Below are 62,521 nucleotides of genomic sequence, written 5' to 3'. Positions count from 1 at the left end.
GGCACGGCACACTGGTTACCCTGCATTGAAAGGGGGCACACTGGTCTCTCTGCATTGAAAGAGGGCACGGCACACTGGTTACTCTGCATTGAAGGGGACACGCTGGTCTTTTTGCATTGAAAGAGGGCACGGCACACTGGTTACTCTGCATTGAAGGGGACACGCTGGTCTTTTTGCATTGAAAGAGGGCACGGCACACTGGTTACTCCGCAGTGAAAGGGTGCTTGCTGGTCTCTCTGCATTGAAAGAGGGCATGGCACACTGGTTACTCTGCATTGAAAGGGGGCACGCTGGTCTCTCTGCATTGAAAGGGGGCACGGCACACTGGTTACTCTGCATTGAAAGGGGTCACGCTGGTAACACATTACCCAGTCCAGACCAGTATAGATCCTAACACATTACCCAGTCCATACCAGTATAGATCCTAACACATTACCCAGTCCATATCAGTATAGATATCCAGCATGATATTTTTTAGATCTGTTGTGTTTTCAGTGTTCCTTTAATTATTTTGAGCAGTGTATAAGGAATAGTACTCATTGTAGTACATATATCAGTGTTATAGGTACTAGCACTCAGTTTACAGAAATCAGTGCTATATATAGGGAATAGCACTTAGTGAGTTCTATTCCCTATATATAACACTTATATCTGTACACTGAGTGCTTTTCCCATAATACTGACATCTGTACACTTTGGCGGGAAGAATACTCCTTACATTAGTGGTCAGTGGGAAGCATGCCCCTTACATTGGTGGTCAGTGGGAAGAATGCCCCTTACATTGGTGGTCAATGGGAAGAATGCCCCTTACATTGGTGGTCAAAGGAAGAATGCCCCTTACATTGGTGGTCAGTGGGAAGAATGCCCCTTACATTGGTGGTCAGTGGGAAGAATGCCCCTTACATTGGTGGTCAATGGGAAGAATGCCCCTTACATTGGTGGTCAGTGGGGAGAATGTTCCTTACATTGGTGGTCAGTGGGAAGAATGCTCCTTACATTGGTGGTCAGTGGGAAGAATGCTCCTTACATTGGTGGTCAGTGGGAAGAATGCTCCTTACATTGGTGGTCAGTGGGAAGAATGCTCCTTACATTGGTGGTCAGTGGGAAGAATGCTCCTTACATTGGTGGTCAGTGGGAAGAATGCTCCTTACATTGGTGGTCAGTGGGAAGAATGCTCCTTACATTGGTGGTCAGTGGGAAGAATGCTCCTTACATTGGTGGTCAGTGGGAAGAATGCTCCTTACATTGGTGGTCAGTGGGAAGAATGTGTCCTTACATTGGTGGTCAGTGGGAAGAATGTTCCTTACATTGGTGGTCAGTGGGAAGAATGTCCCTTACATTGGTGGTCAGTGGGAAGAATGCCTCTTACATTGGTGGTCAGTGGGAAGAATGCCTCTTACATTGGTGGTCAGTGGGAAGAATGCCCCTTACATTGGGGGTCAGTGGGAAGAATGCCCCTTACATTGGTGGTCAGTGGGAAGATTGTCCCTTGCATTGGTGGTCAGTGGGAATAATGACTCTGACTCTTACATTGGCGGTCAATGAAAGTAATGTTCCTTTGTGTGGGTGTGGCTAGCTTGTGGGCGGGGACACAGGGGGCCCATGATCTCTTATTGCCCGGGGGCCCCATGAGTTGTCAGTCCGCCCCTGACTGAGTGTGTCACAATTTACCAGAAGAGGAAAGCTTGCACAGGTAATTACTCATTTGCTCAGATTTCAGAAGCTAATCACGTGTCTTCTGCTTAACTCAATTCAAGAATTTAACTTGGAGAGTAGGTAGTGAATCTACAATGCTACTATACCCCATACTTTTGAAATGTAGTAGGTAGAGTTGAGCGGACACCTGGATGTCCGTGTTCGGCGGGTTCGGCCGAACTTGAAAAAAAAGTCCGGGTCCGTGTCCCGGACTTTTTTCGAACTTTACCCAGACACCGAACCCCATTGAAGTCAATGGGGACCCGAACTTTCAGGCACTAAAATGGCTCTAAAAAACCAATGGAAAGGGCTAGACTGCTGCAAATGGCAGCAAAATGTAGTTAAGAGCATGGCAAGTGCTCTTAAAAAAATTCTACTTTAAATTTGTAATTTTTAAATAGCAGATTAGAACAGCAATATGTAGTAAAATATAGCTGAACGCTGCACACAACAGACTGATAAAAATATATTTGTTTCTCCCTCCTCCTCCTCCTCCTCCTCCTCCTCAGTGGGCTCAAGTGAGGGCAAAAAGATCGTTCACTGCACCACCCCCCACACAGCAAAATCGATGTAGAATGCTAACGGACGATTGTTCTGTCCTGTGTCTCCTAATCTCTCCCTGCCTAATCTCTCCAGCCTGTCCCTAAAATGCTTAAATATCTTTCCCTGCCTACACTCCGACCTGTCCCTGCATTCTTTTCAGCACAATGTTGTTTTTCCCTGTCTGTCCCTAATCAGCAGCAGCCAGCACCGTTATGATGTGTGCTCTCTCCCTACACTACAGCAGACTGACGCACCGTGCTGTGTCTCTCGAGCTTATAAAGACCTGGGTCACATGCTTCAGCTGGCCAATCACAGCTCCTAATACATTAGTAGGCATGGCTGTGATGGCGCACACCAGTTAAACGCTTGTTGATTGGCTGTTGAAAGCTCGCCATTAAAAGCGCGCCATTACATACAAAACAGGAAATAAAATTACTGAACACGGATTTTAAACCCGAACATACAGTAAAGTTTTTGGGTCCGTGTCCAGGTAACAAAAATCCAATTATCCGGTACGGACCCGAATAATACAGTCCGTGTTCGCTCAACACTAGTAGTAGGCTCAGTTGATGGCACAGGACAGTATGAATGGATTCTGGTAATGCTACTTAATTTGTGATAAAGTGATTACAAATGCAAAGGCTTACAGGTTACAGAACAATTCACATTGAACAATAAACAGTGGTTATTAAACTCAATCTGTAATGCTGAAGAGGCTTTCCACTCATTCAGGTGCCTTTATCAGCTCTAATGAATGTCAGGAACATACCTCAACATTTATAGCCACATGGGAAATTCAGTCACCTTAATAGAGTCACCACAGAATGAGTGAAGGCCAAGGTCATGATAATTGTTGGGAACATGTTAAGAGGGTGAAGGTTTGTGGAATCACATTGAAACAGTCAAATTAGAACGCACGTGGTGGGCTTGAGGCGCCTTTCAGACGGGTGCTCCAATTAGGTCTGCCTGTAAGTGTTTTAGGTCGACCTGATCGAAAGGTCCATTCATCCCCATGGACAGGTGGGCTTAAACAGACTTGTGCCCATTTATACCTGCCTACCCCCAGGTCTGATCAGGCCTGCTAAAAAAAAAAACAACGGGAGAGGACCCCTGTTTAGGCAGAGCATATCGGAGTTAGCTGGGTGTACACGAACATGGGAGTCAGCTTAATCCCAGCTGTCCATAGTACACAGTGGGGTCTCTTCATGTCGGCTCTGCAGATACTGATTAGACACAGATATGTCATCCACCTACTCTGCTCTGATCAGCAGAGGATCAGCTCACAGATCTGCTGATCACAATAGAATCCACTCTATGTGCAAGGGGACATAAGAGTCTCATGCAGTTCCACTGTGATCAGCAGAGACATTATGGAAGACTTGTACTCTTTTATTTTGTTAAATTTCTGCTTATCTCGTTGTAGGAAATAAAACATCAAACTATGAAAAGGCACAAAGTTTCTCTGATCAAGAAAGATGAGAAAAGGGGAAAGGCTATAATAACTCCAATAGAACAGGAATTAAATAACATGAGATATATCATTTGAATTTGGGGTTGGGACAAGGGGAGGGTTGGAGTGACAGTTGCCTTGGGCACAAGGGTTTACTGTAGGGATGGGGGCACCTTCCTTCTGTTCCAAGGCTGACAAGTGTAGTGACAGTGATGGCGATTTTAACAAGTGAGTGAATGATGGTTGTAGGATCCCCTAAGCTTGCACATCATGAATGGGGGAGTGGGGCGCAGTTTGGCATCTTTGTGCTGGATGACCTTGGTGGTAAAGCATTCCGAAACTCACTCAAAGATTTTAAATCTTTGAAATATAACAGCTCTGTTGAGAAAGTTTCTGATGTCACACTGTCAGGGTAACAGGTATGCAGTTGTAAGCAAAGAGATGTTTGCTAAATAAATGCCTGAGTCTTCCTAAGCCAGCCATTGGCTACCCCTTGCTATGATAACATTAGATATGTGAAACAATAGAAGAGAGCTGTCAATTCTCACTGTTCCTAGAAGCTGATAAGATATTTTGTTGAAGGCACTTGCTGCCCTTCAGCAATGCAGAGCAAATCCTCATGTTCTTATGGCTAGACAGAGCCAACATTTCAATTGCAAAATAGAGTTTTTTCATGAGCTTGCATTATGTTTTACTTAGGCCTTAATTATTTTAGGTCTTGAAAGGGAATGTGTAATGGCTTTATACATAATTTCTTTATCTTGGCTAGGATTAAAAAATATAAATTAAAGCAGCTCAGGCCAAAAATAACAAGACAAAATGAATAACCTATTAAAAGATAAAATAAGAAAACCAAAGTTTGCTGTAATATTCACCTTCAGTCCAGAGATGTCCCCCTCAGTGCCTATTTATGCCACAATATTTCCTCAGTCTGTCAGGGCCTGGACTTGAACCTGGGACCTCTGCTGTGTCTGGCAATTACTCTTCTCACTGAGCTACCTGACAGAACTCTGTCTGATCCATTGGACAACTCTGTCTTGTGCCTAGACTTCTGCTGAACCTTGAACTCTTTGCTCCTCCCATGAACTTCCTGATTTAAGCCATGTCTCTGCACTTCCTGTTTGCCAGATTATTGTGCTCTCTCCAGCCAATATCTAGCTCTGTCCTCTCTGTTGCTGTTCCTATCTTTGCTACCACTCATTACCGACCCTTGGCTTGTTCCTCAATTATGCTTCTGTTTGATCCTTACCTGCTATATCTGCTTCTGGACCCCGGCTTGCTCACCTCCTGGTGGGGTGATTCTGAGGACCTCGACCTGGTACTAAAATGTAGCTAAATCAATCTCCACCATTAGGAGCTCTGGTTAGTACTTAGACCCCTCACCTCCCCCCACACTATTACATTCAAGCAAGCTACTTCACAGAGACAGATTGGTCCATAGTGAGTTCAGGGGGGAGGATAGGGGTGATCCTTGTTGAAATTTGGAGACCTACCCTTTACGAGATTAGGAGGAGGACCACCACACAGGCCAAGAGTGAAAATTTAAATTAAAACATTTTGCTAACTGCCAGACCCGGAGAGTAGTCTATTTATTGTGTTGTGATTGTGGCAAACTTTATGTGGGAAAAACCAAACAGAAGTTCTGGCGTCATATTTATACACATTCATAGTATAAAGGTGGGGTAATTTGTACCTCCCCATTGGGAGACATGTGGATAGGGCCCACAACTACACCACAGTAACCAAAGTAAAATGAATTGCCCTTGATTCGGTACATACTGTATACTACCAAGAGGGGGTGATTAGTATAAGGACCTTCTTCAGCTAGAACAGAAGTGGATATATAGATTTAATGCCACCTCTCCTCCTGGTCTCAATGAGACTATTACCTACAGACCAATTCTGAAAAGTTTTTCAATCTGGAAAAACTGATTATAGGTATTCTTTCCCTGTTGGTGCACTATTGCATTCCTCTTCTTTTTCCACACAAACCCTGCATGTTATACAAATGTGTTTCCTGGCTGATTCAGCCGATCAAGGGTTAAAGAATTTCCTTGAGATCAGTATATGATATTTCATCATGATAAGGTTTAAAATTTTAAGGTTAAATTGTTACATAAACATTTGGATATTGACGTAAAAACATGTTTGTTTTTATTTCAGTTCGCTCTTTTAAAGATATGTGTGCTGATTCTGTTCATACGTGCCCACCATTGGACTACCTGCCATAGGAAGTGGGAATTTGGAACCTATTGATCTCCCCCTCTCCCCCCCCCCTTTTATGGTTCCACTGTCCCCTGTGGGTGAAGTCGTTTGTCAAGAGGTACTTCGACATTTTTTGAAAGACTGGGGGGAAGTACTGCTGCGTTGGCAGCATCCTCAGATTGTATACCAGACACGAGTGTCCTCTGAGCATGTGCATGATGTCAATGCGTTACGCCCTGGCGCCATGTGCGCAAAGTCTCTGTATCATTGGTTAATTAATATTTATTGACCAATTACTTTGGATTTATTTATCCTGAGTCTTCACGCTCTGTATCTATCTATCTATCTATCTATCTATCTATCTATCTATCTATCTATCTATCTATCTATCTATCTATCTATCTATCTATCTATCTATCTATCTATCTATCTGTCTATCTGTCTATCTGTCTATCTGTCTATCTGTCTATCTGTCTATCTGTCTATCTGTCTGTCTGTCTGTCTGTCTGTCTGTCTGTCTGTCTGTCTGTCTGTCTGTCTGTCTTATCTATCTATTAGTGTCATACTTACAGGTATCTCACACATATCTGTAAGTATGACACTGCATTTTATGTTACAACATTATAGAGAAATTAGCCCCATCCTTTGCATTGTAAAGACTATATGTCTCTTACTTTGTTCTATTGTAGGCCCTGGGATGAGTTTTTGGCTGTTCCTGCATGTATGTACAATTTGTTCTATCAAGCATGACTCAACAATTATGGTTAGAATTATTAATTTGCTATTTTTTTCTTTCCGAACTGTACATGGTCAAACATGATGGGCTTTAATGTAATTATTATTTTTTTTTTTTTTTATGTATATGTTTCTGTTGTGAATGATTGCAACTTTTGGCCAGGTACGGACAATCCCTGCAGTCCCTTGTGTGTTTGATGGGTAGACGTTGTGGACATCTCTCAGCAATTATGGGTCTGTGATAACAGTATTCATTTTAATATTGCTGTAGTTTTTTTGTTAGTAATTTATGATTCTTACACATAAACGCTTAAGTAGATGTCATACAGTTCAGTTTTCCTCTTGTTATGATTTACAATTATGTGTATTTTTCTCAAATTTAGATAAGTTTTTTTGCCTGAAGAAGATTGTATAAACCAATTGAAATGCGCTGGGGCCTCCCCGGAAGGGCAAATTGTTTTAAGCATTCATAAACATCATGTACCTATGTATTACACTGCCAGAGAGTATAACGCTATTATGGAGCTTTGCATACATCATCGTATAGATTTACCAGAGCGTTTGTTGATTTTAGATAAGATTTTTTTAAAAAAACGTTTGTACGAATACAATTTTTAAAAACCTTAAAATGATAGTATTGATTTTAGTTTAATTTATTCGTCGACATAGGTGTGATAATACAATAACCCCTGAAGAAGCCAAAATGGTCGGCGAAACATGGACCATGTCCACCATTTTCAAAAATACCATGATGGAGTGATTTTATATTTATGTTTATCTATGTTGTGTCTTGAGATATATTCTTAATGAATTGAATAATTGGGATTGGAGGACCTTAATAATGAAAAGCGTCTGCAATTGCTTGATTTATTCTCCCTGGAGAAGAGATGCCTGAGAGGGGACATGATAGCAATTTATAAATATCTCAATGGTGATCTCAGCATAGAAAAAAAGCTATTCAGTCGAAAGGATTTCATGAGGACTCAGGGGCATACAATGCGATTGGAAGAGAAGCGTTTTAACCTCAGGGAACGCTGGGGGTTTTTTACTGTTAGGGCTACAAGATTGTGGAATTCTCTACCACAAGAGGTAGTTTCTGCGGGTAGTATGGTGGCTTTCAAAAGACTCTTAGACGTACATCTCATGGAGAAAAACATTCAGGGGTATTAGAAATGATTACGGCCACACACACCTACACAGGTTGAACTGGATGGACTATTGTCTTTATTCAACCTTACCTACTATGTAACTATGAATAAAACATGTTTACATATAAAAAAAAAGTGCCTTTTTTCGGTGACCTGTATCTTTGCTAAGGGATGCGGTGCCAGTGAGTTTACCTCTGAAAACACTTTCTTGTTTAAGTTAACTGAACTTTCTACTCCTTTAGTAAATCAACTCCAGTGACTGCACAGTTCTGTCATTTCCTTGATTTACAGTGTGCAGCTGGCACAATTTTACTGATAAATGAAGATAAAGTTGCACCTTTAAACTCTTCCCTTGCTACTAAATGAGCAGATGTTCAATCATTTACCAAAAGCTCTCATATAAAGGAATAAGATTGTTTTAGAATATCTAAAATGTATTGAAAAGGAAGAACAATATTATTTTGCTGCTTTACAATTTGAATGCATGCATGACAGTGTTGTGAAGTGTTGTATGTTAATACAGTGATTCAGGCTGTGATTTTTACACAGACTACACTGCTGCTAACATCTATTATTATTACTATTATTCAATAATCCCAGAAATCCATTTAGAATGGCTGTGCAGACATTATAGCTGATGCCTTTTTAATCTAAACCTAACCCAAATCTAAAGCTTGGCATAGACATATTTTGGAAAGGTCCCACCTCCCATCCCCTAAGGCCGTGCTCCTTTTGTACATGACCACTGTATCGAATTGGGCAATGGAAGTGTCACATTTAGATCTATTTTTGTTAGAAGCAGTGTATATTTTTTATTGCACACATGTTAAAGGAACAAGTAGTGATGAATATAATCGTATTCATTATTTTAATGACCTTGTTTCTATACACTGTATAGTATGTAAATATATACAGTATGTATATGTGGACAGCCATATTTGCTCATTTTTGTGTTCAGACCTGTTTTGTTTTTAGTAGTGGGGCACAATGGTTATCCACACTATTACTCAATGAAAGTCTATATGCTGGATGACTAATCAAAATCAATGCACTCCTTTCTAGGCTTATCTCAATGATTTAAAGAGAGACAAATAAATTACTCCAAACTAGTGATCGACCGATATCGAATTTTCGTTGCCGATACCGATACTTATATTTTGGCCATTGAATATCAATATTGTACATTTAAAAAAAAGTTTATTTTTTATTTTTACACTTGACAGGTACTGTTGTGGAGGGATCTGGGGGTCTAAAAGACCCCAAAACCCCTCCTCTGCACTTAAAAGCATTCAGAACAGCCAAGTTTGGCTGTTTTGAATGCTGTCGTTTTCTTTAATCTATCACCAAATACCCGGAAGTGATGTCATGATATCACTTCTAGGTTTTTACATGGAGACCCAATCAGAGCCGAATGCGGCTTTGATCGGGTCTTCTCTTCGGTGGCCGTGTAGGTAGGATGCCGGGTTTCCCAGTGGGATGGGAGACCCGGGCGAGCCACGGAAAACCAGGTGAACAAAAAAGACTTTGGACTCCGAAGGATTTTTAATTTGGTGCTCTTCTTCTCCTATTACACATTGATATCATAACTCTTCTCCTGGGGGATCTCCGTCCTTGTGGTGATAACCTGTGAAAATCAATGTTTAGCGCTCCTCTGCCACTACCTCAAAGACTGGTTCATGTCCGAGGAAACTGTGACCTGGTCTTGCATGCCCTTGTTCAAAAAGCTCAGCTGAGTGCTTCAGAAGGATGTTGGGCAACTGGCTAATCATCCACCCTGAAGTTACCAGTGTTGTCTCCTGAGTTGTGGTAGAGTAAAAATTTCAAACACTGTCACAAGTATTTACCTTTTGGTTCCAACAATGGGTGCATGTAGTAAGAAATGTCTCTAAAGTGCTCCAAAAATCCCATTTTAAAAAAGGCAACTGTAGCTCTCCTATACTACGTGTCAGAGAAATGGCCGTAGGAGAACTGGCAACATTTCCAGTAATAGCAATGGACGCTCCTGGCTCAATCGACACAGCCCTCTGCTGGCCCGTCAGGGAAATGGCTGTAGGAGAACTGGCAATATTGCCAGTAATAGCAATGGTCATTCCTGCCTCAATTGCCCTCTGCTGGCCTATAAAAGGTGGCCATAGGGTCAGACTCATTGCTGGATTATCTCTCAGCTTCCTGTGTTCCTGTGCTTCCTGTTTCCTGTTTCCTGTTTGGACTTCCTGTTGTGACCTCAGCTTGTTCCTGATTCCGTTTGATCTCCTGCTCCTTGTTTGACCCTTGGCTTCTTCCTCTGACCGTGCTTCTGTTACCTACCGTGTATGACCCCGGCTTGCTTCAAGACCTTGGCTATTCTGGTTGTCTCCTGTGCATGACCTCGGCTTGTACCACGGTTCCCGCTACCAGAGACTATTCCTTGGCACAAAGTAACCCGTGCCACTTGGGGCGCTTCACCCCCTGTACCAACTCCAGGGGTGTGCCACACTGAGCCACAAGGGGAGTCCTCTCAGCACCTCGGCCTCGGATCAGGTAATCCTGACACTACGCTTCTTTTCAGTTACATGCCACAGCCCTTATTATATGTCATTCACATTTTATTAGCACTTAAGTAGTGTGAAGTATGTCAAGAAGATAAGATGTGACTATTGATTTCTCTCACATCAACCTTCTGGACATGACATGGTAGAGGGTCTCCACTGTAAAAAACTATATTTTAGGAATTTATCTTCGAAAACAACATTCCTCCTGAGAGGGTGTTTTAATGGAAACTAAAGTTCCATATTTAGCTTGCAGACATTAGTGTGGGACAAACTCCCAGAACCAATTAGAACAATATATAAACTGGGAATGCTTGTGGCTGTTTACATTTTGTGTTAACATTCCAAATCTGAGCTAATTATGTAATTATTTCCATCCTCCCAGAACCATGGGAACTGTCTCTGTGGGATTGAGGCTGCCATAGTTTTAATCTTAATGTTCCCAATCTTTCTTGAAAGTCAGCTGATAATATAGCTTTGTAGATTACTTTACGCAAAGATACTGTATTGGATATATGGCTCATATCAGGCTCATATCACAATGTAAAGAGGAAGTTTGTGATAAGTCCTTCTTGTTCAGTCTAGTAAACCTTTCCCTGATTTAGATACCATGTATTCATTATGCAAGACCTTTATATATGCCTGAACACTTCTTGCAGTACCTGAAATATGAAAATGCCAGAGGTTTTGTATTTGTTTACTTCTGATAAAAATGTGTGTTGTCCAGCATACCTATTGGCACATGTCTAAATTCTGTGCATTGACTAGACACCTCCTACAGCCTAGACAGTAGACACCTTTTATGGCCAGACTGTCGGAATTGCAGCATATGAAATATCCACAGGAACAGCATCACGTGCAGGCACTCCCATAATAAGCCTTGCTTGAAGTATCATGTCTGTGTGCAGAGGATGAATTACATTTTATTTTTATATATTAGAATTTATTATCAATTACATTTTATTAATCTAATAAAGAAATCAATTTTAACAGGTTCACAGTAATCTCAACTGTCACAGGCTCAGCAGTAGATAAGTAGTATCAAATGTAAGAAATGTAGTTTCTGTTGATCTATCTAACTCCTGCCTGAATGAGCTTAAATAGGAGAGGCCAGGCTGCGTGACCACACCCGCAGAAGAAGACGTAATGACGAAACGCGTCCGCGGCGTTACCACGTGACCTCTGTAGCAAGTGACAGTGGACTCGGAGTTGCCCGGGAATCACCCGGCATGCAGTACCATGAGCAAGTAGCGGTGAGAGACTCTGACTACGCTGTTCACATACATCATTGATCTAAAGACTAGTGTTATTTTTTCACTGTGTGAATGCAATTTTGATGGGGATTGGGGTAATACAGTTTTAAACAATACTATGCTATGTACCTCATTCCTTTATTGCATGAGCATCTTTATATGGATGGATTGATTGGTGAATTGCCTAGACCGATGCAAGGCTGTTCTCCTATGGTTTGCTCTACGGATGGTATTCAAAGTGCCAGAACAGAATCAAGGTGTTTAGATTGCAGTGATCTGGTGAGTTCTCTATCTAAAGGGGAGAGGAATACACGAGGTGTGCTGAAGGCACTGACTTGATCATCTGTCTTTCTAGCAAGGGATTGATTTCACCATCTTTCTGTTTATCACCTATCGCGTTGTGACTTTACATCCACACCTATGGACTGTTATTCATGGATTTTTTTCTATAAGTTTATTAAGTGTGTATTAGCGCCACCATTGTTGGGGTGTTTTTTAATTTTCAGCTTTTTCTTAGGTCTCACAGAACTACGTAAGTCTCACTTTCTCACGGTAATCTCAACTGCCACAGGCTCAGCAGTAGATAAGTAGTATCAAATGTAAGAAATTTTGTTTCTGTTGATCTATTTAATGGCAAACAGTTTTCACTTTGATAGTACAATTTATAATAGTTGGGCTTAAGGTTAGGTAGGCAGGCTGTATGTTGGGGCGGGGCCTAATGCGCCTGTGCACGTGGGGTACTTTTTGCACAGAGCACTCTCATCAATGCCCGGGACCAGGCAGAGACTGCGGACATGTGAAAAATCTAACATTAAGGCAGTTTTCCAACTTAGATATGAGCTTTACTCTGTGCAGCAATAAAGTAAATAGTTCCCTTGAAAAGTGACTTGTTCCATGTCACTACATGCTGTAACTTATATATGTTGCATTAGGAAGGGCGTGCTGAGTCTGAGTCCACTCCACCAGTCCAGCTTACCTCTTTTACCTCACTCCCAGTAACAGAATGGGGTCCCACCAGCACCTGGCATGAACCTCAGGCGTGCTCTCACTTAACTCTTTCCTTCCCGTACCTCATGACCAGGCCATAGATCTCCATATTGCAAGTGCCACTGGATACCGGCCGCTAGGGAAGGGAGCCAGGACCTTGGCCCCTTTGCTACTGGAGGACCTGTTACCTTACCAGGTACCACACTTAACGACTGGTTGTTTGTAGCTTGTTCCTTCATTTGGTAACTCATAGCTACACTCCTCTTCTTGTAATGCAGAATTAACCCTTTTGTAGAAGTGTTACTTCATACCCCATAGTGCCATAGTACCAAGCCTGGGCCAGCTGCTGAATAGCTAACTATGTATTTTCCCAACCTGCCTACATGTGTTTGGGGGTGGAGTTAAGAGTTAAGAAGAGAAAACACATTAGGGGCTGTGCTGATGAGATTTTGCTCATTTCAGAGCTGCCTTTCCCCATACAAGTCTACAGAAACAAACTCAGAAGCTGTGGAAGCTGGCAAAATACAAGTCAATTGCATCTGCAATTAACTCAAAATAGTCTTAGAAAATGACTTAAAGGTGAAACCTGGAAATGTGAAAAAAGCCCATGTAATCCAATCATCTTTATCCAATCAGACAGGCCCTTGCGCTACATAGTTGTTTAGTTATAGATTGTAACCTATGTGGTGAGCTGTAAGGTTTATTTGTAAAATACATTTTAGATATATTATATACATTTTAGATATATTAACAGCTACTGTATGTAGAGTAAAGGCCCACTTGGTATGATATAATTTGAATGAATTGTTTACATAGGCCCACAAATAAGTGAATGGTAAATCTAAAGGACGTTGAAGAGAGATTTGTTTAAGCAATGGTTACATTACAAATTAGGATTAAGGTGATGTTCAAGTTAAGAGTTATGTACAGTGGTCAAACGTCATGCTAGAGGTTAGGCTGATTTTAAGGATTTTGTTTACCTTGTAAATTGTGGTGTAGAGTATCAGAGTGAAGCAAACTTATTATTTACATAAACTTTCAGGAGTTAAAACTTTTTTTTTTTTGTCTATAACTTTTTGCCAGTAGGTTCAGGAGATTCTCAGAGACTAGAGATTATCCTCCAGTTCAGCTAAAAGAAGCCTTGGATATCTCACACAAACTATGCTTTATGCTAAGCAATGCTGTCCTAGCTCCCAACTGTCCTTTATTTGGAGGGATTTCCCCTTTTTGGAAATCAAGTTCCCTCTGTCTTCAGTTTTACTTTGTGTAAGTCTGATGTATCAAACTCATTAAAAATAACTATTAACCACTTCCTGCAAACCAACGTACATGTACGCCGTCTTGAAGAAGTGGTTGTACGGGGATGTTGCCTGCAGCTGCAGGCATCAACCTGGTACCGTCTTTTAGAGCTGGCAGTTGGCTTTCAGGAGATAACAGCCCTTATCACAGCGAGTGGGAGGGGACATCGCCCCCCTCCTGCTGCCTTCCCTGGCTCTGCCTAGGTCTCCCGTCCCACTAGGAGGCCCGAGCAACCAACCGGCGCGTCCGTCGGCTGGTTGGAGTCCCAAACAAAGCCGGATTCAGCTTAGATCGGGTCTCAGATCATGTAACTGTCAGTATTCAAAAATGCAGATTTCGGTGTTTTGAATACTTTGAAGTGCAGTGGAGGGGTCTATACAGTATTGTATTTGTAAAAAAGGCAATAGTCTCAATCTCACATATTTAAAAAAGCAAAAAACACTTGTTTAAAATATCATATGAAAATATTAATCAAAACTGCATGAAAGTGCAAACTATTTTTAATATGAATATGAAACATTATACATACCGTAGGTTATAATAAAAGAGCATTTCAATAGATACTGTACAAATGCTCACATAATTCTATATATCCTTTCTGTGACAAGTATGTTACCCTAAAAAGAGCTTTCCTGTTTAAGGTACAACTACACTTTTGGTAGAAAATCCATTTACCTCCATAAACGTATCTAACTTAGAACCCCGTCCTGGTGCATATTTACCTTTCTTTGCATTCTCATCCATGGTGTTTATATGGTTAGTGCATAAACTTTTTCCCCATGAATATACATTAAAATCTAAACCTACAGTAGCGACACTACAAGCACAGCACCAGTAAAGTTGAAGTTACTTCACAGGCCAAATGTGTAGCTGAACCTTAAAAGGAAACCTCTGTGGACCAAGATGGATGGATGTAAAATTCCCATAGTCTCCTAATGAACAGTAGTCCTTCTTCGCTTGACTGTGCAATTACAACGGTGGTTGTAGACCAGAGACATGTTTTGTTTTATAATACGTTAATACTTACGTATAGTATGATGATTCAAAAATACCCGATCTTGCTAGGAGCTTCTGGAAAGTGGACCTGCTCCTTATCACAACCCATAGTTTTCAAAAGCTGATGGGCAATTACCAGTAGAAATATTATGAGCAAACTGAAAATGCAGGGGAATCTGTGAATTGAGTTTAAATCTCATGAATATATGCATATGTAAGGGATGTCAGGTACCCCATAAAAAAACACATTTCCATTTTATGGCATTTCTATTAAACCACCAGTAGATGGCAGCACAAAGCACAAAGTTCAACTGCAAGCAAGGCATGGGAGGAGCTAAAAGTTAGACCTTTTGTTCCTGGGGGAACAGAATAGCAGTTGCTGTCCACCAGAATAAAAGGTCATCATACCTCACTCATGTCCTTGTAATTGCAGGTAAGAAGGAGTATATTTAGGGCTTAAACAGGGCAAAATTGATTTAATTTACATCCCTGTGATCATTTGTCTGGTCCTTGGCAAATTCTACAGTTCATAAATCATGACTGTCTGGATTTGGGAACTGGGCGAATCTCTGTAGATCTGCAGGGAAATACTCAGGAAAATCAAAAGTAGTCAGTTTATTGATTTTCCTGATTCATTAACTATTAATCATTAGGTACTTCCATCAGTCTTGGTGCTCTAAAAATCCAATAAGTTCAGTGTGCTCCCTATATGGGGTGCCGGTGGGTTGGTGATGCCAATTACTACTCTCTCGTGACCACCCATTTTACCACCCCTTGTCTACTAACCCTCACGATTTGCTGTAGTTACAGTTATTGGTCATGCTCTGTTACCAAGCTTTGTTTACATTACCTTGCATTATTCTGTATGTCAAACGTTGTTACTCACTTGCATTATTCAATAAAATACTTGAAACAGAAAAATCCAATAAGTTGGTCATCCCATTGAATTCTGCTTTATGTTCAACCTGCTCCCTCATTCTGGCTGACTATAGCCCATGTTTCTCCGGTTTGGTTGGATACCCGTGAGGTTCCTCTCACCCCCCTGCCCCTTCCCACACGGTACAGTAAACTTGGGTACTGTTCCCTTTTAGTATAACAGTTGATTGGTCGCGCCTCCCCGCCTAGGCACAGTGTGCTCCCTTTATGGGGTGCCTGTGGGTTGGCAGCGCCAATCACCACTCTCTCGTGACCACCCATCTTACCGCCCCTTGTCTACCAACCCTCACGATTTACTGTAGTTAGAGTTGTTGGTTATGCTATGTTGCCAATCTTTATTTACACTTCTTCTTATTATTCCGTATGTTAAACGCTGTTACTCACTTGCTTATTCAATAAAAATACTTGAAACAAGAATTCTGCTTTATGTTTTTCTAAAGATTCCCAGGATTTATGTATGTAAACAAGCCATTGATATTAAAAGTCACAACATGCCTTTGATATTATCATACATGTGAGCAAATAGCTTTTCAATTGTTACAAGTCCTCCAAGTTCATATCTAATGTAAAGGTACATGTATATCTCTGATGTTATGTGCTTTTTGCATCTGTGTACTTTTCTTGCAGTGAATTTAACTGTTCACATGCTGTCTCTCAACACGTATCTTGTCCATGATTTGAACTTGGTGAACCAGGCAAAGCTGAACCAGACTTGATGGCAAGAGGATGCTTTTCTGGTTCTTCCTGGTTTTTAGGTCTCCTCTGCGTCCGTCCTGCACACCTTTCAACCAATACCTTTAGTTCTTGCTTCACATTGCTATTAAGGAGGCCATAGATGACAGGGTTGATGCAAGTTGAAATCATGGCTAACAAATGGCACAAGGAGAAAATAAGATTGTGATAGCACACGGAAATCAGTTGGTGGTCCCATTCCACAATAATGTTAAAAATTTGAAGTGGCAAATAGCAAATGGCAAATGCTCCAAGCATGGAGCCTAACATAATGTTGATTCTTCTCATGTGGCTATAGCTCCTTCCTAACAGACCTTCCCTATGGCGCAAATACACAGATATCCGGAAGTAGCAACATAGTATAAAGCAAAGTGGCACAACATATTGCAAGAGCAAAATTGTCACAGTGTATCCTCTCCTCTCCTGAACAGAGGTCCATTTCTCCAAGCAAAGAGACTTGTCTGCAAGTGAGTCGAAAATATTTGAAATATTTTTGTGAATGCCATCTGTCAAATCTACAGCATTGATCAATGGCACAGCCAGAAGAGAAGCCATAACCCAAACAAGTAATATAGCTATGTAAGCTTGGAGGACACTGGGTTTCCACCCAGTTGGGTGAAGGATAAGTTGATGTCTTTCCAGAGCAATGAGGGCTAGGATCATGACCGATACGGTAACAGATGCACACATGACAAAATTGGTGATCTTGCATAAGCACCGACCAAACATCCAGTAATCCATGATGGTGTAGACAACTGTGAAGGGTAAGCAGAAGATTCCCACTAGGATGTCAGAGAAGGCTAGATTGGCAATAAGAATGTTAGTCACATTGCCCTTTTCTTTTCTTCGAAAGAGTACATAAATCAAGGAGCTATTACCCAGCAAGCCCAGGACTATCACCAAGCTGTAAGATGTTCCCAGAAAGGGTGTAATGTCTGGTACATGTCGACATTTATTCATTATTAGTTTCTGGAAATGGAGGGCTGAGGAGAACTTGTCAGTGAGGAGTGTCTGGTTCATCCTGTTTAAAAAAAAGAGAAAACATACATTATATTAAAATCTGTGGTGAATATTCTCTCTGATTAGCACCCAATTCTGCCTAATAGTTCTGTTTTAGGTTTTAACCACTTAAGCCCCGGAAGATTTTACCCCCTTCCTGACCAGGGCCTATTTTGCGATTCGGCACTGCATGACTTTAACAGACAATTGCGCGGTCGTGCGGCGCTGTACCCAAACAAATTTGATGTCCTTTTTTTCCCACAAACAGAGCTTTTTTTTGGTGGTATTTGATCACCTGTGTGATTTTTACTTTTTGCGCTATAAACAAAAAAAGAGCATAAATTTTGCAAAAATAACAATATTTTTCACATTTTTTTATATGAAATTCCCCCCCAAAAAAATGTAAAAATCAAAATTTTTTAACATTTTAGGCCAATTTGTTTTCTGCTACATATGTTTGGTAAAAAAAATCGCAAAAAGCGCATTTTGTTTGGTTTGCGCAAAAGTTATTGCGTTTATTAAGAATTCTTTAAGTATATAAACAGTAAGAAAGCGAGGCCAGAACACATTGGCCCCATAAAAGATGATAAAGGAAAAATGGCCACTGAGGACAGAGAAAAGGCGGAAGTGTTAAATAATTTCTTTTCTTCAGTCTTCACAAAGGAATCGGGGGGCTACACGAACCCCGCTTGTAAGGCCGAACTAGATAATACACCTCAGGAAGTGCCGCCATGGCTAACAGAGGATAGACTTAGAGCTAAACTAGAGAAACTTAACATAAATAAATCCCCGGGACCGGATGGCTTGCACCCAAGGGTTCTAAATGAGCTCAGTCAGGTGATTGCCAGACCATTATTCTTGATCTTTAAGGATAGTTTACAGACAGGTATGGTGCCAGCTGATTGGAAAAAAGCCAACGTGGTACCAATATTTAAAAAGGGGCCGAGATATATCCCGGGTAACTATAGGCCGGTCAGCCTAACATCAGTAGTCTGCAAAATTTTGGAGGGGATGATAAGGGACCACATACAAGACTTTAGTAATGAAAACGGTATTATAAGTAGTAATCAGCATGGATTCATGAAAAATCGTTCATGCCAAACCAATCTATTAACCTTCTACGATGAAGTGAGCTGCCACTTAGATAAAGGTAAGCCTGTGGATGTGGTGTATCTGGACTTCGCAAAGGCCTTTGACACCGTTCCCCACAAACGCTTACTGTACAAACTAAGGAAGGTAGGTATGGACCATAAGGTGAGTACCTGGATAGAGAACTGGCTCCAGGGGAGAGTACAGAGGGTGGTGATTAATGGGGAGTACTCGGATTGGGCGGTTGTGGAAAGTGGGGTCCCCCAGGGTTCTGTCCTGGGACCAATCCTGTTTAATTTATTCATAAATGATCTAGAGGAGGGGATATCTAGTACAATCTCAGTATTTGCGGATGATACTAAATTAGGCATGCCAATATCTTCTATGCAGGATGTGGAAATCTTGCAAGCAGACCTGAACAAAATAACGGGGTGGGCAACTACATGGCAGATGAGATTTAATGTAGAAAAATGTAAAGTAATGCACTTGGGGGCCAGAAACCAGAAAGCAAGCTACTCACTAGGGGGGGAACCTCTGGGTGAGTCTAGGATGGAAAGGGACCTGGGGGTACTGGTAGACAACAGGCTTGGAAGTGGCATGCAATGCCAAGCCGCTGCAAGCAAAGCCAACAGAATACTGGGTTGTATAAAAAAGGGGATTCACTCCAGAAATAAAGAGATTATTCTTCCACTCTACAAGACTCTGGTCCGGCCACATCTGGAGTATGCTGTCCAGTTCTGGGCACCGGTCCTCAGGAAGGATGTGCTGGAACTGGAGAAAGTCCAGAGAAGGGCAACAAAAATAATTAGAGGAATGGAGGACATCGGCTATGAGGAAAGACTACAAGCACTGAACCTATTCTCTCTGGAGAAGAGACGCTTGAGGGGGGATATGATATCAATGTACAAATACTGTACTGGCGACCCTAGCATAAGGAACAAACTATTTAGAGTAAGGGAATACAATAAGACACGTGGCCACTCACTAAAACTAGAGGAAAGGCGGTTTAACCTTAAAGTGCGTAAGGGGTTCTTCACTGTAAGAGCGGTAAGGATGTGGAATTCTCTTCCGCAAGCAGTCGTATCAGCGGGGAGCATTGATAGTTTCAAAAAACTATTGGATGGACACCTTAAAGACCACAACATACAGGGGTATACAATGTACGGTTAAAAGCAAACACACACACATCATAGGTTGAACTGGATGGACTTGTGTCTTTTTTCAGCCTCACTAACTATGTAACTATATTAACTAAGGGAAAGATTTTTGTCATTTTTGTTGTTTTTTTTAAACGTGTAATGGCGGCGATCTGTGATTTTTTTGCGGTACTGCGACATTGCGGCGGACAGATCGGACCCTTGACTGACATTTTTAACACTTTTGGGGTTACTAGTGACATTACTACAGTAATCAGTGCTATACATATGCACTGTTACTGTAAAATGACACTGGCAGTGAAGGGGTTAACTTTTTTTGAGAGGGAGGGGTTATGTGTGTCCCTAGGGGCGTGATTCTAACTGTGATTGGCTGTGGCTTGAGGTGTATGAACAGTGATCAACGGTCCTACATAGTAGAACCGTATGATCTCCATTCTTACACAGGGGAGAATGACAGGCGGCTTGTTTACATTAGCCGCCTGCCTTTCTCCCGCTCTAACGGACGATCGTGAGTGACCGGCGGACATCGGGTCCGCCGGTCACACGCGCGGGGGGGTCCGTGACCACGTGGGAGCGCGCCTCCGGCGGTGCGCACTCGCTCCCTAGACCCTCACAGGATAGCGACGTAGACCTACGTCGCTCTGCCTGTGAGGGGCTGACTGCCGACGTAAATAGTCGTGCGGCAGTCGGCAAGTGGTTAAAATGGTATGATGAATCATATGCTGGTTTTTTCTATCTCTGAAAGACACTAAAGCTGGTCATAAATGTTCTATTTTTTCAAAAAAGCTAGTCATAAATTGATTGTTTTTTTTTTTTTTTTGATCAGCCAACCAAAATATTCCATTCACACAAGCAGGGTAAATGTAGGAATCCTCCCTGCTGTGCCATTTTATTCTGATACTGGGGACTACTCTGTTGTCAAAATATACTGATCATCACTGCAGCAAAACAAATTAGTGTTAAAAATAAAAAATAAAATAAATAGGAACAAAAAAAAAATCTGTTTTAAAAAAAATAGATAAATCTGATTGCTGTCACAAGGAATGCAAACAACCCTTGTGACAGTAATTGGCAGTGGCAGGTACTCTTAATGGAGGGATCTGGGGTCTAACAGACCCCAAACTCCTCCACTGCACTTCAAAGTATTCAAAACGCCGAAATCTGCATTTTTGAATACTGATAGTTGGCAGCCGAGTAAACCGGAAGTGACGGAGACCCGATTGAAGCAGAAACCGACGTGCCAACTCTCCAGTTCCAGCACATCCTTCCTGAGGACCGGTGCCCAGAACTGGACAGCATACTCCAGATGTGGCCGGACCAGAGTCTTGTAGAGAGGGAGAATAATCTCTTTATTTCTGGAGTGAATCCCCTTTTTTATGCATCCCAGTATTCTGTTGGCTTTACTTGCAGCAGCTTAGCATTGCATGCCACTGCCAAGCCTGTTGACTGTCTACCAGTACCCCCAGGTCCTTTTCCATACTAGACTCACCCAGAGGTTCCCCCCCTAGTGAGTAGCTTGCTTTCTGGTTTCTGGCACCCAAGTGCATTACTTTACATTTTTCAACATTAAACCTCATCTGCCATGTAGTTGCCCACCCCATTATTTTGTTCAGGTCCGCTTGTAAGGTTTCCACATCCTGCATAGAAGATATTGGCATGCTTAGTTTAGTATCATCCGCAAATACTGAGATTGTACTAGATATCCCCTCCTCTGGATCATTTATGAATAAATTAAACAGGATTGGTCCCAGGACAGAACCCTGGGGGACCCCACTTTCCACACCCGCCCAATCCGAGTACTCCCAATTAATCACCACCCTCTGTACTCTCCCCTGGAGCCAGTTCTCTATCCAGGTACTCACCTTATGGTCCATACCTACCTTCCTTAGTTTGAACAGTAAGCGTTTGTGGGGAACGGTGTCAAAGGCCTTTGCAAAGTCCAGATACACCACATCCACAGGCTTACCTTTATCTAGGTGGCAGCTCACTTCATCATAGAAGGTTAATAGATTGGTTTGGCAAGAACGAATTTTCATGAATCCATGCTGATTACTACTAATAATACCATTTTCATTACTAAAGTCTTGTATGTGGTCCCTTAACATCCCCTCCAAAATCTTGCAGACTGCTGATGTTAGGCTGACCGGCCTATAGTTACCCGGGATATATCTCTGCCCTTTTTTAAATATTGGTACCACGTTGGCTTTTTTCCAATCAGCTGGCCACCATACCCGTATGTTAAGTTTCTCTAGTTTAGTTCTAAGTCTATCTTCTGTTAGCCATGGCGGTACTTCCTCAGGGGGTATTATTTAGTTTGGCCATACAAGCTGGGTTAGTGTAGCCCCCCAATTCTTTTGTGAAGACTGAAGAGAAGAATTTATTTAACACTACTGCCTTTTGTCCTCTGTGGCCAAATCTCCTTTGTCGTCTTTTATGGGGCCAATGTGTTCTGGCCTCGCTTTCTTACTGTTTATATACTTAAAGAATTTTTTTGGGGTTCTTTTACTCTCTTCCGCTATATGTGTCTCGTGTTCTATTTTAGTCGCCTTGATTTCGTCTTTACATTTTTTATTAGACTCTTTGTAATGCTTGAATGCGGCCAATGACCCCTCAGCCTTGTATTTTTTGAAGGCCTTTTCTTTAGCATTAATATGCATTTTTATGTTGGAGTTTAGCCACCCAGGGTTTAGTTTTGCTCTTTTAAATTTATTTCCCTTTGGAATGCACTGGCCAATCCCTTTGTTAAGTATGCTCTTGAAGCACTCTCATTTTTCCTTCGTGTTCTTTGTTCCCAGGGTTCTATCCCATTCAAACCTCATCATCATGGGCAAGACCACAGAGCTGTCAAAAACATCAGGGACAAGATTGTAGACCTGCACAATGCTGGAATGGGATACAAGACCATCAGCAAGAAGCTTGGTGAGAAGAAGACAACTGTTGGAATGATTATTCGCAAATGGAAGAAATACAAAATAACTATCAATTGCCCTTGGTCTGGAGCTGCATGCAAGATTTCCCCTCATGGGGTAAGGATGACCATGAGAAAAGTGAGGGTTTGGCTCAGAACTACACAGGAGGAGCATGTGAATGATCTCAAGGCAGATGGGACAACAGTCAAAAAACAAATCATTGATACACAAAACTGTTAGGGCTACAAGATTGTGGAATTCTCTACCACAAGAGGTGGTTTCTGCGAGTAGTATGGTGGCTTTCAAAAGACTCTTAGACGTACATCTCAAGGATCAAAACATTCAGGGCTATGTGAGATGATTACAGCCACACACACCTACACAGGTTGAACTGGATGGACTATTGTCTTTATTCAACCTCACCTACTATGTACTGTAACTATGTAACTATGTATTATGGTTGCTGGTAAGCCACAAAAGGCACTTATCACTTATGAGTGACAATATATACATAAGTCCACCTTCCTGCCCACCTTCATTGCTCAGACTAAGATAACAGTAGTTATCAGCAAGATTCAGCAACCTGACTAGCTTTTTTTCTTAGTCGTGTTGCATTATTATAATGCATAACCATGTACCTTATAAACAAGTCAACAATAGTTCCTATTTTTCCTACCCTCACAAATTTATTTTACAAGACTGACTGTGCCTGAGTTACAAAGTGAAATGCCTGTGATATCGGCCGTAAATATTCCAGAACCATATAAAGGGTTGCTAAGTGTAATATTTTCTATATATCAATTGACGTAATTATAAAAAGAAGCAATGGGATTTTTATGTATTTACTCATTGTGACAGACCCAACCAGGACAGGGGCTTTCTTGAGGGGACTAGGGGCTAGGCTTCTACCCATTGATTATGGCCCGTGGAGGAGACTGGTAATTTTGTCTGCTTTTCTCAGTCAGAGCATAGGAAAGAAATCAGTTTAGCCTATGATCCCATGGAGAAAGCAGATTATTCTCTAATGATGGAAAACATTGTATTGAATGCTGAGAGCGAGGCTTGGATTAATTCACACTCAGGCTGTCATTCATTAAAACAATGAACTACCATTGGGGTATTTCATTTCTGAATGGTGGTCATAAAGTGAAGGCAGGGATTTTGGAAGGTACAAACTAGTGATCGACCGATATCATTTTTTTAAAGCTGATACCAATATTTTGGTCATCGGATATCGATATCGGCCGATATTTTCGGACATGTAAAAACATTTTTTTTTTTTTTTTTTTACAAAGGTACTCCTTGTGGAGGAATCTGGGGAACCCAAACCCCTCCTCGGCACTGAAAAGCATTCAAAACACCAAGTTTGGCTGTTTTGAATGCTGTCAGTTTTTTTAATTCGCTGCCGAGTACCCGGAAGTGATGTCATGACATGATTTTTTACATGGAGACCCGATCATAGCCGAATGCAGCTTTGATCGGGTCTTCTCTTCTGATTGCGGTGGAGGTAGGATGCTCGGGTCTCCCGGTGGGACGGGAGACCCGGGCGGAAGGTGGTGCGAGGGGGGGACCTCCCCTCCCACTCCTTGTAATGACAGCCGAGTGGCTTCTCAGCCGCATCGGTTGTCATTACAAGTCAGCCAACCGTTGGCTATGGACACTGGGGTGATGCGTCTAGCTGCAGGCATCACTCCGGTACATGCGCTTTCCCTAAATATCGGCAATATCGGTAACCTCAGGGGCCGATTCTGATGTATTAGGGAAAGTGCATATCGGCCCCCGATATATCGGTGTTGCTGATAATTGGTCGATCCCTAGTACAAACTATATTCTATGAAGAAGTGTGCTGAGAAACAGTCCAAATTACCAACCTGGGAAAGTAGATTGGGTATATTGCCAGTGGGTTTATTGATAAAGAAAACACTCATCTTTAATCACATGCGCTCGTGTATGAGCAGCTTTAGAAAAATAACATTTGGCATTTGTTTGACTCAGTGTCTAATATACTGCACATTCGCCTGTACAATAAAAGACTTTCTCCAATAAGGCCACATTATCTCTACTATCAGCATGCCAGCGATAGCCCTAATTGATTGTTGACATTGTAATCTGTTCACTCTAATTACATTATTCCTTATCGTCATCCCAAACATGTTCCCAAGCGTAGATGATGTCCAGTACACGCTAATAGATTAAAATTGCGGCAGTACCTATGAAAACACAATGCTGACTCACTCCATAATCTGCCTTTCTCCACAAGTGGTTGGTTTTCTAATATTATAGCAGCCAGGAATTGCTGGCAAGAGCATAATAAATGTGGGTAAATATTCCAAAGAATTTACATACAGTATAGTTACATAGTTGGAAAAGGTTGAATGAAGACACCGGTCCATCCAGTTCAACCTGAATGTACGTGTTTATGTCACTACCATTTTCTATATCCTTTGCAGATTGTGTTTGCTAGGAAACACATATTTATTATGATCATATTTGCTCTCAAGCACCTCTTCTTCAGGGAGAAAACATTTTTGTAGTTGTTCCTCATAACTGATGTAGAACCCTCCAAGATAGGTGCTAGGTAGGGAGTATAGTTTGCTCTGCCTGCTTATCAAGAGAGCAGTAGTGATGTCGCGAACCTAAAATTCGCCGTTCGCGAACGGCGAACGCGAACATCGGCAAATGTTCGCGAACCGGCGAACCGGGCGAACCGCCATAGACTTCAATAGGCAGGCGAATTTTAAAACACACAGGGACTCTTTCTGGCCACAATAGTGATGGAAAAGTTGTTTCAAGGGGACTAACACCTGGACTGTGGCATGCCGGAGAGGGATCACGCAAAAAAAAGTTCTTAAAAATTATAATTTTTTGATAGAGAGCCAATTATTGGAAAAATTAAAAAAAAATAAAAATAAAAAATTTCTTTGGATTTAGCATCTGGGGGGTCTAAAAAGTGTACCTGTGAATTTTCAGCTCTGTAGCATGTCCAGAACCCCTAAAAAACAGCATTTGTCTTATATTTTCAGGAATATGGCTTCTCTGCGGCTGGCTTTTTCTCTTGCAGGCATTTATCGGGCATTTTTTTAGGCAGGCATGTCATTTTTTGTATTTAGTGTCTGGGGGGTCTAAAAAGTGTACCTGTCAATTTTCAGCTCTGTAGCATGTCCAGAACCCCTAAAAAACAGCATTTTTCTTATATTTTCAGGAATATGGCTTCTCTGCGGCTGGCTTTTGCTCTTGCAGGCATTTAGCGGGCATTTTTTTAGGCAGGCATGTCATTTTTTGTATTTAGTGTCTGGGGGGTCTAAAAAGTGTACCTTTCAAGTTTCAGCTCTGTAGCATGTCCAGAACCCCTAAAAAAACAGCATTTTTCTTATATTTTCAGGAATATGGCTTCTCTGCGGCTGGCTTTTTCTCTTGCAGGCATTTAGCGGGCATTTTTTTAGGCAGGCATGTCATTTTTTGTATTTAGTGTCTGGGGGGTCTAAAAAGTGTACCTGTCAAGTTTCAGCTCTGTAGCATGTCCAGAACCCCTAAAAAACAGCATTTTTATTATATTTTCAGGAATACGGCTTCTCTGCGGCTGGCTTTTTCTCTTGCAGGCATTTATCGGGCATTTTTTTAGGCAGGCATGTCATTTTTTGTATTTAGTGTCTGGGGGGTCTAAAAAGTGTACCTGTCAAGTTTCAGCTCTGTAGCATGTCCAGAACCCCTAAAAAACAGCATTTTTCTTATATTTTCAGGAATACGGCTTCTCTGCGGCTGGCTTTTTCTCTTGCAGGCATTTAGCGGGCATTTTTTTAGGCAGGCATGTCATTTTTTGTATTTAGTGTCTGGGGGGTCTAAAAAGTGTACCTGTCAAGTTTCAGCTCTGTAGCATGTCCAGAACCCCTAAAAAACAGCATTTTTATTATATTTTCAGGAATACGGCTTCTCTGCGGCTGGCTTTTTCTCTTGCAGGCATTTATCGGGCATTTTTTTAGGCAGGCATGTCATTTTTTGTATTTAGTGTCTGGGGGGTCTAAAAAGTGTACCTGTCAAGTTTCAGCTCTGTAGCATGTCCAGAACCCCTAAAAAACAGCATTTTTATTATATTTTCAGGAATACGGCTTCTCTGCGGCTGGCTTTTTCTCTTGCAGGCATTTATCGGGCATTTTTTTAGGCAGGCATGTCATTTTTTGTATTTAGTGTCTGGGGGGTCTAAAAAGTGTACCTGTCAAGTTTCAGCTCTGTAGCATGTCCAGAACCCCTAAAAAACAGCATTTTTCTTATATTTTCAGGAATACGGCTTCTCTGCGGCTGGCTTTTTCTCTTGCAGGCATTTATCGGGCATTTTTTCAGGCAGGCATGTCATTTTTTGTATTTAGTGTCTGGGGGGTCTAAAAAGTGTACCTGTCAAGTTTCAGCTCTGTAGCATGTCCAGAACCCCTAAAAAACAGCATTTTTCTTATATTTTCAGGAATACGGCTTCTCTGCGGCTGGCTTTTTCTCTTGCAGGCATATATATCAGTGGTGGGTGGGCAGTGGCACAGTACACTCTCTGTGGACCTGACAGCAGTCACTGGCACCCAGGCAACTGCAATTTAAAAAATATATATATATTTTTTTACTTTGCAAGCTGCTGTGCCACTTTATATATCAGTGGTGGGTGGGCAGTGGCACAGTACACTCTCTGTGGACCTGACAGCAGTCACTGGCACCCAGGCAACTGCAATTTAAAAAAATATATATTTTTTTTTACTTTGCAAGCTGCTGTGCCACCTTATATATCAGTGGTGGGTGGGCAGTGGCACAGTACACTCTCTGTGGACCTGACAGCAGTCACTGGCACCCAGGCAACTGCAATTTTAAAAAATATATATTTTATTTTACTTTGCAAGCTGCTGTGCCACCTTATATATCAGTGGTGGGTGGGCAGTGGCACAGTACACTCTCTGTGGACCTGACAGCAGTCACTGGCACCCAGGCAACTGCAATTAAAAAATATATATATTTTTTTTTACTTTGCAAGCTGCTGTGCCACCTTATATATCAGTGGTGGGTGGGCACACAGTGGCACTGCAGTGGGCACAGTACACTCTGTGGACCTGACAGTAACTGGCAGCCCAGGCAACTGCAATAATAAAAAATATTTTTTTTTTTCAATTTATTGCAACAAGATGCTGTGCCACCGTATATATATCAGTGGTGGGCAGTGCACTGCAGTGGGTACAGTGCACTCTGTGGACCTGACACAGCACTCACTGCAATTATGACAGAGGAAAAAAAATATATTTTTTAAAATGCCAGGTACTGTGCCTGTGCCACCCAAAATGAGTGTGGTGTGCACACAGTACAGTCTGTGGTAGGTCTGTGGCCTCTCACACACAGCGGGCAGGCAACTGCAGTGTACAATAGATATATATAGATATATATATAAAGAAAAAACTCTATTACCTTACCAGCCCTTAAAAGGGCTTTTGGGGACACTATATATATATATATATGTATATATATAAATAAAAAAAATTCTCAATTACCAGCCCTTAAAAGGGCTTTTGGGGACACTAGATAGATATAGATATATATATATATATATATAAGAAGAAACAACTCAATTACCAGCCCTTAAAAGGGCTTTTGGGGACGCTAGGTATATATATATATATATATAAAAAAAAAAAAAAAACACAAATACCAGCCCTTAGAAGGGCTTTTTGGGGTGCTGATATTACAGCAGTAGTGGAACAAGAACACTGCAAGACCAGGAACACTGACTAACTGTCCCTAGCTTAACAGCAGCAGCAGCAGCAGCAGCAGCAGCAGCAGCTCTCTCCCTACTCTCACTACACACACTGCTTCAGAATGATCTAAGATGGATGCTGCCCTTGCTTATTTATAGGAGGTGGGAGGGTGTGGGAGGGAGGTATGCTGATTGGCTGGAAATGTGTCTGCTGACTGTAAAGTTCAGGGTCAAAGTTTGCCTCAATGATGTCTTATGGGGGGCGGACCGAACATCGCATATGTTCGCCGGCAGCGGCGAACGCGAACATGCTAAGTTCGCCGGGAACTGTTCGCCGGCGAACAGTTCTATACATCTCTAGAGAGCAGTAGGTAAAACCTAGTTGATCTATCTGCTTAACAGGGGAGCAGGATTTCTAGTCAGGCCTGTTGCATGTGTCTATGTGCGATTCATCTGGTCTGCGGGAGTGTCCCCACTGTGTCCAATAGGGGGGCATGTTGGACAGTGGAAGAAACCCAGCCAGGGATGCACAGGCTTTGTAACTGTCCCAGTGGGTTAGCACTGACAGTGGTGCATCCTGGGATAGGCTATAAAAGCCAAGGGCACATGTGACAGGGTGTTTTAGGGCGGAAAGCCAGGTCCCGGGAGGAGGGTGATGGCTGTCTCTCCTCCTGTTTGCTGATGAAGGTGGTCACAGGCAGCCACCCTAGTGACAACAAAAAAGAAAAAAAGGGCGCACCGACCTAGTGCATTACCACTAAAAATGTATTAAAAGTATTAAAAAGTATATATTATACTCACAAAGCAGGTGTGTATAACCACACATCAACATAACACACATATAGTCTCCAAGGTAGCCAAGGAACCGCACTGTGCTGAATGGTATACAGTGTGCCACATAGGGCTGCTGTGTCTAGGCTGACGCGTTTCAGGGGCGAACCCCCTTCCTCAGAGCCAAAAATAACTGCTGATGTAGCAATTCTTTTTGGCTCTGAGGAAGGGGGTTCGCCCCTGAAACGCGTTAGCCTAGACACAGCAGCCCTATGTGGCACACTGTATACCATTCAGCACAGTGCGGTTCCTTGGCTACCTTGGAGACTATATGTGTGTTATGTTGATGTGTGGTTATACACACCTGCTTTGTGAGTATAATATATGCTTTTTAATACTTTTAATACATTTTTAGTGGTAATGCACTAGGTCGGTGCGCCCTTTTTTCATTTTTGTTGTCTCTAGTTGGTTTCGGATACCCTTGATCCTGAAGGGGCAGCAAGACCACAAGCTATTCCAATCAAGTTTGAAGTATCTCTCTTCCCTCCGGCCTATGTTATACTCGAGCGCAGGAGAATTATTCTACTAGTCGCCCTAGTGAACCAGTGGTGTGGCTGAACCCAGAGGTCGAGTGAAACTGACTGTGGAGGTGAAGGCAAAGCAACTCTGGAAAAACAGTGTCGGTGAGCACAGGGGAGCTTGCCAAAGGGTCTGCCCAGGAAGGGGACCACTCCAGTGGCTAGAGTCAGCGGACAGGTGTCAGCACACAGGCAGTGATAGTAAAGAGGGTGTCAAGTTGTTAACCCTGAAGAGAATATTCAAACAGGAACATTCTATTTATCTTCACTTCTGTGGCAAGGTGAAGCAGCAGCCTTGCTGCACACTACAGATCGTTGTCCTCAAGTTTGTGCATAGTTCATAGTTGGAGTATCCCACTCATCCCTTCTCCCATCCCAGTTCTAAATAAAACACAAAAACCAAATCCCCTGGACTGTTCATTGTCTGAGCCAAGAACTGTTACTGCTGTTTATCTACTGTCAGTTGCTAATGGTAACCCAGGGGACCCAAGAAAGTGTAATTCTCAGCAGCTCTCTAGGGGGCAGGGCTATACTAAGGTCATCCAGTCCCCTTATTAGCTTTGTTACATTTCTCTGAACTTTCTCAAGTTCAAGTCGAAACCAACAACATCAAAAAAAGAATCAACAAAAAAAAAAGAATCAAAAAAAAAAAAAAAAAGAACAATTTTCCTACTTTTACACAACGGCATGGTCTACCTAAGACAAAAAATATATTTAAATGGCAATTAACAAACTTTCTCCTTATGTGACACTGCATCATTGTGCTTAAGCCACAGCAGGAAAACGGGAAGGATGGGTTCTTTTGTAAAAAACCACCCCACCCATTGACACTGATTTTTGCCATGCTCCCTTACTGTTTGGTTGCTTTGTGGGAATCCTCAGTAAATACCCTGTGCTTATGGGTATGAGGGAGCATATGACTTCCAATATACAGTGCTCAGACACTTGGACAGTGGACAGTTGGTAAAGGGGTCCTGAAAAGTATCTGTCTGGAGTAAGGAAAATCCTGCACCTAATTAAATTTCACTCAACATTTCATGAGTGCCTTGGAGTCTACTGTTAGCTGAGATGGGTGAAGTGTTATTAGACATGGCTACAGCAGGCAATATATGAATGTCAGGAATGCAAAACTTAGAACATTCATACATGAGCCTGTAAAGCCTATGTCCCTATGGATTACTGTGCAGTAGAGATGTCCCGAACTATTCGCCGGCGAACATATGCGATGTTCGGTCCGCCCCCTATACATCATCATTGATCAAACTTTGACCCTGTACCTCACAGTCAGCAGACACATTCCAGCCAATCAGCATACCATCCCTCCCAGACCCTCCCACCTCCTATAAAAAAGCAAGGACAGCATCCATCTTAGACTCATTCTGAAGCTGCAGTGTTAAATAGAGCAGGGAGAGTGCTGCTGCTGCTGAATTAATAGGGAAATCATTAGCTAGGCCAGTGTTCTGTGTCCATTCCTGCTGTAAGGACAGCGTCCTGGCAGCACCCCAAAAAGCTCTTTTTAGGGCTGGTACATCAGTCTATATTTATTTTATTTTTTCTATATTTATACAGACTGTACTGTGTGCACACCACTCATATCGGGTGGCACAGTACCTTGCAGATAAAAAAGTCATTTCATTTTTACCCTTTAATATAATTGCAGTTGCCTGCCAGTGTGTGTCAGGCCCACTGACTGAACTGTGCCCACTGCCAGTGCCCACCACTCATATAGGGTGGCACAGCACCTTGCAGATAAAAAATTCATTTCATTTTTCCTTTGTAATATAATTGCAGTTGCCTGCCAGTGAGTGTCAGGCCCACAGACCGTTCTGTGCCCACTGCAAATGGAGTTTGGTCTGCCAGAGTTTGGTCTGTCAATGTGAAGCGGGCGTAACCCTTACACTACCTGATCAATACAACATCATACCTGATCGTATTCACACACTGGATGTTTTAAAGCACGTTATTCCAAACAATTTAGGAATGTTAGGTGATTTATGCCCTTTATGGATTAAAACCCGACTCTGCGTCAACTACGTAATTTTCCATGGGAGTTTTGCCATGGATCCCCCTCCGGCATGCCACAGTCCAGGTGTTAGTCCCCTTGAAACAACTTTTCCATCACTATTGTGGCCAGAAAGAGTCCCTGTGGGTTTTAAAATTCGCCTGCCTATTGTAGTCTATGGCGGTTCGCCCGGTTTGCCCGTTCGTGAACATTTGCGGAAGTTCGCGTTCGCCGTTCACGAACGGAAAATGTTATGTTCGTGACATCTCTACTGTGCAGGTAATACAGTACAGTAGGTGCAAAGTAATAACAGAGAGGCATATGGTGGCAAGAAGTTTCTTCTTATGTACAGTCCGATAGAAGCCAATAGGGTAAAGTTTGCTCAAAATGGCAAATAAATCCCCTGGCATTCCTTTATTGGTTTTACAGACAATATTCACTGCAAAATGAGCCGCAGGCAGCTCATGTCTTCTACTTGGAGCCAGTACCACCAGCACATTTACCAATTGCCTGTGTCAACAAGAGTAGACATGTAATTTGCCCTTTGCAGCAAAGACTCTCCAAGGAGCTACTGGATGCTCAGGCTCTCCTGCTGCTTATCAAATACTAAATAGACAAAGATCAGCTGCGCTAGTTATAATTTCTAATACTATATACAATAACTGCAAGTTAGCTGCTAACACAATATTGCTGGACAACAACAAAGATATATAAAGGTAATCAAGGTGCAGCGCTAAACAATGATAAATGCTCACATCTAAAGGTTAAAACCTTCATTGGGTTAAGTGTCCATTTTAACAGGAGTCCACATCGGGAGAGGTAATAATACTGTAGTGCGGCTAAGTACTCCAAAAGATGAAGGGATCACCACCAACACCCGATCACACTGCCTCTTACCATCCACCATAGACCCTCATAAGTCATAAAAAGGTCAAATGTGTAGTAGAAAACCATCTTGAAGAGATCTCCTTTGTAAATAATCCACCTATAGGACTCCCAGATGAAACGCCTTCACCGAGGCCTCAACAATACCATAGCGAGACAAAAGAAACACTCCTCATAGTGCGGAAATCCCAATCCAATTTAATAGTTTGAGAAGAATAACACTCACATATAACATTCATAAAAACCGCATGTCTGTAGAACACCTCCGGCATTCCTAACCAGCAAGATGGCCACAGCGTCCTGGTACGCAATGACTTCACACCTCTCCAACTCCTCCCTACATGTTTCGTCAGCAAATGACTTTGTCAGGGGCATGTCTCGATGGACGACATAACGCTATATATACGGGACGACTTGTATAAATAAATTGTATTTAATTGCGTTTCTTGGGCCGGAAGTAAAACTGGAAACCAGCCCTCATGACAGGTTTGAATCTCGGCCGGTTAATGCTAAACCAGCCTAGATTTTAACTGTCTATGACTGACCTAACAGTTGGGCCTATCTACTATTTTTAGCAATTTGTCCACTGATGGCAACTTCTGTAGGCTAGATGAGCGTGGATAGAAGTAGGCCACAATGCCTCTGGTTATTTTCTTCCTCAAATACTGATGGGGGGGCTCTATGTTCTGTGCCTTTTCTTTGTCTCCCTGGACTTCTTGTTCACATCTTGCTGAGATCTTGTGGAGATCACATGTTTTTTTTTTTTTTATTGCGGCAAACTGACTGGGGCGGGCCACTCTGCTCTCTGCATGACCTGTGTTTATATTGGGTTCTCCCCACACTCTGATTCCTGGCAGACTTGCTGCCTCCTAAATGATGTCCAGGGGAAGTCTCTCTCCTCCACACAGCCACACAGCTCACTAGATTGCTTTAAAAAGGCCTGGATTCTTTCCTAGGTTTACATGATATAAATGGGTACTAACATTTTTTTTAGGTAAAGTTGATCCAAGGAATATCTGATTGCCTTTCGGGGGATCAGGAAGGAATTTTTTTCCCCTGCTGTAGCAAATTGAATCATGCTTTGCTGGGGTTTATTTTCGCCTTCCTCCGGATCAACATCGGGTATAGGATAGTGTGTATGGGATTGTATGGTTGGGTTTTCAATACTGTTTTTATTTTTTTGGTTGAACCGGATGGACTTGTGTCTTATTTCAACCTGACTAACTATGTAATGACTATGTAATGACACAGACTGTGACAACAATGAGGTCCGATAAACCCCACAAAGTAAAAAGTAGAGTATTGCATCTCCTAAGTGATATGTACTCCGATGAAACCAAAGATCAGGAAATGTTGATTACTTTTTATCCCAGGTATTTTACTGTTGCTATTGTCTTTTTATGTTATATCTTTTCTGTATATATGTTTTTTGCACCATTTTGCATTGCCTTTTATTAGAACAATATTTTAAAAAAGATAAGCAGATTCTCTAATTGCTCTAATCATAAACTAAATAATTCTTGCCTCTTGAAGAACCGTCTATATTTTAAACTCTGTTTCACCCCTGCCTGACCTGTCAGTGTGTAGATGTCTACAAGGGTTACCATGTCTTTCTGTGTAAGCACTTGTTTTCTTGGCTGTGCTCGTTTCTTTATGTTAGTTAAGCCAGTCAGATGCCAACTGTTAAAGTGTCTGAGGTTTTCCTGTGTCCCCAAAGGGACCTGAGAGCTGGAGGTAACCAGGCTGTATGGGTTACAATTTAAGCAAGGTTACCCACCTCAAAGCTGTACAAAGAGCAAATGACTCCTGCGCTTAAGGGGTGGCCTTGCCGGAAAATGCGATTCAGGTCAAATTGTAGTAAATTCAGGCTGTGCTGCCACTCTCAACGGGTCGTGGTAACCCAAAGAAGATACTGGAAAAGAGAAATGGACAGAGGGCGCACCAGCCTAGCGCATTATCTTTAAAACAATTTATTGTAATAGACATGTATACACAGGTCTAGGTCTGATGAAGGGGGAACACCCCGAAACGCGTAAGCAGTTTTTTGGAGGTCTACATCCTTCCACGGCCTGCGGCAGCTGAGGATGCCCAGTGGAGACCCCTGGTAGTCCCTCATTGCTTATTGCCCGTGTTTCATAATCGTTTTGTGAGTATAATGTGTATACATGTCTATTACAATAAATTGTTTTAAAGATAATGCGCTAGGCTGGTGCGCCCTCTGTCCATTTCTCTTTTCCAGTACCCACCTCAAAGCCCCTGGGCCAAGCCCTAGGAAACCAAACTGCCAAAATGTAGCTGCTGGAGTGATCACCCCCTTGGTGTAGGGGGGTGCTGGGAGCCTGATCAGGGTTCCTTGGGGGAGGGGGGGCTCAAGCCTGGGGACCCTACAGATTTGTAGCTGCTAATCACGGACTCACTGCCTTAATGGATTACTGCCAATCATGCAGTCTAAGGGAATTGTATTGCCTTTTGTGGGTTATTGTCTGAATGGATTGCTTCATGGACCTGCCTTCAGCATAAGGTATTTTTTTGGGATATTAGAAGAGTTCTGTATCAGAACTGTGTTTAAGTTGTCTTTTGAGAACTGGACTATTATCAGCAACCACCTCAGTAAAGGATATTGTTTGTTTAGTTGCTTTGCCTGGTCTGAAGGGAATGCATGCACAGTGTAGGAAAAGAATATGACTTGCAACACAACAAAGCAACTGAGTTAGAGGAGGATGCAATACATGGGTCTAACACACAAAGTGCTGCCCAGAGGAAGCTAATGTGTTGTTGCTAAGGACCACCATGTTTGTGTCACTGCAAAGCAGCCAATCAGCCAGGAAAAGGGTGACATGGCAAAGAGAACAGTCCTCCTTGCTCTCTAACACAGTGCCCTATCACAGTAGGAAGCAATCACAGGTTTCTGTGCAATACCTGGGCTTTGTGGCTCCTGTGGCTTAGGAGTTTGCCAGCCATGGCTACACCGGCACCGAATGAGACTTGCAAAGCCAGATGCTATAACCCTCACATGCATAATGCAGCAGCCAACGAGGGGGGTCAGTTTTACCAATTTTAAAGGATAGAATGTTCTTTCCTCTCCCTGTTGCACTGTGGTCATCATATAAAGGGGCCGGTTGTCCAGAAATCAGGAACTTCCCCTGCCTTACATCAAGCAGATGAAGAGGGGACTACAGTGATCAGAATTGAAGCATAGTTATAGCGAGTATTCTCCATATGCATTCAGAACCCATTGCTTTTGTTCAGGGAAACAGGCCAAAACTATAGTAATTTACTTTAGCTTTCCTTCTAGCTAATATGAAAGTACAAATATCCTCACAAATACTACTACTTCATGTTGACTACATGAAGTAGCAAGAGCAACAAGCAAGATAGGAAAGGCTTGCATGGAATCATTGGAGCATAGCTTTTTACCTGGTTTAGACCTACTGATATTAAATATAATGAAGAACTCTAAATGGATAAAGAAGAGCTCTGGTTTAAGGGCTCATCCACATACGATTCATATCTATACATCTTGTTTAACCACTTTAAGACCAGAAGGATTTGCCCCCTTAATGACCAGGCCCCTTTTTTGGCACTGCGTTATTTTAACGGACAATTGCGTGGTCGTGCGACGCTGTACCCAAAAAAATGTACATCCTTTTTTTTCCATCTTTTGGTGGTATTTGATCACCTGTGCGATTTTTATTTTTTGCGCTATAAACAAAAAAAGAGCGACAATTTTGAAATAAAAACAATATTTTTCACATTCTGCTATATGACATTCTCAAAAAAAAAAATTAAAAATCGAAATTTTTTAACATTTTAGGCCAATTTGTTTTCTGCTACATATTTTTTGGTGAAAAAAAATCGCAATAAGCATATTTTGCGCGAAAGATTTATGTAATTTGTATTATTTTTTTTTCTACTTGTAATGGCGGTAATCTGCGATTTTTTGAGGGACTGTGACATTGCGGCGGACAGATCGGACCCCTGACTGACATTTTTGACACTTTTGGGGGGACCAGTGACATTACTACAGTAATCAGTGCTAAAAATATGCACTGTTACTGTAATAATGACACTGGCAGGGAAGTGGTTAACATTATGGGTGATCAAGGGGTTAAATGTGAGCGTAGGGGAGCAATTCTATCTGTGGGGGGCTTCTGAAATGACCATAGAGACGTGTGACCCTATATAGAAGGATCACATGATCTCTATGATCATTTCAGGGAGAAGGACGGTCGGCTGTGTTTACAACAGCCGACCGATCTTCTCTCTCAGCAGGGAGCGATCGTGGGTGTCAGGCGGCAATCTGAGCCACCTGAAACACCCATCGGCTTTCCCGCTGATGAGCAGAGACAGGAGCGCGCCGCCGGTGGCTCGCTCACCCCCTAGCCTCCTGAGAGCCAGCCACGTAGACCTAAGTCGCTTTGCCCAGGAGCAGCTGCCTGCCGCAATCTGCGGTAGGCGGTCATTAAGTGGTTAATTTTACAAGACAGACAAGCTGTGTGCAGAAACAGTGTGGTTTCTGCAAAAAGTAATTGATTCTATCGAGTCAATATCTGAAGCTACCCATTGATTTGACAGGGGAAAGCTGTCAGTAGAGAGCAGAGAGGCACCAGCTTATCTGAGAGGAAACATAGAAGTCAGATCTAGCTTTTTTACTTGTAAAATCTTGTGTTTTGCTCAATAGTGACCAGCTGTCAGCATCTGAGAGAACTCAGTCTAACCGTAATTGGTTCAGTCTAAGCAAGTATGGTTGGATTGGGATATTGTAATCTCATGTGTAATTGCCATTTGTAATTGTGTTTGTATTTTTTTTGGTAAGTGCTTATACGCAAATAAGCATTGGCCTTAAAGCGTAACTCCAATTTTGTTGAGAAAAAAACATTCCCCTCTGGGTGATCTCTGTACATTGCAAGGATTATAACACACTTTGTTGCAGATTCCTACCTTTTGTTATTCTGAAGAAATCACTGTTTGTTCCTCTGTGCCTCTTTGCTGAGTGGATCTGATGGGAGTGGTTTCATAATTATCAATCAGCTGTGCAGCTGCAGAGCACTAATGAGGAAATCTGCTGGGCCTGCATCCCTTTAGACATGTTCCTATTGGGAGTAGGGTTGATCGAACGGTTCGGGTCGACCTTCGGTTCAACCCGAACATTGGGTGTTCGAAATTCGGCCGCATTCTGAACTTTTTGCTGAAAAAGTTCGGAATTCGGCAACCAGAACCGACCAAAATGCAATGGGACAGGAAATGGGCTTTAAAAGCCTGTGATTGGACCAGAATCATCAGTAAAAGCCAATTGAGGGGGCAGGAGAATGCTAGGAATGTGATTGGAGTGACTAGGGGGCCCAGAGGCCAATCATTAGTGAATACGCTCCCCAGTATATAAGATAGCCCCGCCAAATTCCTAGCATTGTAATACAGGGACGTGGAAGAGAGTGGAAGCAGTTCTGTTACTTCTGCTCTCAAAGTGTCAATTAGCAATTATTAGTGTGAGGAAAGGGATATCTAGTGTAGTTAGGGTGCTATTTTCCACTATAGTTAGATTCAAAAATCTAGTTTCTGTAGGGAAAGTGTTAAGTGCCAGGGTGACCGTATTGTAGTGTAGGGTTAACTGACTCTGACTGCTATGGCAGGGTGACCAAACCCTTCCATTTCAGGGTGACCGCTATAGAAAAAAGATTGTTTCTCTTAGGTCACATATAGAACAGCGATATGGCTTCTCGCCTGTCACCCTTCTTTTTGCTGCAGGCATTTATAGGGCTTTTTTGAGGACATGTTTGGATTCGGGCATGACATCTGAACTTCTGTATAGGGGTATATATACACACACATGTATGTATATATACACTTATACATATATAGGTATGAAAGTAGCAGAATACTATGCTTGCGCTAATGAAATAATTAACAGGCATATGGCTCTGCTCCTATCACACTTATATATGTGTATGTGTATAAATACATATAAGTGTGTGTGTATATATACTCCTATACAGAAGTTAAGATGTTTTGCCTGCCTCCAAAGACCCCAAAAAATGCCCAAAAAAACGCCCAGGTGTGTTATTGCAGGCGTTTTTTTGGGCATTTTTTGGGGGTCTTTGGGGGCTGCAAATTGGAAAGGAAAGGTAATTTTGAATACCATTCAATTACAACATGACAATTTTATACGTTAAATTATTTGTTCTTTATTTGCTATTTTTTTTCCCCACGAAAGTGGAGTTACCCTTTAAATCTGCACTTAATGTCAGTTCCAGCAAACGTACAATTTAACCTCTTGCCGACTGCCCACTGTAGTATTACTGCGGCAGGGCAGCTCGACTGCACAAAATCACGTAGTACTACGGGATTTCGTGTACGAGATCTCGGCGGCACACGCGAGCCGCCAGAGCGGCACTGCCGCTGTGTTTAGACACAGAAGGAGACGGGCTATGGGAGGAGCGGCGGCGATTGCCACCGGCCTCCCGCAATCATTAGATAAACTGATAGAAGACCCGCCTGCTTATGTAAACAAAGCAGGCGAGTCTTCTGTCACACAGGTAGAGAGAGATCAGAAGTTTTAGCTAAGCTACAACCCCAATCTCTTTGTTCCTGTCACAGAACATACCCCCCCCCCCCACAGTCAGTAAGCATATTTAGGCACACATTAACCCCTTTGATCACCCTTTGATCACCCCCAATGTTAACCCCTTCCCTGCCAGTGTCATTTATACAGTAACAGTGCATAAAATTTAGCACTGATTACTGTATTAATGTGACTGCTCCCCAAAAAGTATCAAACATGTCAGTTAGGAGTCCGATCTGTCCGCCGCAATGTCGCAGTCCCGCTAAAAAATGCTGATCACCGCCATTACTAATAAAAACAAAAAACTAAATAAAAATTCCAAAAATCTATCCCGTAGTTTGTAAACGCTATAACTTTTGCGCAAACCAATTAAAATACGCCTTTTGAGATTTTTTTTACCAAAAATATGTAGCAGAATACAAATTGATCTAAAGTGATAAAAAAAATTAGATTTTTTAATTTTTTTTATTGGGAATGTTTTATAGCAGAAAGTAAAAAACATTGGTGTTTTTCATAATTGTTGCTCTTTTTTGTTTATAGCGCAAAATCTAAAACCCGTAGAGGTGATCAAATACCATCAAAAGAAAGCTCTATTTCTGGGAAAAAATCAATTGTATTTGGGTACAGCTTCGCATTACTGCGCAATTTTTCATTAAAGTAACGCAGTGCCGAATCGCAAAAAATGGCCTGGTCATTAAGGGGTTAAAACCTTCCGGAGCTGAAGTGGTTCAAGAAAAAAAAAAAGTTGTCCCTGTTTAACTCTTTACTAGCCCGTGGTCAACCCAATATTATTTTAATCTCTTTCCCTTCTTTCTTTAGCTTTTTTTCCTTTGCTAATCCACATGTAAACTTGTTTTACTTCTTGCACAAAATGTTTTAAAAAAATAGTTTTACATTTTTGTATATAAGGTATTATTCCTAATGCCAGAAACATATTTTTAGTGCCTTTGCAAAAGGGAAAAATTTCAGAAAAAAAGTGGAAATTTTGATGAGTTTAAAAACACCAAGGTTCTCAGATGGAAAAAAAATTGTGATCATATTGTTAATGAAAATTTGCTTTATTTTAACAAGTTTTTTAAGACTAAATCACACTGGCCTAGCTATGATGCGACACCAAAAGGTGGCCAACCCAAGGTTGGTGGACAGCGGCTGTTACAGTATTTCCTACACTGCATTGTCCTGACTAATGAATGTGAATTAATGTGCTAAGAGTCGGGGGAAGGAGGATTTCCTTTTGACCTTGTTGCTTCCTGACAGTCTACTAATATGATTTTTCAAAAATAATACATTGTGCTAGTGACATTGGAAGCTGAGTTCAGGTTACACGTAAACGCTGATCCTAAAGTGAACAAGTGAAAATAAAAGTATAGGGCAAAATAATTGAATTTGCACAATTCTTGTTAATTTACTGTACACTTTTTGTAAAGCAGACCAAAGATTGCTCTAAGATGCAGATTTTCTGACTGTATTTTTAACCACTTAAGTTATACTGCGGCAGGTTGGCCCTCCTTCGCAAACCGCTGTTGGTATACGTTGGTTACGCGCCTGCAGCTAGGGGGCGAGCGAGCGCGCGCTGGAGGCGGCGCGCTCCTGCCCCTACTTGGCAGCGTGGACTCCGATGCACGGGGCAGGTGGCTCCAATTGCCGCCTGGCACCCGCGATCGCTTCCCGCTGAGCGAGAAGGACGGTCGGCTGTTGTAAACACAACTGACCATCCTTCTCTCTGGAATGATCACAGAGTGCCTGTGATGCTTCTATATAGGATCACAGGTCTCTGTGATCATTTTACAAGCCCCGCCCCCATACAGTTAGAAACACGCCCCTAGGTACACATTTAACCCTTTGATCGCCCCTGGGTTAACCCCTTCCCTGCCAATGGCATTATTACAGTAACAGTGAATATTTTTAGCACTGATTATTGTAGTAATGTCACTGGTACCCTTGAAAGTGTCAAAAATGTTGGTTAAGGGTTCAAACTGTCCGCCTCAATGTTGCAGTCCTGCAAAAAATCATAGATTACTAGTAAAAAAAAAAAACAATAAAAATGACATAACTCTTTCTCCGTAGTTAGTAGACGCGCAAACCAATCAAAATACGCTTATTGCGATTTTTTTTAACAAAAATATGTAGCAGACAACAAATTTGCCTAAAATGTTAAAAAAAAAATTCGATTTTTACTTTTTTTTTTTGGGGGGGGGGGGGGCAATGTTATATAGCAGAATGTGAAAACTATTGTTTTTTTTGTTTTTTTTTTCAGAATTGTTGCTCTATTTTTGTTTATGGCACACAAAAAAAAATGGCACAGGTGATCAAATACCATTAAAAGAAAATATAAAATAAAATGCAGCGCTGCATTTTATTTTATATTTTCTGTATCACATTGTGGTTAATGCTAGCTGCTGCTTTCCTGGTAGCGTGGATATTCAGTTATTTTATACCACTAAAAGAAAGCTCTATTTGTGCGGAAAAAAAAGACATCAATTTTAATTAGATCCAGCATTGCACAACTGCGCAATGGTCCGTTAAAGTAACGCAGCGCCGAATCGCAAAAAAAAAGCCTGGTCATTAAGGGGGCAAATCCTTTTGGTCCAGAAGTGGTTAAGCCGATTGTTCTCCAGAATCGCTGAGCAGCATTTTGATCTTCCAGTTATTGTTTTATGTTTATGTGTAGCTTTGGATTACATACATATGCAAGAAAACGCACACGTATTATACTGCCTACAAAATTCTGTAAACCTGTAACAAAATATAACAGAAGGCACCTTATGGATACATTCAGTATGTTATGTTTTTTTTTTCTATGTATCTATCTTTCTTTGTGGCTTGAAAACAGCAATATGTTACAATAGTTTTTTTTTTTGTTTCTTTTGAAAATATAATTTTTTAATAACATGGCCCAAAAAATTGCAACATTTCACCCCATGTTTTAAAATAAATACCTTCAAGATTAGAAATTCTACAAATAATAACTGAAACTTAGACAGTAGTTCAAAATCATATTTTTCAATGAGGTTGTAATACTTTTCTCTATATTAGTATTGTTTTTAGATGGAATGTTTTTTTCTTACCTTGTAGCTGCTGAAAGATTCAGCGGACAGCAGACCAGGGAATGTTCTGACTCTGAGATTGCCAGCTCTCTGATTGTGTGTATTTGTTTGTACAGTACAAGTGGGCGTAGAGATAGTCAATCCCACATCCCCATTACTTATCTTCTATTCATATTACCAGAGCTCTCTCTGTTGGTGGAGAGAACACTTGCCTATATAATTGTAACCTTCTCTATGTATGTATAGGTAGATACAATATGCAGATCTGTGTTGAGACATTTAAAGCACAGATTGATCCTCCTGCGTTGCCCTGTTGCTAGATGACCTTAGCGTAGGTGGCCAGCCTTTCCGTTCCTGGATTTCTGAACTCGGCAGATGAATGAAAAGTATTGATCTATATAGGACAATGTACAGAATTGTTGAAACAAAGTACATTTCGTACAGAGTTAAAGTGTAACTAAGGCACTCTAAGGCAAAAAAAAAAAAAAAATATATATATATATATAAATACTCACAGTATCTCATACAGTATCTCATAAAAGTGAGTACACCCCTCCCATTTTTGTACAAATTTTATTATATCTTGTAATATGTGACAACATCAAAGAAATGACACTAAATTGCTACAATGTTAGCAATTTCTATTTTTATTTTATTTATATATATATACTCACAGTATCTCATAAAAGTGAGTACACACCTCCTATTTTTGTAAATAGTCTATTATATCTTTTCATGTGACAACATCAAAGAAATGACACTAATTTGCTACAATGTAAATTAGTGAATGTACAGCTTGTATAACAGTGTATATTTGCTGTCCGCTCAAAATAACTCAACACACAACCATTCATTTATATGAATTTAAACCCACAGCGCAAACCCAAATAAATTGATCAAACCTTGTTATAATATTTCCAAATCCATCAAACAACTGAGTCCCCACTTTGCTCAAGTTCTGTGGAATAAATAGAGTTCTACCCAATTAGAGGGGAGGAATCGTAAAGAAGGGGATATCCCAGAATGAAACTAAATGGATATATTTGCTTAACACGATGAGTACCAAGGGGTTGAACATCGAATTAGACCTCAGTTGTTTTTTGTCCAATTGGTAGGGCATACTTATTTTTAAATATTCAAAGGAGATTTATTAGTTACAGATCTACAAATTTTTATTATTTTTTTTATTTCTATTTTTATTTTTATTCTTATATATATACTCACAGTATCTCATAAAGTGAGTACACCCCTCCCATTTTTGTAAATATTTTATTATATCTTTTCATGTGACAACATCAAAGAAATGACACTAATTTGCTACAATGTAAATTAGTGAGTGTACAGCTTGTATAACAGTGTATATTTGCTGTCCACTCAAAATAACTCAACACACAGCCATTCATTTATATGAATTTAAACCCACAGCGCGAACCCAAATAAATTGATCAAACCTTGTTATAATATTTCCAAATCCATCAAACAACTGAGTCCCCACTTTGCTCAAGTTCTGTGGAATAAATAGAGTTCTATCCAATTGGAGGGGAGGAAACTTGAAGAAGGGGATATCCCAGAACGAAACAAAATGGATACACTCATTTTTAATTATTCAATGGAGAATTATTAGTTACAGATCTACAATTTTTTTTTTCATTTTTATTTCTATTTCTATTTTTATTTTTATTTATTTTTCATTTTTGGATTTGGTTTTTGTTTCTTGTATTTTATTTTACTAATTGAACAAATACACACAAATAAAATAATTTAAACATAAACACAATTTTAATTAAAACATTTTTTATATATAATTACATTTCTTACATTATCATGTTCCCACAGTCTCTATAAAGTGAAGGATGATAATATATACATGTATTTTATGTGGTTATATTGTTTTTAACATATGAGTCACCCACTTGTATATATGTATTTTTAAAATTCTTAAAAACCTTTTTTTAGATATACGTATTCATATAATTTGTGTGTAAAGATTTATTAATTAATATTGATATGTTTGGGCAAGACTGATAGGATATAGTTTAATTTGATGCATCCTGATTCTAAAACCTAGGTCCGCATATGCAGGAAGCTAGTACAGTGGGTGTAATTGAAGCCGAGTACACCTTACAGGAAGAGAACATGAAGTCATGTGAGTGATGGTTTATCCACACACAGCTATTTATACCCAGTGAGGAACCGAAAGCTTCTGTCTTTGAGAACGCCCTGTGGGAGGGGCGAAACGCGTCAACGTGGTTTCCGGTTTCACAGTCTCTCGGTTTGTCATTTCTGGTTGCCGGTGGGACGCAGTTTGGAACGCATGCTGAGTGTAGGTCACGGCGCCGTTTTTTTGATTTAGCAGTATACAGCATCAGCCCTTGTTGATGGTAGTTTTGTTAGCAATGATAACTTCAACACTGTAAGTGCATTTGCTTTATGTACACATTTAATAAAGGGACGTATTACAATATTCCTGGCTCTCTTTCTTTTTTGAGCCATAGCTCACATAAGGACCCCTAGGAACAGCACAAGGTTGACTTACCAGTGACTTACCAGTGACTTACCAGCTAGACCCACATGCCATAGGGCTAAGGAGTCCACGTTATCTGGTAAGTGTGCTTTCTGCTGGGGACTGGAGTATTGCACACTGCATGGAATATTCAACATTTCAGCACTTTGGCACGGAAGCACTTTGCATTTAAGGAATATCAAGGAACTTTTACTAGCTATATGCTTTTCACTTTACTAATGTATTTTTGAGCACACAAGCACTTTTGTTTTTTTCTTTTAAGGACTTTTCACTTTTTATTTTTATTTTTATTAAATCAATGTAAGCTGGTTTTACTATATTTATTCAGGCACTTAGCACTGTATTTTTGGCACATTTGGTGGATTTGGAAATATTATATCAAGGTTTGATCAATTTATTTGGGTTTGCGCTATGGGTTTAATTTCATATACCTTTTTTCACATTGTGATGAACAGCGGCAGCCTTCTATCAGTTTGAATAACAGATTTGTAGCGCAGGTTTCTCTTTACTTTTTCACACAGCCATTAATGTCTAAGCCGCTGGCAACAAAAGTGAGTACATCCCTAAGTGAATATGAAGACATATGCCCCTTGGGGACTTAATATAGAGTGGGACGTGAATTGTTTTATTAGCAATAGTTGAATTTTGGTGATATATCTATTTTATGAGTTTTATATTTCTATAACTTTTTAATTGTCTTAATATTGACATTTTTATGTGAGTCGTTTGTTGCTATCAGCCTTTTTATCATTAATTTGTGATGCTGATTACACTGATTTTTATATATTAACTTTCTTATATTTTGTGGTATATGACTGATGATTGTACTGTAGAATTAGGTTTTGAAGCCATAATCCGTCTGGCTCTAAATACTGTTGGCTTGTATTTATTTTATACATGTTTTTATCCTCAAGTGCAATATTTGTGTCATGTTAGTTTTTTGTTTAATAATGTTCCGGTTTGTGATCGCCCCGCTCGGTCTTTCTTCCGGTCTCCGGATTGTTTATCTGTGGTCTAAGGATGTCCGGCTTTTGTTTGCGGTTCACCGCATCCATTTCCGGCTTCCGGAGTCCGCTGGTGATTGACATCCGGTTTCCGGTTTGAGCCGAGTGGAGCGCATATGCGGGTAGTTCCGCATTCGTCACTTCCGGCTGAGCGCTTTATATGCGTGCTGACATTCCGGCCGGGTCTGCCTCTGATGATGTCATTTTTTTTGACGACACGCGTCAGGCGACCCGGGAACGATTAGCACGCTACCCTATACCGCGGAAATTCATTATGATACATGCTCCTTTACATTTCGATATGTGTGAGTACCTTTCTTTATACCAATAAATGTTACCCTGTACAGTCTGCACTATTGTCCTCCCCTTTGTGTTGAGGTACTGGAGCTGGGATCAACTTGCAGCAAGCCCAGGCGATACTTCCTATATCAGGCTATCTATACCCTACTGGTGTCAGCATATCAGATCATTTTGAGTTGGAATCCTTGTAACATTTTGGTGGTCCATCTTGCTTCTCTTGGATTCTTACATCGCTCTGATTATATTGATTTCTGGTAATCGCATATGAGTGCACATCACGATTGGGTGCTAGCCTCACTAATAATGCTTTCACTGCATAGATAAATCAACAAAAATAATCCAACAACAGTGCTAGTGCATAAATAAAAATAAAAAATGAAACAATAGATGACGTGTATAAAAATTAAATGATACCACAACAATGCTATGCCAAAATGAATCTAGAGCATGCAATAAAATCACTGTTAATTAAAAGATGGAAGACGTGTGAAACAATTAATATGTGTACTTGTGCTAATATTATAAGGTGCAAATACCATAAAAATCAACTAAAATAACAATGCGATTAAGCATGCTTTAAAAGTCCATAAAGTGCAAAAAGGTGCTGAGGTGAAAAATGACATTCAGTGCTGAATGAGTAAAGTGCTGGTGGTGCACTCCTCCACCTGAGGAACCACCAAACCCACTGCCCAGGAGAGGACAACTGTAATTAGCAGTTTATCTTTACGGGAAACCGGGGACGAGGAAATTCCACCTGTTACCAGCAGAACAGAGTTAGCAGTTCCCCTCAGGGGATATAAGCGATCTGGTCTTGGGAACCAGGGGACATCATGACTTGATCAGTCCTCCTGCTCACCCAAACTCCTCGATGTGAATGTATAAGAAAGAATGGGAAAATCTAGTGCTCTCCTTTTAAAAGTGTAATGGCTATAAAAAATAGTATACAACTTACAAAGAAGGCACATAAGCTGTGCGGGCTGGGACAGCAAACAAATGTAGGCTAGGTGTCCGTCAGATGCATCGGATGTATGGCTCTACCCCCCTATACGCGTTACATCATACGCTTGACTTTTTCAGTAGGAGTGGCGTTGGCCTGGTCTCACCATTATAAAAATAGACCTCGGTAGCTGTCAATAACTCAGCCAAACCTGCTCCTCTTAACTAGGTGAGCTGACACTCTGCGGTGTGGACCGGAAGAGTCAAAGATAGCTTTGAGAATAATGGGGACACAAAAACGAAATACCTAACTTGGATAAATATAAAAACTCTGCAAAAACTTCTGACATCCGAAAATCTGTCTGGCACCTGCCTTTTCAAACCTTACATATTCTAAACGACATTATTTAAACAACATAATTGATTAATGTCCCTAATAGTGTTAAAATTATAAAGAATGACAAAAAAATATAAAAAAGAAGATAAAAAATATATATAGAAAATATTAATATGCATAGAAAAATCCATTTAAAAAAATGATCTATTACTAATAAAACAATTTAAATCAAAATCAATGTTAAGACCCTCTAGGTGCCAGTACCTTAATTTCAAAAGTCCAGGAGGATTCCCTTCTACTGGGATGTGTGATAAAATGACCCCCTCTCCAATGGGATGCCACTTTTTCTATCCCCCAAAACTTGATTGCGGATTTTGATTATGGACAAGTTTAAAGTGTTTAGAGACATTATGGTGGGTCTTGCCTTTTTTAATATTTTTAACATGTTCACTCACCCATACATGTAGGGCTCTAGATGTTCGCCCAACATACTGGAGCCCGCATCCACATTCTAACACATAAATAACCCCAATGGTGGAACACGTGATAAAGTCACTAATCTGATATGTTCAATCTGTACTCATGGGTTTCAAGTCCTTTCTCTTCTCTATATTAGTTTTACTATGGCGGCATGCAGAACACCTTCCACAGGCATGGAAACCATTAATGAAATGAAAAAGGGTATTTTTGGGTTGAATCGGTGGTCTATAATCCCTTTTACTAACCTCTCTTTTAATGAGGGCTTTCTTATATATAAACCTGGGATAGGACGGTAGCACAGATCCAGGTACTCTATCCCTTAATAAAATATTCAAATGTTTTTTAAAAATTCTTTCCACCTGTTTATATTGTAAATTGTAGTCCAATATTACCTTATATTCAAACTTATTATCAGTGTTAATAAACCTATCACTAAGAAGCCTATCTCTATCCATATCATATAATTTATTTCTCTCTTCCAAAATTGATGTAGGGTAATACCCGTTCAATTTAAATCTGTTCATCAAAACTTCAGATTGAAGTTTTGGAACCGTTTCTCCGGATCCGTGTGATGGCAACTGTCCAACGGCAAATAGGTGTTCCTATCGGTGGGTTTAAAATGATTCCTAGTGAGTAATCTACCAGATTCTTTAAAAATGTCTAAAAATGTAACCTGATCTTGACTGATGGTCTATGATAATCAAATATTTTTTGAATTGTTGTTCATTCTGGCCATAAATTGGTCCATGGACTCTTGATCCCCTTTCCAAATGATTAGTAGGTCATCAATGTACCTTTTCTAACATAACAGACCAATCCATCAGGGGCGATCATTTAAAAACGGGTCTCTAATTCCCAACATGACATGAAGAGGTTGGCAACGCTGGGGGCACATCTAGCCCCCATGGCCACTCCCCTCGCTTGCAAATAGTATTCTCCCCTATACCAAAAATAATTATGGCCTAGACAAAATTCTAAACATTCTACTAGGTAGACCTTATGTCCATCAGTGAGATGTTTCCCTTGAAGGGCCCATCTAACTGATTTCAAAGCTTTTTCATGACTGATAATTGTGTATAGGGAATTAACCTCTGCTGTTACTAATGTAGCAGGTTTTCCAGGCATTGAGCCTGATGTGGGTCTGCCATTGTTACCGGTTACCTCTCCAGCCCATGTGAGCTGCGACCCTGGGTGTGAGAACTGAGACATTGACAACTCTGGCATCTTTGTTTTGTTGTTTTATTGTATTTAAGATGGGAGAAGGGAATGAGTGGGATACTCCTTTAGGCTCAACTTAATACAATTGTGGGACTTTTCTGGCAAAAATGCCTGTTAGCGCTGTCTTGATGCCAGCCGATGCTAGCCAATGCTACCTGATGCTTAAACACTATCCCGTATCACTGAAAACTGTGCTGGATCCTCGATTTTAGTCCAGAAGATCCAGGACCATAGAAATGCTTGACTTGTAACACTGCTTTAGCTCAAAGTCACTGAATGGCTCCCTCCAGCACTACACTGGCTGAGGTAGCTCCTTGCAAATTCCTGTACTGCTGAAACTCTCAACTGGCACACTTCACACTGTGCACTGACACTTCAGGGCCCAAACTGCAGGCGCCCCCTTTCACTTCAGGGTCCTCTACCTGGGCACCCCCTCTAAAACTTCAGGGTTCCTCTGACTAGGCCCCCCCTTTACAGCTAGCTGACACTTGGATCCCAGAACCTTCTCCGGAGTGGTCCCCTCTGACACTAGGCAGACCCCCAGGGGCAATCTTCAGTACTCACAACCTGTGTAGGCTTTCCTGGGACTGGACCCCTCTGTCTCTCTGCTGGTTCTCGGCACACTGGATCCCCTCAGCTCAACTCAGCACTCTCTGGATTCTCAGGCAGTACCCAGAGACATCTGCTTCCTCTGACAGGAGGAGAGACAGCCCTCCTCTCCCTCCTGGGACTCTTATTCCTGCCAAAGATGCTGAGTCATGCACTCCGCTAGGACTTATACCCACTCCCAGAATCCTCTGCGGCAGAATCTGCCGTCTGGGGTAGTTACATGCCTGAATGTATCTCTGATTGGGTTTCCTTCACTGCCCAATGAGAAGCCTCTCACAGGGCCAGTGAGGAGACTCCCCTCTCAGTAGACACACCATGACAACCTACCTGCACAAAAGAAAACATGGCTCTGCTCTTAGGCAGACAAAGCCCACTATATTTTACCTAGCACCTACCTGTAGGGTGCTACACTTAAAAAGAAGAAACCGCATCCTCCAAGGTCTGAAGAAATTGTATGATGTGTTTGGTGTCTTTGATATACGCTTCTGTCTTGATAACTAAGGGCTGTAGAAAATGGTCTATAAATTGTCCTAATCTGGAACAGACTGATTCTATACCGTTAATAATAGGTCTACGACTACAAGGAGGCCTATCAGTATCCTTATGTATTTTCGGCAAAAAATAAATAAAATAGCGGGGGTCCTACATGCTAATGGATTGAGATATAGTGATTTTTTATTGGTGAGCAAATCTGGATTTAGGCCTCCCTGAATCAATCTATCTAATCTTTTTTTTGTATCCATTCAAAGGGTTGGATCTCAACAATGGATAGGTTTCCACATCAGACAATTGTCTGATCATTTCTTCTTGGTAATATTTTTTATTCATTACCACCAATCCCCCTCCCTTGTTGGCTGGCCTAATGATAACATCTTTTCTATGTAAAATTTTTTCAAAACCTTTTTTAATCCAATGGGGGTGGGGCACTTTTTTGACTTCTCTAAGTCATAAATTATCAAATTCTTAAAAACTTCCTAATACTTGTTATCAGTATTTAATGGATTAAACCCTGCTTTATTTTTGAGTGCAGAGTGGTTAAAAGTTACCAGGGATCTGTTGTCAGGTTTGGACAAGAAGTACTTTTTTTGATTGAGTGTCTGCATGAATTTCTGAACATGCACATATGTGTCAAATTTGTTTACATTTTTTATAGTGGCATACACGTACTTAAGTCCCTTATCTATAATCTTTAGTTCCTCTTTGTCCAATACCTGTAGACTAATGTTATAAATACGCTTACCCATTGGTATTTTATTTTTTTGTTCCCTTCTCCCTGCTCTCCTCCCTCTCTTTCTTTTCTTTTTGCCCCAAATGGACTTCCATCTAATTCCGGATTCATCCCCATAATGGGTGGATTCTCCTTGTGTAGAGGGATGTTGGGATTGTGTTAGAGGAATAAATCTATTGTTAATGGGGATGTTATACACATCTTGTCCTGGATTGCGATCATAAAAATCGCTCCCCAGGGCAGGATGGGTTTCTGCATGAGTGATTCTCTGGTAACTCCCTCCATAATTCCTCTGGTGATCGTTCCAAGCGGGAATAAATAGCTGATGTCCCTATCAATAGTTCCCCCTTCCTCTTGGAGAGGTGCTAGAGAGAGTGTATAGTTTTGGGTCTTTCTGCTTACCAGACAGATTGCCAGGTAAATTTATATTGCTCTCTGCCTACCAAAGAGCAGGATCCATTAGTCAGGTCTGCTCATGGTGCTCAGGTACAACTCAGCTTGTCTGAAATGTTTCACTCTGTTTCAATAGGAAGGCATATTGGGCAGTGGGAGGAAACCTGACTAATGAGTGCACAGGCATTTGTTGGCAGAGGAAAGTGCCTCAGTGCATGCTGGGTGACTGTATAAATGCAGAGGGCACATGTGGTCGGGGTCTTTAAGCTGGTGAGCGTGGTCCAGGAAGGGGGGGGGGGGTACCTCTCCTCCGTAGAAGCTTCAATGCAGCTTTAGGTGGTTGACCAGAGGGCCTGAGAGTCAGAGAGGAGCTGAACCCAGGGGTTCTGCAGAGCTGACTGAAAGGGAAACAATGAAAAAGATCTGATTCTGCTGACAGTGAGTACAGATCTGTGTCATGGGGCCTGTCCTGAGAGGCCCACCCGTCCTGCTAGAAGAGTCAATGGACAGGTGTCAGTCAAGGGGATGATAGAGAGTGTCCTAAAGATAATGTAGTTACATAGTTACATAGTTTGTGAGGTTGAAAAAAGACACCAGTCCATCCAGTTCAACCTATGATGTGTGTGTGTGTGTTTGATGTTTACCGTACATTGTATACCCATTTATGTTGTGGTCTTTAAGGTGCCCATCTAATAGTTTTTCGAAGCTATCGATGCTCACTGCTGATACTACTGCTTGTGGAAGAGAATTCCACATCCTTACTGCTCTGACAGTAAAGAACCCCTTACGTATTTTAAGGTTAAAATGTTTTTCCTCTAGTTTTAGTGAGTGGCCACGTGTCTTATTGTATTCCCTTTCTCTGAAAAGTTTGTTCCTTATGCTAGGGTCATCACTAGTACATTATTTGTACATTGATATCATATCCCCCCTCAATCGTCTCTTTTCCAGAAGTTCAGTGCTTGTAGTCTTTCCTCATAGCTGATGTCATCCATTCCCCTAATTATTTTTTTTGCCCTTCTCTGGACTCTCTCCAGTTTCTAGCACATCCTTCCTGAGGACCGGTGCCCAGAACTGGACGGCATACTCCAGGTGTGACCGGACCAGAGTCTTGTAGAGTGGGAGAATAATCTCTTTATTTCTGGAGTGAATCCCCTATTTTATACATCCCAGTATTCTGTTGGCTTTGCTTGCAGTGGCTTGGCATTGCATGCCACTGCCAAGCCTGTTGTCCACTAGTACCCCGAGGTCCTTTTCCATCTTAGACTCACCCAGAGGTTCCCCCCCTAGTGAGTAGCTTGCTTTCGTGTTTCTGATGCCCAAGTGCATTACTTTACATTTTTCAACATTAAACCTCATCTGCCATGTAGTTGCCCACCCCATTATTTTGTTCAGGTCCGCTTGTAAGGTTTCCACATCCTGCATAGAAGATATTGCCATGCTTAGTTTAGTATCATCCGCTAATACTGAGATTGTACTAGATATCCCCTCCTCTAGGTCATTTAATAATAATTTAAACAGGATTGGTCCCAGGACAGAACCTTGGGGACCCCACTTTCCACACATGCCCAATCCGAGTACTCCCCATTAATCACCACCCTCTGGACTCAACCCTGGAGCCAGTTCTCTATCCAGGTACTCACCCTATGGTCCATACCTACCTTCCTTAGTTTGTACAGTAAGCATTTGTGGGGAACGGTGTCAAAGGCCTTTGCAAAGTCCAGATACACCACATCCACAGGCTTTCCTTTGTCTAGGTGGCAGCTCACTTCATCGTAGAAGGTTAAAAAATTGGTCTGGCAAGAACGATTTTTCATGAATCCATGCTGATTACTACTAATAATACCGTTCTCATTACTAAAGTCTTGTATGTGGTCTCTTAACATCCCCTCCAAAATCTTGCAGACTACTGATGTTAGCCTGACCGGCCTATAGTTACCCAGGATATATCTCGGCCCCTTTTTAAATATTGGTACCACATTGGCTTTTTTCCAATCAGCTGGCACCATACCCATCTGTAGACCATCCTTAAAGATAAAAAATAATGGTCTGGCTATCACCTGGCTGAGCTCTTTAACCACTTCAATACAGGGCAATTTCACTCCCTTCCTGCCCAGGCCAATTTTCACCTTTTAGCGCTGTTGCATTTTGAATGATAATTGCGCGGTCATGCAACACTGTACCTAAACCAAATTTATGTCATTTTCCCCCCACAAATAGAGCTTTCTTTTGGTGGTATTTGATCACCGCAAGGTTTTTTTTTTTTTGCTAAACAAATAAAAAAAAAAAAAAAAAAAGTTTGAAAAAAAACGTTTTTTTTTGTTTATGTTATACAATTTTGTAAATAAATAAGTTTTTTCCTGCACTGATGAGACTGCACTGACAGGCACTGATGGGGTGGCACTGATGGGTGGCACTGATATGCGGCACTGATAGGCGGCACTGATAGGCGGCACTGATATGTGGCACTGATAGGTGGCACTGATATGCAGCATTGGTGGGCACCGATAGGCGGCACTGCTGGGCACTAATAGGCGGCATTGATGGGCACTGATAGGTGAAACTGATGGGCACTGATAGGTGGCACTGGTGGGCACTGATGGGCACTGATAGTCGGCATTGATCGCCACTGACGGGCAGCACTGATGGGCACTAATGGGCAATGATAGGTGGCACTGGTGGGCAATGATGGGCACTGGTGGGCAGCACTGATGGGGAGGGCACTGGTGGGCAGCACTAAAGGGGAGGGCAATGGGGGGCCCCCTGAGTCCTGATTGCCATCCCTGGTGGCCATAGTGAGCATCCCTGGGATCATGGGTGGGCATCCCTGGTGGTTATAGTGGCCCCCCCCCCCGAGGGTCTACACTGGTAATCAATGATCTGATTACCAGTGCCAACCCCCCCCCCCTGTCAGGAGAGCCGCAGATCGGCGCTCCTTCACTTGAGCCTGTCAGGCACGTACGGAGGAAAGCCGATCAACGGCTCTTCTTGTTCACTATGTGACCAGCCGTGATTGGACACGGCTGGTCACATGGTAAAGAGCCTACGAGATCGGAGATGCGGGGAGTCAGACTGAGAGAGCCCATTATCCTGCCGCCGTCATATGATGTCCGGTCAGGATAATGCAATCACTTTCCCGACGTCAAACACCTATAGGGTGGGCGGGAAGTGGTTAAGAACCCTCGGGCGGCGATCGGTGCTGCGTTGTGTCACTCTGACACACCGTATCTCTGATCTCGGTAAAGAGCCTACTAACGTAGGCTCTTTGCCATGTGACCAGCTGTGTCCAATCACAGCTGGTCACATAGTAAATAGGAAGTGCCGTTGATCGGCTTTCCTCAGTTCGTGCTGATCTGCAGCTCTCCTGACAGGGGGGGGGGGGTCTGCACTGGTAATCAGAGACCCCCCCCCCATTATTAGAGCCACCAGGGATGCCCACCCATGACCCCAGGGATGCCCACCCATGACCACCATGGCCACCAGAGATGGCAATCAGGACTCAGGGAGCCCGCCAGTGCCTCCCCATCAGTGCTGTCCACCGGTGCCCATCATTGCTATCTATCAGTGCTGCCCACCAGTGCCGCCTATCAGTGCCCATCAGTGCTGCCCATCAGTGCTGATCAGTGCCACCTATCAGGGCCCATCAGTGCCGCCTATCAGTGCCCATCAGTGCCACATATCAGTGCCTATCAGTGCCACCTATCAGCGCCCATCAGTGCCGCCTATCAGTGCCCATCAATGTCACCTATCATTGCTGCCTATCAGTGCCCACCAATGCTGCATATCAGTGCTACATTTCAGTGCCATATGTCAGTGCCCATCAGTGCTGCATATCAGTACCGCCTATCAGTGCCGCATATTAGTGCCACCTTATCAGTGCCACCCCATCAGTGCCTCCTCATCGGTGCCTGTCAGTGCGGCCTCATTAGTGCTTATCAGTGCAGGAAAAAACGTATCTATTTACAAACTTTTATAACATAAACAAAAAAACTTTTTTTTTTTTCAAACTTTTCGGTATTTTTTTATTCGTTTAGCAGAAAAGAAAAAACCTTGCGGTTATCAAACACCACCAAAAGAAAACTCTATTTGTGGGGGAAAAATTACATAAATTTAATTTAGGTACAGTGTTGCATGACCGCGCAATTGTCATTCCAAATGAAACAGCGCTAAAAGCTATAAATTGGCCTGGGTGGGAAAGGGGGAAAAGGGCCCAGTATTGAAGTGGTTAAGTTTCTCTAGTTTAGTCCTAAGTCTATCTTCTGTTAGCCATGGCGGCACTTCCTGAGGTGTATTATTTAGTTTAGCCTTACAAGCTGGGTTAGTGTAGTCCCCCCAATTCTTTTGTGAAGACTGAAGAGAAGAAATCATTTAACACTTCCGCCTTTTCTCTGTCCTCAGTGGCCATATCTCCTTTGTCATCTTTTATGGGGCCAGTGTGTTCTGGCCTCGCTTTCTTACTGTTTATATACTTAAAGAATTTCTTGGGGTTTTTTTACTCTCTTCCGCTATATGTCTCTCGTGTTCTATTTTAGCCGCCCTGATTTCGCCGGTGCATTTCCTATTACACTCTTTGTAATGCTTGAATGCTGCCAATGACCCCTCAGCCTTGTATTTTTTGAAGGCCTTTTCTTTTAATATGCATTTTTATGTTAGAGTTTAGCCACCCAGGGTTTAGTTTTGCTCTTTTAAATTTATTTCCCTTTGGAATGCACTGGCCAATCCCTTTGTTAAGTATGCTCTTGAAGCACTCCCATTTTTCCTCCGTGTTCTTTGTTCCCAGGGTTCTATCCCATTTGATATTTTCTAGCAAAGAGCGCAGTTTTGGGAAATTGGCTCCTTTGAAATTCAGTGTCCTTATATTACCCTTGTGTTTCCTATTACTATGATTAATACTGAAACAAATTGACCTATGGTCACTATTGCCCCGTATTTCTATATCCGTGAGCAGGTCTGTATTGTTGGTAATCAGTAGGTCAAGTACCGCATTGTTTCTTGTTGGTGCATTCACCATCTGACCCATTAAATTGTCCTGCAAAACATTTAGGAACTGCCGAGCCTTGGATGAATGCACGGTTCCTTCTGCAGTCTATATCTGGATAATTAAAGTCCCCCATTATAAAGACATTTCCCATCCTTGCTGCCAATCCAATCTGTAAAAGGAGGTCCGCCTCCCCCTCCTCCCCCTCCTCCCTCTGGTTGGGGGGCCTATAGCATATGCCCAATATTACTTTCCCCATAGTGCCTTCCCTTTGAAGTTCTACCAATTAGGATTCTACCTCATCCATAGCTCCATTATTAATATCATCCCTCAAATTTACCTGTACACTGTTTTTAATATATAAACACACCCCTCCCCCTTTTTTACCTTCTCTATCTCTGCGATAAAGGGAATACCCCTGAATGGTCGCCAGCCAATCATGAGAGCTGTCGAACCAAGTCTCTGTAATCCCCACAAAATCCTCCTCATACATCAGCAGCTCCAGCTCTCCCATCTTGTTGGCCAGACTTCTAGCAATGGTATACAAACCTCGTCATTTTGACTGGATGCATACTATATTCTTGTTTGATGTTGTTTTGAGGCTGCTCTTGTGATCTTTCACCATACCCACCTTGGGTTTTGGAGCTCTGAACACCCTACCGCTAATGTCCCCATTTGTGCCCGCTGAACCTTGCTCCCCGCTGGCTACTTCTACATCTGTACCCCCCCATTACCTAGTTTGAAAGCCCCTCTAACTTGTTGGCCATCCTCTCACCCAGTACGGTTGCACCCTCCCCATTTAGGTGCAATCCGTCCCTACCAAAGAGTCGGTAGCCGACTGAGAGGTCGGCCCAGTTCTCCAGGACCCCAAAACCCTCCTTACTACACCAGCTCCTCAGCCACTTGTTAACTTCCCTTATCTCCCGCTGCCTCTCTGGTGTGGCTCGAGGTACAGGTAGTATTTCTGAAAATACTAATTAACTTAGCTCCTAAGTCCCTGAAATTGTTTTAGGACTCTCCAACTCCCTCTGCCACGTGTACCATGACAGCTTGGTCTTCCCCAGCCCCACCAGTGGCGGAGCCAGAGGGTTAGCTGGGGTGTCAATTGACACCCCAGAAAAAGTCCCTGCCACCCCTGTTGCCACCCCGATCCAGGCTGGCAGCGGAGGAATCACAGGCAGTGGTGGGATGGGATCAGCCGGTTCGCAGAACCGGCTGATCCCTCTAAGCTGGCGGCCAGGGTCAGGGAGCAGCAGAACAGTGCGTCCCGAAGCCGAGCCCGCCCATTCTGTGACAATAGCGAATGAAAATTCGCTATTGTCACATGGATCCTCCTCCGGCCAATCAGGGAGCGGGTCCTCCCGCTTCCTGATTGGCCGAATGGCAAATGCCGTGCCATTGGTCGAGGAGGCGCCGGCGGGAGGACTGAGAAGATGCAGGGAGCCGCGGACCGATGATAAGCTGCTGTGATGACCGTCCGTCCGTGAGGTAAGTAAGCCGGTCTCATGGGGGGGGGGGGGGACGCTGGCACTCTGCAATGATTGCGGGCAAATGCTGTGGCACTCTGCAATAATCATTGGGGGCATTGCTGTGGCACTCTGCAATAATCATTGGGGGCATTGCTGTGGCACTCTGCAATAATCATTGGGGGCAAGGCTGTCTCACTGCAATAATCATTGGGGGCATTTCTGTGGCACTCTGCAATAATCATTGGGGGCATTGCTGTCTCACTGCAATAATCATTGGGGGCAAGGCTGTCTCACTCTGCAATAATCATTGGGGGCAAGGCTGTCTCACTGCAATAATCATTGGGGGCAAGGCTGTCTCACTCTGCAATAATCATTGGGGGCAAGGCTGTCTCACTCTGCAATAATCATTGGGGGCAAGGCTGTCTCACTCTGCAATAATCATTGGGGGCATTGCTGTCTCACTCTGCAATAATCATTGGGGGCATTGCTGTCTCACTCTGCAATAATCATTGGGGGCATTTCTGTGGCACTCTGCAATAATCATTGGGGGCATTGCTGTGGCACTCTGCAATAATCATTGGGGGCAAGGCTGTCTCACTGCAATAATCATTGGGGGCATTGCTGTCTCACTGCAATAATCATTGGGGGCATTTCTGTGGCACTCTGCAATAATCATTGGGGGCAAGGCTGTCTCACTGCAATAATCATTGGGGGCATTTCTGTGGCACTCTGCAATAATCATTGGGGGCATTGCTTTCTCACTGCAATAATCATTGGGGGCAAGGCTGTCTCACTGCAATAATCATTGGGGGCATTTCTGTGGCACTCTGCAATAATCATTGGGGGCATTGCTGTGGCACTCTGCAATAATCATTGGGGGCAAGACTGTCTCACTGCAATAATCATTGGGGGCATTGCTGTCTCACTGCAATAATCATTGGGGGCAAGGCTGTCTCACTCTGCAATAATCATTGGGGGCATTGCTGTCTCACTCTGCAATAATCATTGGGGGCATTGCTGTCTCACTCTGCAATAATCATTGGGGGCAAGGCTGTCTCACTCTGCAATAATCATTGGGGGCATTGCTGTCTCACTCTGCAATAATCATTGGGGGCATTGCTGTCTCACTCTGCAATAATCATTGGGGGCATTTCTGTGGCACTCTGCAATAATCATTGGGGGCATTGCTGTGGCACTCTGCAATAATCATTGGGGGCATTGCTGTCTCACTGCAATAATCATTGGGGGCATTTCTGTGGCACTCTGCAATAATCATTGGGGGCATTGCTGTGGCACTCTGCAATAATCATTGGGGGCAAGACTGTCTCACTGCAATAATCATTGGGGGCATTGCTGTCTCACTGCAATAATCATTGGGGGCATTTCTGTGGCACTCTGCAATAATCATTGGGGGCATTGCTGTCTCACTCTGCAATAATCATTGGGGGCATTGCTGTCTCACTGCAATAATCATTGGGGGCATTGCTGTCTCACTGCAATAATCATTGGGGGCATTTCTGTGGCACTCTGCAATAATCATTGGGGGCATTGCTGTGGCACTCTGCAATAATCATTGGGGGCAAGACTGTCTCACTGCAATAATCATTGGGGGCATTGCTGTCTCACTGCAATAATCATTGGGGGCATTTCTGTGGCACTCTGCAATAATCATTGGGGGCATTGCTGTCTCACTCTGCAATAATCATTGGGGGCATTGCTGTCTCACTGCAATAATCATTGGGGGCATTGCTGTCTCACTGCAATAATCATTGGGGGCATTGCTGTCTCACTGCAATAATCATTGGGGGCATTTCTGTGGCACTCTGCAATAATCATTGGGGGCATTGCTGTGGCACTCTGCAATAATCATTGGGGGCAAGGCTGTCTCACTGCAATAATCATTGGGGGCATTGCTGTCTCACTGCAATAATCATTGGGGGCAAGGCTGTCTCACTGCAATAATCATTGGGGGCAAGGCTGTCTCACTCTGCAATAATCATTGGGGGCATTGCTGTCTCACTCTGCAATAATCATTGGGGGCAAGGCTGTCTCACTCTGCAATAATCATTGGGGGCATTGCTGTCTCACTCTGCAATAATCATTGGGGGCATTGCTGTCTCACTCTGCAATAATCATTGGGGGCAAGGCTGTCTCACTGCAATAATCATTGGGGGCATTGCTGTCTCACTCTGCAATAATCATTGGGGGCAAGGCTGTCTCACTCTGCAATAATCATTGGGGGCATTGCTGTCTCACTCTGCAATAATCATTGGGGGCAAGGCTGTGGCACTCTGCAATAATCATTGGGGGCATTTCTGTGGCACTCTGCAATAATCATTGGGGGCATTGCTGTGGCACTCTGCAATAATCATTGGGGGCATTGCTGTGGCACTCTGCAATAATCATTGGGGGCATTGCTGTCTCACTCTGCAATAATCATTGGGGGCAAGGCTGTGGCACTCTGCAATAATCATTGGGGGCAAGGCTGTGGCACTCTGCAATAATCATTGGGGGCATTGCTGTGGCACTCTGCAATAATCATTGGGGGCAAACCTGTATCCTGTCTGTATCCTCTGATCGCCACCTGTATCCTGTCTGTATCCTCTGATCACCACCACCTGTATCCTGTCTTTACTAGTAATGGCAGCGATCATTAGAGGGACTGCGACATTGCGGTGGACGAATCTGACACTAAATTACACTTTGTATATTGACCCCCCAAAATAATACCTAGCCACCCCTTTGCCACCCCTGTTTTAAAAGTCTAGCTCCGCCACTGAGCCCCACCCAGTGATCTCTCCACCTGATCGGTGATGTGCTGAACCTGGGCGCCCGGCAAACAACAGACAGTTCGGGACTTATGGTCTTTGTGACAGATTGTTCTGTCTGTCCTTCTAATAATTGAGTCCCCTACCACCAGCACCTGTCTTTCCTTTCCCTTTATCCCGGCCTCACTGGAGGAGTTCTTCCCCTGGCAGCTAGGGGCATCGCTCTGCTCCAGCAATGCTGGTCCCTGATTGGTTTCCCCAACATCACACATCAGGGCGTATTTATTGGGGTGCTCCAGCCCAGGACCGGCCTCCTTGCTTTGTTCCCTTCTACTTCTCCTAACTGTCACCCATCTACTCTGCTCTGGTGCCTACACTCTTGTATCTCCATGCCCCTGCCTGCGCCTGAGGGATACGCTCCCAGCTCTCCTTCAGTATGGACATTCTTCTCAGTTTTGCCAGTTGCTTCCCTAGATTCAGGACCTGAGCTTCCAGGGAAGCAATGTGCTTACATTTTGTGCAGCTGTATTCTTTAACGTTCATGCGTTTTTGTTTGCGGATGGATTTACAGCTGCAGAATTATTACACTCAGTAGCCTTGTAGAGAATGTGTTGAACAACATATCCAACTCTCAGGACTTCATCACCGTGTACAGCCTGTTATATACTATATATATATTAATAGATGTTTAATGGAGGGATAGAGTATATGAGGATATATAGATGAGAGACAGGCTATTGTATGGTGAGCACTAGAAGTAGTATAGGAGAGTTGCAGGTGATGGTAAGCAGATAGGTTCTGATGTCAAGTATAGTGCAGATGGTAAGAGGACACAGATGGAGTATACTTCAGACAGAGTAACCTAGTGCAAGGATAGTTCAAGGTAGTCCCAAGAGCTAACAGTCTTATGCAGATGATAGTGAATAGATAGATACAGATAGTCTTGGTAATTGCAGTAGATGACAGTAGGAGATTGGTTAGTAAGAATCCCCTGCGGGGTACTTATCACTTAGATAGGTTAGGAAATACAATGTCCAGAGGAGAGGGGTGATCCCGTAGCGGGATACGGATCACCAGCAAGGTTTCCGGCTTAGTTCAGCAAGGAAGGTATGTCAGCAGCTCCGACTTCTCAGGCGTAGGTGCGATGAACATGTGGGTTTGAACGAGCGATGAGTGAGAGCAAACCGGCGATTGAAATGAGTACATGAGTATCCTTGCGACTGGTGAATATCCTTGCGACTGGTGAGTATCCTTGCGACTGGTGAGTATCCTTGCGACTGGTGAAGTATCTTGCGACGGGTGAGTATCCTTGCGACTGGTGAGTATCCTTGCACTGGTGAGTATCCTTGCGACTGGTGAAGTAGCTTGCAACTGGTGAGTATCTTTGCGACTGGTGAGTATCCTTGCGACTGGTGAGTATCTTGCGACTGGTGAGTATCTTGCGACTGGTGAGGATCCTTGCGACTGGTGAGGATCCTTGCGACTGGTGAGTATCTAGTGACTGGTGAGGGTATTAGCGACTGGTGGGTACCCCAGGTTTTGTACCAGGGAAGTTAGAGGTAGTGTAGGTAAGGAAGAGCAGGTCGTTAATATTATCCCCATAGAGTAGAGGGTAATAATGTCCGACAGGATTGGGGATGCCACTCAGTGCACTTCTTGCGGCATGTATGCGTTCCTTGATGAACCAATCGAGGACGAATACTGCTGTGCAAGATGTGAGCGACTTGTTGCTCTGGAAGCCCACATCGTGGATCTAGAGAACACAGTGACAAGACTGCGTGGCATCTACAACCTGGAAAGGAGCTTGGACTTTACCCATCAGGCGCTGGCAGGGGTCAGCATAGAGGAGGAAGGAATAGAGGAGACGCAAGCAGCAGAGGTACGCAGCTGGGTGACTGTTAGGAATGTTAGGGGGAGGAGAGTCAGGGAGGCCAGTCCTGAGTTGGTACACCCTAACATGTTTTCCGAGTTGCAGGTTGAGGGGGATATCAACTCAGGGGTGGCAGAGCTGGAGCATGCGCCCTCCCCCAGCTGCCAGGGGAGGGACGGCTCCAGGAA

At 42.5% G+C, this 62,521-nt stretch overlaps 1 protein-coding gene across 1 annotated transcript; it reads right to left on the bottom strand.

Moving 5' to 3' along the window:
• Window positions 1-16,235: 16,235 nt before the first annotated feature.
• LOC309563648 (neuropeptide Y receptor type 4-2-like) lies at window positions 16,236-42,337 on the bottom strand. Its single transcript, XM_082268222.1, has 2 exons — window positions 42,244-42,337; window positions 16,236-17,528 (listed from the first exon to the last, which is right to left on the bottom strand). Exon 2 carries the CDS (start codon window positions 17,525-17,527, stop codon window positions 16,430-16,432), a length of 1,098 nt encoding a protein of 365 aa, XP_082124348.1. The 5' UTR covers window position 17,528; window positions 42,244-42,337; the 3' UTR covers window positions 16,236-16,429.
• Between the last annotated feature and the right edge of the window lie 20,184 nt (window positions 42,338-62,521).

Source organism: Pelophylax lessonae (assembly GCF_965119305.1).
Source record: "Pelophylax lessonae genome assembly, chromosome: 9".
NCBI classification, from domain to species: domain Eukaryota; kingdom Metazoa; phylum Chordata; class Amphibia; order Anura; family Ranidae; genus Pelophylax; species Pelophylax lessonae.
The sequence above is the reverse complement of the archived record's forward strand: the minus strand, read 5'-3'. Positions and strand labels throughout refer to the sequence as shown.

Excerpts from the sequence above, each read along its gene's own strand:
- LOC309563648 (XM_082268222.1), bottom strand. The coding sequence starts at position 17,527 with ATGAACCAGACACTCCTCACTGACAAGTTCTCCTCAGCCCTCCATTTC.